This window comes from Thamnophis sirtalis, unplaced genomic scaffold (assembly GCF_051295495.1).
Source record: "Thamnophis sirtalis isolate CommonGarterSnake01/CBP01778 unplaced genomic scaffold, rThaSir2_p1.2 scaffold_9, whole genome shotgun sequence".
NCBI classification, from domain to species: Eukaryota; Metazoa; Chordata; class Lepidosauria; order Squamata; family Natricidae; genus Thamnophis; species Thamnophis sirtalis.
In genome coordinates this window covers 19,192,843-19,263,808 of record NW_028261389.1, presented here as the reverse complement: position 1 = coordinate 19,263,808, position 70,966 = coordinate 19,192,843, and the positions used below count along the sequence as shown (strand labels likewise).

General features: G+C 41.3%; 1 protein-coding gene across 2 annotated transcripts; it reads left to right on the top strand.

Annotated features, from left to right (window-relative positions):
- Positions 1-14,827: 14,827 nt before the first annotated feature.
- Positions 14,828-69,719, top strand: SLC13A4 (solute carrier family 13 member 4). 2 transcript variants are annotated; one of them, XM_087722996.1, is made up of 17 exons: positions 14,828-15,539; positions 35,339-35,467; positions 42,607-42,743; positions 44,414-44,595; positions 46,784-46,838; positions 48,169-48,208; positions 51,451-51,528; positions 53,391-53,581; positions 55,182-55,301; positions 57,740-57,841; positions 58,956-59,057; positions 62,885-62,982; positions 64,297-64,427; positions 65,373-65,534; positions 66,117-66,254; positions 66,892-67,081; positions 69,394-69,719. In XM_087722996.1, exons 1-16 carry the CDS (start codon positions 15,429-15,431, stop codon positions 67,030-67,032), a joined length of 1,917 nt encoding a protein of 638 aa, XP_087579122.1. In that variant the 5' UTR covers positions 14,828-15,428; the 3' UTR covers positions 67,033-67,081; positions 69,394-69,719. The 2 variants fall into 2 exon arrangements, with proteins under 2 accessions (XP_087579122.1, XP_087579123.1); XM_087722997.1 differs by lacking the exons at positions 65,373-65,534; positions 69,394-69,719 and having other exon boundaries at positions 66,892-68,221.
- Positions 69,720-70,966: the final 1,247 nt, after the last annotated feature.

Below are 70,966 nucleotides of genomic sequence, written 5' to 3'. Positions count from 1 at the left end.
CTCTTTTAAAAGCTGAGGGGAAAAATGCTAAGCTCAATCCTTTTGGAAATTCCATCTTGCTAGTACCCCCCCCAATACATTTTTCCTCCCCTCTTCTGTCAAGAAGCATTAGTTAAGAGTTAAAGCATAGGTTCATTTAAGAGAAAGGATAGGTCTAATCTCTCTCTCTCTCTCTCTCTCTCTCTCTCTCTCTCCCTCCCTCCCTCCCTCCCTCTCTCTCTCTCTCTCCATATCCATTTCCATTTCCATTTCCATATCTATATCTATATCCCTCCTTCTCTTTCCTTCATTCTTTTTCTTCTCTTGGAGCTGATATATTAGTAGCAGCAGCACAGTGAAAACAAAGCTTAAGAAAACATTAAAAAGGTGATTCTTCCAAAATTTGCTGCCACAGCATTGGGAAAGATTTACTGTATAATCATATTCTGATTAAGCTATTAGTATCTCAGGTGTCAGCCCTTCTTCATTTAAAAATCAGGAAAGAAAACCACAGGACTCCATTGTTAGAAATCAAGTGTACTTTTACTAATTATAAATGAATAGAAGCGAAGCTAAGCTAAGTCTGAATATGTAGGCGCGAAAGCGAATAATATATTGTATAATTCCCCTCCCATTGGCATCCCGTGCACAGTCCAATCATAATTCTCCCAAATGTCAGGTGTGAGATAACTTCGAAAAGCATCACCAGGATGGAATGTTGGTCCGTTGGCCTTGGCGGGAAACACTCCTCCTCCACATGCGCAGTAAGGTGGACAGTCCAAAATCTAGAATCTTCCTCCAGCACAACAATGAGTCCCCTCCCAAATACCATGCCCCCCCTCCCCGTTTCAATGGCAGCCGAAGCAGCAGTAAAGCGGAGGCTGACACTCAGGTTTGTTTTAAAAAGAATGTCTGTTTTCACATTTCTTCAAAAACAATAAAATTCTGGATGTTTTTTTTTCCTCTGGGGCAATGCAATACAAAATACACTGAAGGAAAAAAAATGTAGTATAAAATTGCAAAGTAGATTACTGCTACTTCCAGAGCAGGATAGCTGTTTAGATACAAACGAGACCATTTTTTTGTGGGGGAGCTTTGCTGCATTAGAAATCCTGATGCTGCAGTTCTCCTTTTCTGGGAAAATAGTCCCAACTAGTCAATTTCCAACTTCCTACTGATTTTCCCATTGAATTACCTTGTGGAAATCTATCAGGAAGCATCAGAAATCTCCCCCTCCTCCACTTCCCTTCCCTTCTGGCAGGTAGTAGCTGCTGCTGGCTAAGGAAGGGAGTGAGGGACTGGGAGACCAGCTTAAAAAAAAACTGTCATGGGACATCGAAAAAGATCACAAAACTACAGCAGCAGCCAGTAGTAATAAACCAACTATAATCTTCCCAAATTTCATTTCCTCAGGAGTCATGGATTCTGGATTTTGTTGTAAATGTGTTTTTATTTTCCATTTTCATTTTCATACAGTCACGTATATACTGTGCATAACCGGGGCCACATAACATTCAACAATAAACACAGCCATTCCTCTTATCAGCAATACCCCCAAAAGTAAAAACCCGATGTACCTCCTCGACCCTCCATACACCCTTTCTTTCGCCCCCCTCCAACTTTCCATCTTCTCTCCATCATTCCCCTCTACCCTACTTCCCCTCCCCCTCTACCACTCCTCTCTCCCGATACACTCCCTCCCTTCCTTCTCCCCCTCCCTCCAGTCCTCTCTCCCACATGGATTCTGGATTTTGGAGGCATTCTGTAAGTTAGTCCCTTTGAAATACCTCGGTTCAAAAGTTGGTGCCTGTTTTATCTAGTTAAAGGTCATGACAATGAAAATTTTAGCAGTATATAGATACATCAATGATAAAAAGCCTTGAGATAAGAACTTGCCAGATTGATCCCAGCCTTGCAGAAAGATTCTCCTCATTTAAAATCTGGTCAGCAAGGCCTTACTTCCAACTAAGTTACCTAAAGGTTTGCAACCTCAATTAAACTGTGTTAGTTCTTGATTTAATTTTCTCTGCAATCTGAAATGAGAAATCAGAATGAGAATCATTCCAGACTGATAATCTGATCAATTCAACTATTTACATTTCATGTAATCTGTTCAGAAGATAAGAACGTAATTACTTTTACAATTGGGGGGGGGAAAAACCCTGAGTTGTACTTCACTGTGATTAGAGATCAGATATTATTAAAAGAAAAAAAATCCATCTTCACAACTGGGACTTTTCTAAACAATTTTTTTAAGGCTAATCCTCCCATTAGGCAGATGCTGAGGGAGGGAATGCCAATAAAGACAAAGCATTTTGTATCTTGTACTTTTTAGTAGCCTTTATCTCTGAGGTGCCCTATGAACATTATCCCGTTATCAATGTTGATTTAAGACTGAATTCTTAGTCAGGTGGAAGCCAAATAGTAAAATCAACTTGGGACAGCCCTGGTTTTCCACAAATCATGGCGAGTCAGCTCTTATTTTCTTTTTAAAAAATCTTTGGAAGTCCTAGAGCTAATATTTATAAATATTTCCAAAACAATGCATCAAGCTGAGCCAGGATCTTGGTATGGTGTCAAGACTAGCATCGACTCTACGTGGGTTCAGACATCTGCAAAACAATGGTAGATCAAAGTCTCCACTGGCTGTGAAATGGCACTCTTCCCCCCTCTGTGAATCTTGTGATTCAATAAGGCATGACTTGGGTCAGGTTCCTGATGAGTTTCCTGTGTGGTTCATAGATCAGTCTGGAGGGGGTTTTTTCAGGTCCATCAAAGAACCAGCTAATGGCAGTTGATCTGTTTGGCTGAGAAGGGAAAAAGAAAGAAAGAAACTCAAGATGTATTGCTACTAGACCAAAATCACTGTTGGGATGACAAAAGTGACAATCTTTGGAAGTAGGAGGTACAGGGGCGGGCTGCTACTGGTTCGCCCAGGTTCGGGAAAACCCATAGCTAACGTTATGGCCAGTTTGGAGAACCTCCAAATCCCACCCCTGGCTGGCCCCACCCACCGCGCCCCTCACCTCCCACCCTGCCCCACCCCTCCCAGGAGTTTCCACATGGCCTGTTTTGGATGTGAGGTAAGTGCAGGGCCCAGGCAGAGGCTCGGGCAGAGGTGGGTTGTTGCCTGGATTGGCCGAACCGGTAGTAGAAGTGGCAGGAGGCTCCACCCACCCGCTCAGAAGCTTCTGTGCACCCAAATCGTTAGTAAAGAAATTGGCAACCCACCTCTGGGCTCGGGGAGAGGGAGAAAGGCTTCTCAGAAGTTCTGGAAGGCTGGAAACAGGCCCATTTCTGGCCTCCAGAGGGACTCCAAAGCCCAGGGAGGCAGTTTTTGCCCTCCCAGAGGCTTGAGGAAAGCCTCTGGAGCCTGGCGAAGGCAAAAATTCCCCTCCCCATCATGATGCAGGAGGCCGACTAGGCCATGCCCACCATGGTCACGCCCACCCAGCAACCAGGCGGAGAACCCATTGCTGAAATTTTTGAAGTCCACCCCTGAGGAGGGGTGTCAAGATAGTTAAGGTAGAAACTTTCGCTAGTATTGTTATGGTCCATCAAGACCATCCTTACTCCTGGTAACTACAAAAATAAGTCCATGAAGTTTCTTGGTAACATTTTCAGAAGCAACTTGCCAGTATAATGTCTTCCTAAAGATGAAAGCAAGTAACGAGCCAAAACTCATCCAGTTGGCATCCATGTTAAAGGCAGGGCAAAGAGTCATAGTCTTCTAGCTTCGAAGCAAGTGGCTTAGCCACTAAGCCAAAATATCTTCCTTGGATCAAGTGGTTTTAAATTGGTTTTTCTCAGGATAGCCATTTACAGAGCTCTATGAGAAGAGGAAAGTGACCACAAGGAACAGAAAGAGGAAGAAGACTACATGAGACACTTTTAGTATAACAGCCCTATTCTCATTAATGTTCTTTGTAAGAATATTTCTCCAATGCTGTGCACAGTTATAAGAGTACCTCAATCACTAGTTACTGGCACTTACAAAGGCCTCTGTCCAGTGGTGGGTTGCTCTTACCTTTGCTACCAGTACACTAATTGTGGTCCATTCGTGCATGTGCCAGATGTGCGCTGTGTGCATGCCTTACGTGCGCTGCACACGCACGCGCACTCCACTGCCTCTGCGACATCTAGCTGCTCATTGGAGGTGTCGGAGGTTGCGCAGGTGCTGCACGCTGTGCGCGCATGTGCAATGGGCCCAGTTGCCTTAAAAATAGGTAAGAAACTCAGGAGTGGCCGCACCTCCCGACTACTACCAATATGGCTGTACTGGACCGTATCGGCGGAATCCACCACTGCCGCCGTCACCAAACCATATATTCTGACTGGGTCTTGGACTGGGTCTTCTTCTGCAGATTTTAGTGCAGAAGTGAAATCGTCTGTTCATGCAGGCAAATTGTTTCAGGGATCTGTCTAGTAATATGAAGTAAGAGAAAGACTTAGCGGCAGAATCATTAAGCAATGGAAGCTTTATAGAGAAGAATCTCAGCATTCTTTCATTTATCTTACAGGTGAAGGTGAGGTGAAGGTTTTTCAAAGTTTACGAGGCAGCCCTACTGAACAGAAATTGTCAGTGGTTGTCAATAGTCAGAGTAAGGGAAGGTAGTGAGGGAGAAGGAGCTATCTAATCTTCTTCCAGGCTATAAGAAAGATTTAAAAAGTCCTTATATGCAAACTGGGAGGCATGGTTTAAGAGATAGATACCGTATTTTTCGGAGATGCACCTTTCCCCCAGAAAAGAGGTTGAAAATCTGGGTGTGTCTTATACACTGAATACGGCATTTTTGGCCTCCTGAAACCCACCCCTTCACAAAAATGGAAGAGCAGAGGATTTGAGAGGCCTGCAAAGTGCTCCTGGGAGCTGGGGAGGGCAAAAACAAGCAAAAAATGGGCCTTTTTTTGCTCGCATTTGCCCCCCAACCCCCAGGAGCACTCTACAAGCCTCCCAAAGCATATGCATGCTCTGGTTTTTTTTTGTTGTTGTTTTTTTTTTTTTTTTTTTGCAAAAAACGGGCTCATTTTTGTGGAAAAAGGGGCTGTTTTTGCTCATTTTTGGCCCCCAGCCCCCAGGAGCACTTTGCAGGCCTCTCAAACTCTCTGCATGCCCCATTTTTCACAAAAACTTTTTTTAAAGTTTACCTCTTCAAAATCTTGGTGCGTTTATACTCCAGTGCATCTTATACTTCAAAAAATACGGTAGTTAGAAGAGTTGTACAACTTGCAACCATTTGTTTAGTGACCGGTTGAAGTTATCATGGCACTGGAAAAAAGTGACATGGACAATCCTCACACTTGCAACCATCACAGTGTCCCTCGGGTGATGAAATCTGCATTTATGACCTTCCCAACTGGCTTTCAGATTCACTTAATAACCATACAGTTAATAACTAGGATAATTCATTTAACAATTATGGCAAAATGCCATAAAATTGGGGGTGACTCACTTAATAACTGCCTTGCTTAGCAATGGAAGATTCTGCACCAATTTAGATCATAAATTGAGGACCACTTGCATTGGAATCTCTCCTTTCTCATTTTTTCAGTAGGACCAACCAAAGCTAAATAAGGTGACAATTCGATCTTATTCCCTCATGCTGTGACAAAGAATCAGAGGAAGTTTTTATCCTTTAGCATACCTCAACTTACTGATATGCCCCAATCAAGATTATTATAGTACTGGAGATGCCAAAATTATTTGGCCAGCCCCATTTTTCCATTTACAATCAACTTCAAAATCTCATGAAGAAAGATGACAGTATTTGTCGCTCCCCTGAGTGGTGCAAATGGGTGTGGAGCCTTCTTGGAAATGTTGAAAGGGTTGTGTTGTAGATTGGAGATAAATGATGTTGTATCCTCCCCCCTCTGTTGAGAGAGGGCTGTTCAATAGATGGTCTCTTTAGCCCCACTTTCAAACCAGTGGTCCTCTGTCCAGAATGTGGTCTTTACTCAAAAGAGGGGCCTTTCTCATTTAAATGCAGATGGACTACTGAATCTAGTCCTGATGGGTTTGTTCTCCTATGTTATGTCATGCATAACATAGTTATAGTTGTTTTGTTATCTCCAACCTACAACACAATCTACAACACAGTCCTTTCAACAGTTCTAAGAAGGCTCCACACTCATTTGCATCACTCAAGTGACCGTGATGACACAGATAAGCCTCCAGTTGATCTTAATGACTTGATACAAGAATGCAAATGTCCAGCTGTCTTCAAGGAGTATAAATCCTTCCATTCCCCACCATCCAGTCAGAGCTGAAGAAGCTTCTTGGATGAGAAGTGCAATGTCTTGGCCGCCTCCTGCCATTTACCTCCCACAGACCTATAAGATCACACAGACTAGGCCTCCTCCAGATTCCATCTGCAGGTCAATGTCAGCTGGTGAATCCCCGGGGGAGGGCCTTCTCTGTAGCTGCTCCAGCTGTATGGAACGATCTCCCCATGGATATCCAGACCCTAACTACTCTTCCGGCCTTCCGCAAAGCAATTAAGACCTGGCTGTTCCGGCAGGCCTGGGGCTGTTGATTTATCCAGCCCCATTCTAAGCTATATGAATGTTGTGAAATTTTAATGTCTGTTCTTTTTAATTTTTATATGTTCCCCCTTCCTGCCTTTATCTGTAAGCCGCCCTGAGTCTCTCGAGAATGGGCGGCATACAAATCCTAATAAACTGAACTGAAACTGAAACTGTCTTCAAAAAAAAAAAAAACAGAAAGTCCAGTTGCCTCTTGAAAAAGCACCTTTGGGGCAACAATGACTTGGATGACTGAAAATCTCCATAGGTATGGCAGTATATGCCAGATATGCACAATGCAATTGTTTAGTTAGTGCAATTGCACTAATTAGTAAGGTAATTAGTTAATTATATGCAATTGTTAATTAATAAGGTAATTGCAAATGATCTCACATGAAACATATATCTGCATAACTAACTGCTCTTGTCCTCCCTTCTTTCTCCCACCTCACTCCAGTTTACGTCCTGTGACTGTCTACCCATTCTATGCATCTGATCAAGTGAGCTGCTGCTCACAAAAGCTTATACTTTTGAAGAAAATGTGTTAGTCAGGAAAAGTGCTACTATATTAAGATGTATAATTAGAGACCCAATGCTGAGGCTAGTAATACATTACATAACTGAGTCTTACTGTTGAGAAACCAGGAAAGATGGAACAAAAACTTTATTTATAAAACTAGGTTGGATCCTATTTATTGCTATAGCAATTTCTTTCTTGTGGAACACCTGTTCTATTATCCTGAATGTACTGTGACCTCCACAGTTAAGCAGGTTATGCTTTACCTAGGGAGGAAGGCAATGGAATTTTCTGAATAGATTCAGCCATTATTGTTGTGACAAACTAACTACCCACCATTAGCTTCAAAGTTCCTTCCTTCCTTCCTTCCTTCCTTCCTTCCTTCCTTCCTTCCTTCCTTCCTTCCTTCCTTTTGTTCTTCTTTCCTTCCTTCCTTTCTTCCTTCCTTCCTTCCTTCTTTCCTTACTGATACATGATAGTGGTGTTCCAATATTTGAGGGACTACCACAAAGATATTTCCCCAAACAACAGAAAGCAAGACAAGAAATAATGGATGGAAATTAATCAAGGAGAAAAGCAACCTAGAACTAAGGAAAAATTTCCTAACAGAGAGAACAATTAACCAGTGGAACTTCTTGCCTTTAGAAGTTGTGGATGCTCCTCCATCACTGGAGGCTTTTAAGAAGAGACTGGACATCTATTTGTCTGGAATGGTATAGGGTTTCAAGCCGGAGTAGGGGCTGGTACTAAGATCCCTTCCAACTCTGTTATTCCTTCCTTCCTTCCTTCCTTCCTTCCTTCCTTCCTTCCTTCCTTCCTTCCTTCCTTCCTTCATTCATTCATTCATTCATTCATTCATTCATTCATTCATTCCTCCTTTTCTTTCTCTTTCTTTTTAGAAATATTCATTTACTCAAGGAGGTGTTGAGGAACTGAAGTCCTCAGCCTAAACTTCCAAGAAAAGAAATCAAGCCACAAAAAATGTGTATGGTGCTTCAGTTGTGTGTGTGTGTGTGTGTGTGTGTGTGTGTGTGTGTGTGTGTGCGTGTGTGTGTGTTAAGGTTGACTGTCTAAAATAATATGTTATGGAAATTTGGATGCAATACTACATATATAATCCAAGCAAAGAAAAAGTGTGAATAATAAATGGATGTCTTAATCCAACAAACATTAATGCATACCCTTAAGCATTATTCACTTGCGCAGCTTTTATTTTATCACTGCTTGGCCCTATTTTGCTTCTATTTCCAGATTACTACTCATCTGTTGATATGCAGCTAGCAATGCTATATCGTTTGTGAATTCCAGATCCATAAATCTTCTTATTTTCCTTATAAAGTCTAAAGGCAGAATGAACGCAGTGTTGCCATGCTCCAGAGATGATAGTGAAGACATCTATGATATCATGATCAGTTTCCATGGAACAGCTGAAGTTCAGAAATGAAGTTTGGAAAAATATTAACAAAGCATTGAGACATATGATTGTGCCATTTCTCATTGTGCACCCTATCAAAGATCCAACCTACTAAGGAGAAATTTCCTGATAGTGAAAACAATCAGTGAAATAGTTTGCCTCCAGAAATCATGGGTGCTCCATCACTGGAGGTTTTTAAGAAGAAATTCGACAGCCATTTGTCTGAAATGGTATAGAGTCTCCTGCCTGAGCAGAGGGCTCAACTAGAAGACCTCCAAGATCATTTCCAACTCTGTTATTCTGTCTGTTTAAAACTTTTCTTCTAAATTGATGTAGTTTATTGGAAGCAGCCATTGGAAACCAATGTTGTGTTCAATGTTGTTTTGCAGTTGTTCATTATGTGAGCATCTATCATAATTGCTTGTTCATTGCATCCAGCAGTTGCCCAGTTAGGATGATGTGTAAGACCTTGCCAGAGGTCTTTGAAAGGAGAATAGTGGCTATCCAACCATTACAATTGGTAGTATTCACACTTCTTCAGTAATATGATGATCACACCCCTTCACTTGTCACATGTTCGCCAACATTCATTCATCACTCCCATTAGTTCTTGAGTGTGCAAAATGCTGAACAAACAACGAGTGTACAAAAAAGATAGGACTTTTCAAAATTTCAAAAAATTCTACGTTGACCAGATTTAACACGGATCTCTTCTCCGGCTCAGTTGCTTTGCATGACACTGGAAGCTAAAAACCACATGCACACTGCAATCTTTGCTTTGATTATGTACAACTTGTTTATTGAGTTTTAGACTTTTGCACTGGCATCCATCAGTCTCAAAAGACTATGGTATCATGCTATGGAAAGTGGTAAAGCTGGAGTGTCCTCTCCAGAGCACAAGGCCTAGGTAGATTAATATGGAGGATAGACTGTTACTCAAGCAGTAGATCTCCCTTCTCCATGTCACTGAAATAGTCCAATGGAATGGCAGAGCCAATACGATTGCTGAAATTACCAGAATGTGGTTGTATATAGTCATGAACTGCTTCCAGGACTCCGGCTCCGGATTTTGCCTCGAGGTTGACTCCTGAAGCCTCTTCCAATAGTGGCTATAGCCACAAGGCAGTGGAGGTTTGTAATCAGAGTTTCCCTTTTCCTAGAAGATGGTTTGGCCTCTTTATCTGCCATTGGGGCATAAAGCCCTCTTCCACTTTCATAACCGTTGACCATCTTCTCTTGTAAACCTGGAAAGAGACCCTTATGAGGTGCTACCAGCCGGGCCAGCTGGACCAAGGTTTTTTAATGAGGTGTTACTCCTCCATCACTCATCCTTTGTCCTGGCTTGTGACAGGCAGAGCCTGGCTTCCCAAACTTGGGCCCAGGATGGTGGGTTTATTTAGACCTACCTTGTGCAATTTGAAAGTGGTGATCACCTTACATTTGCTAGCAGTGGATAAAAAAAAGTCTGTTTTCTGAAAATCTAAAATGGTGGTAACTTTGGAGTTTAGAGAATATGTATGCCCTGTGATGATGGTGGCAGATGTGCACTATTACCTCAAGGTTTTAACTTAATCATATCATCTCAACACAGTCTGTGAATATTTCACAAGGCAGCCTTTTAGCAAGACCTTAGCTAAACTTTAAGCCACATTTCACAGCACTTTGTGACTTCTCTCGTAGTCAAAATGAAGTATTATTGATTTAACAGCGAGCCTTGGCTTGCTCTCTGAATAATACATATACAAACAAAGTATAAAATACTCTGCAACTCCCTGTAGAGAAATGAACTTAGGAATAACTCTTTATGGTCCAGAACTTCCAGCTTGTAAACGAAAGTCTTTCCAGCTTTTGGGGTTTTTTATCCACCTCTTTTATGGTGGATCCTGTCAGTTGTTACAAAATATAACGATGGCATTCCAATCATTCTATTTTATTTAATAAACTATTTCAAAATAAAGTAATAAAGCAGACATATTCCAAGATATAGTTCGGGTTTGGGGTTCATTTATTAGAGGGAATGTGTTTAAAGCCTAGCAAATGTGGGAGGGGGGAAGGAGAGAAAGAAAGGAAAGAGAATTAGCTTAATTGTAAACCTTTACATTAGATCAAAACTGGTGGTTGTTTTTACCGGGGGGAAAAATCCTTCCAAATAATTAAACCAGGAGCCAAGGGATAGTAATCCTTAGGGCAGGGGTGTCCAAGCTTTTTGCAAGGAGGGCCAGATTTGGTGAGGTGAAATGTGTGGGGCCGACCATTCAGTCTGACATTCTTTGAACCATTAACATTAAATGCAAATGAGCTATTTTATGAAAGACTAAACAAATAACTTAACTGCACTAATGTGAAGGTGATACTGAGATCTCGACTGCATTATAGAGGCCAGGTCAATTTTTTGCCATGTCCATTCCCAGTTAGCTTGTTGTAGTTAGCATGTTTCGTCTGGTAGTGCCTCTTGATATTGAATTCCTTGAAAACAGCCACAGTTTCTTGGCAAATTAGGCAAAGACAATTGTTTCATGGTTCAGTGAAAAAATACTCCAATTTCCACTTGCCCTGGAAGTGGCAGCCCTCACTGTCAACTTTCCTTTTTTTAGTTACACTCGCCATTTTAGAAATGGGCACACAACTTCGCATCACAAGAGACAAGAGTGCTGACTCAGGTCTACTGTCATCTTCTGGTGAAATATAACCACCAGCCTTGAAGGCGGCGCTCAGCCAGTTGTGGATGGGCACAGCTGCGGGAACCGCTCTGCGGTGAAGGAAAAAACGCTGCCCAGCAGGGATGAGTGACAGGCTGAGCTGACGGGGATAAGAGGCTGCGGGCTGCTCAAAATTTGGACTTTGGACATGCAATAGCAATAGCAGTAGACTTATATACCGCTTCATAGGGCTTTCAGCCCTCTCTAAGCGGTTTACAGAGAGTCAGCATATTGCCCCCAACAATCTGGGTCCTCATTTTACCCACCTCGGAAGGATGGAAGGCTGAGTCAACCCTGAGCCGGTGAGATTTGAACCGCTGAACTGCTGATCTAGCAGTAGCCTGCAGTGCTGCATTTAACCACTGCACCACCTTGGCTCATGCCTGCTTTAGGGGGTGGAAGTTGATGTTCTTTGTGAAGGATTCCATTAAAGATAATTTGAAATAATAAACATTTCAGGTATGCCTGAATAAAAAGTAAAGACAGTGTTATCAAAAACTGTCATGGCTATCATTTTGACTTTTTGTTATGCACTCTGTGGACAAGCCTGAAAAACATCAAGACTAGCAAATGACTTAATGACAGTTTTATGTCATTTGCTAGTCTTGATGTAAAACATCAAGACTAGCAAATGACTTAATGACTTAATGACAGTTTTAGAGGATCCATGTAGAGTCAGGCCAAAAACCTCTATCTAGTCAGTTTCCTACAATGGCTAAGTGGCAAAACCTATAACCAGAAGTCTGTATGTATCCTCCAAAATCCTCATGAAATCCTCATTCTCAATATTACTAAAGCAAACTGGATTTCTATTTTACACCATAATGAAAGCAGGGAAGCAGCATAGCAGATTAGCTAATTTCTCCAGCCCGGTGATAGTTAATGAATGCTTCTCTTCATATCATGCAGCTAAACTCAGAGTTGGAGACCCAGCAAGAAAAATATACCATGATTTGGAAATGTGAGCACATCAGCAGAACTTAATGCAAAGTCAAGCTGTGTCTGGTCATACTTTTCCTCCAACCGGATCAGGGTGGTGAGAAATTCCTGGAATTGTGTAACACTGTGAGAAGCTGCAAGTGCATCCAGCCATATACTGCTGAAATCGAGCACTGGATGACTGAGGAGCTGTTGATACAGTTCTACAGAGGAATGATTAAATCTGTCATTGTTACATCTATAACTGTCTGGTGTGGTACCACCACTGAATATAATAGAATTCTTTATTGGCCAAGTGTGATTGGCACGCAAGGAATTTGTCTTCGGTGCATATGCTCTCAGGGTACATAAGGAGAATAAAATACATTTATCAAGAATAAAAAGATACATCAAGAGTAAAAAGATACAACACTTAGTGATAGTCAAGGTTACTAATAAGCTATCAAATAAAAGATACAAGCAACATGGTTATAGTTATAAGTGGGAAGAGCTAGATACTAGGTAAGAAGAGAAGAATAGTAGTAATACAGTCTTGTTATTTTATTTGACAGTGTTGTGAGAATTAGTTGTAAAGCAGAGTGATGGCATTCAGGAAAAAACTGTCCTTGTGTCTAGTTCAGAGGTGGGTTTCTACCAGTTCGCACCTATTCGGTAGAACCGGTTCATCAAATCTACCGAACCAGTTAAAAGAGGTTCCACCATTGGACCCGGAAAGCAGGCCACACCTACAGAAGAGGTTCCAGAAAATTTTGAAACCCACCTTGGTCCTTGGATATGATTATTCTACACTATCATGCTCATATTTAAAAAACTCAGTGCCTCTGTGAAAGGTAAGGATGACTACTGTATTTGTGGTGCAATCAGAACATTGCGTGTGTTGAAGTTGTTTTAACACAAACCAAAGATGCCTTTTAAAAAACAAGTCTACATCATATTCTTATGCATGCCAGTGCTGTGTGTGAGGTAATTTAAGGTGGCTCTGACAAGTGTCGTCGGCATCTTCATATCCGGTCACATGGGCGGCAAGCCACTCCCATCCGGTCACATGGGCAGCAAGCCATTCCCACAAAGGAGGCCAGAGTAGGTTCGAAAGATTTTTGAAACCCACCATTGGTCTAGTTGTTCTGGTGTGCAATGCCCTATAGCATCTTGAGGGCAGAAGTTGAAACAATATTTGTCCAGGATGTGAGGGGGTCTGTAAATATTTTCACAGCCCTCTTTGTGACTCGTGCAGTGTACAGGTCCTCAATGGAAGGCAGGTTGGTAGCAATTGATTTTTCTGCAGTTCTAATTATCCGTTGAAGTCAGTGTATGTCCTGTTTGGTTGCAGGGCCAAACCAGACAGTTATAGAGGTGCAGATGACAAACTCAATAATTCCTCTGTAGAACTGAATCAGCAGCTCTTTGGGCAGTTTGAGCTTCCTGAGTTGGCGCAGAAAGAAAATTCTAGGTTGTGCTTTTTTAATGATGTTTTTGATGTTAGGTGTCCATTTTAAGTCCTGACAAGTACAGACTCCAATGGGTAGAACTGCCGAAAAAACATTTGTAACCAGTCTGCCTTCCATGGGACGACCTGTATATTGCACAGGTCAGAAGGAGGGCTGAGAAAACAACTACACACACATACTGGACATAAACTATTTCAACTCCTCCTTTCAGGATGCCACTATAAGGCATTAAATGCCAAAACAACTAGATATAGGGACAGTTTTCTCCCCTCAGGCCATCACTCTGCTGGACATCTAATCCTTACAGTACTGTCTTATATCTAAGTATATTCACCTATGTTGTATGGCTATAGTATTATTATTATTATCCTCATCTTCTCTAATACTCCCCTCTTACTGGGAGCATTATGATTATTATTACTCTGTTGCTTTTCATGTACACCACACCTAATTCCCACAGCACTGTCTTTTGCCTAAGGATGTAATATGCTACCCATGTTGTATGGCTGCACTACTATCACCCTTTTCATCTTTCCTACTTCCTTCCCCAATTGATATCTTATAATTATATTGCTTTGTTGTTCATATGTACAGAGCCGAGGTGGCACAGTGGTTAAATGCAGCACTGCAGGCTACTTCAGCTGACTGCAGTTCTGCAGTTCGACTGTTCAAATCTCACCGCCTCAAGGTTGACTCAGCCTTCCATCCTTCCAAGGTGGGAAAAATGAGGACCCGGATTGTTGTTGGAGGCAATATGCTGACTCTGTAAACCGCTTAGAGAGGGCTGAAAGCCCTATGAAGCGGTATATAAGTCTAACTGCTAGTGCTATTGCTATTGCTACACTGAGAGTTTCTGCATCGGAGATGAATTCCTTGTGTGTCCAATCACAGTTGGCCAAATAAAGCTCTGCTCTGCTCTGCTCTGCTCTGCTCTGCTCTGCTCTGCTCTGCTCTGCTATCCTATCCTATCCTATCCTATCCTATCCTATCCTATCCTGCTAAAACCCAGCATTGGATGTATCCACCTCATGTGAATAACTTCTACCATTCATGCCGCAAATATTTTCACTCTTCAGAAACAAAACTGCTGGGGTGGAAAGTGAAGGAAATCAATGAATTATTTTCTACTGACAACAGGGATTCATATTTTCACAGCAGTTCTCTGACCTTGACATTGCCACACTGTCCAGCATCTGGGGTTGGAGCTAGGGAAGCCGCAGGGGTGGTTGGGTGGGGATAGCCTGTTCTATGGAAGGATGTTGATTTCTTCCCCAGAAAGCTGCTTAGGTTTTGCCTAAAGGGGAAAAGACTCTTTCTCCTTGCGTCTTGGTGAGCTGTGGTAGGCTGGAACTCTGTTTTTTATCTGAAAGTCAAGGTAATCTTTGCAAGAATTGCTGTGAAATTCCTAACAGTGGGGGTGAAAAAGAAAGTAAGAGGAAGCTAATCCCTAAGCAGTTAAGAAAAACCACAAGAGAGCACAAAGGAAGAAAGAGGAAGAAGTAAATCTGAAAAACTGTGAGTTTTCTTCAAAGTTTTAATTAGCACGGTGAAAACTCAATTGGGATAACCCTGGCAGTGTGTGATTGGGGAACAAAGCAGTTGTATCTTTGTAGGTGCAATTTGCATTCCTTTAAAATAGTGATGGAAGGTGGAAAGATGTTCTGCATCATGGAAGTAGCATGGAGATTTTCCTGATCGCCAAAAAGCCAAAAAGCACTATGTTCTTCAGATACTTACAGTGTGATGGTTGTGAAGAACCATTAAGTTGGCCCTATCTAAAAATCACAGACCTCTTAATGCATTGAATGAGGTATCGTTGAAGGAAGGAAATTCTTCAGTGGAAAAGAAGAAACCATTGACTGGAAGAGTCCATTGGGGAATATTCATCAGGAAATCAACAAGTTAACAATATGCAGTGTGAAATGACACTAGCCAAGCAATTTCTCCAGGCCAGAAACCTACTACTGGTTGTTTTAATTCCACTTTTGCTGCTTCCATTGCCTCTCTTATACCCAACAAGTGTAAGTATTTTAATAAGTTCTTTGTTACAATTTTAATTGGGGACTGAGATGAATCATGGAAGAATGAGTAAACGAGCTATTGATCAATTAAGTTAAATGAATAACTAAATCTTAGCATACCTATATTTCAATATAGATATAGAAAAAGGGACACCTTTCCTGGCTTGGAGAGGAAAAAATAGTATCTATTCAAAGTCTTTTTTTTTTCCAGGTAATGAGGAACATTCAAAATGTCTCTTTCAGCTCCCAAAGTGAGAAATGAGCCATGTGAAATGATCTGATCGATGAAAATGTTCAGGAAGTAAAAGTAATTTAAATATAATTCCAAAAGTTATTCCAGGAATCAGGATTTGGGCACATATTCCCTTTTACTGTACTAATTACTTCAGTGGATGAAAAACCATGGAGAATATTCTCTTGAATCCCACAGACGTGTTCGCTGGGATGACAGGAGTTGAATGTAACATCTCATCTGTTTGAAGCTTATCAAGGAAAGATCCAACTTAAAAATAAGGACAAATTTCCTGACAATTGAGAGCAATTAATCAGTGGAATGGCTTGCCTCCAAAATTTTGTTTGAAATGGTATAGGGTCACCTACTTGAACAGAAGGTTGGACCAAAAGACCTCCAAGTTGCCTTCCAACTAGCTATTTTGCTATCTTCAAAGCACTAGATTTAGGGAACCTGGAATGGGAGTAGAAGGAAACAAGAAGAAGCAGAGGTCTTCTTGAATGGTTTTTGTCACACAGTGAAATGAAACTAGCACCACTGGGAAGGAATCATTGTGTCGTTGGACACTATGATTGAGATTTCTCCAACATTTGCCTTATTGCTTTCTAGCTTTTCAATCTGATTTGGCTATTAGATGTAGCAGCTGAATTGAAGATTGGTGTCCAAAGACAGTAAATACCAGACACAGAGACAAAAAGGTAAAGGGTAAAAAGTGACAGATCTGGCATCTTCAGGGATGCTACTGGCAATTATTTAAAAAATGAATTGGAGAGAAGAAAAATTGCCTCAAGTAGGAAGACTGTACAGCTAGGATTTAGAAAACATGGTTTGCATTATACTGTATAATGCAATAGCCACATCATGTTAGAGTCCCTGTCATTTAATTGTCTCAATGAAACCCTACAGATATAGAAGTGATCCTGGGCTTAGTCTTCATTAACCATCCAATTGGTTGTTACCACCATTTTAGAGACAGAAACTATAACTGCTGAGAAAAAAATTAAAAGAGAGGCATAGAGGCGCTATGCAAGCTGCAAGCCATGTCCTTCAATTTTAAGACATAGGAACTGGCAGAGGTTATTCAGTGATGAAGATATTGCATTCCAAGAAGACCAAATTGCTAAGCTCACTTCACAGCCTTGAATTCTATGTTAAGCTCTGGAATTACGTGTGTGTGTGTGTGTGTGTGTGTGTGTGTGTGTGTGTGTGTGTGTATTTGTGCTGATAAATAAATAAAGGGAGACTAGTATAGATCTATTTCAAGCTATTTAGCTCTCATCAGCTAGCCATACCCTTACTGGGATTCGAACCCATGGCTAGCTGACAAGAGCTAAATAGCTTGAAATAGATCTATACTTGTCTCCCTTTATTTATTTATCAGCACAAATACACAAATGTAACAAAGGCAACAGTAAAAATATTGGGTTTCTGTCTGGATGGTCTCTTGTGACGAGCCGATGGACAGAGAATGGAAGTAGTGATCTTCCTCCCATATTTGGGCATACGGGGGGTTGTAACTAAATGTGTGTGTGTGTGTGTGTGTGTGTGTGTGTGTGTGTGTGTGTGTGTGTACACATACTCTTTGAACTTTTTCCAATCTTCCTTCATCAACCTAGAAATAACTTCCTTTTTGAGAGTAATACGCACTTGTCCAAAGTCATCCAAGGAAATAGTATTGTTTACTTCAACTTGCTAGCTTTAATGAACTCAGAATATACTTTTTTCATAAATAAGTTTGATACCTCTTTAATTCTGTTTTACTTGCTATTTTCTTTTATTTAAAAATAATAACAATTAACAAACTAAAGAAAAGAAAAAGAAAAAAAGAAAAAGGGAGAAAAACGTAGACAAGGGACTGATAAGCTATAAAAATTAGATGAGTGTTTACGAAATATATTAGAAACTAGAAAAACATTCCCATTATTCTACTAGCAACATTAAATTAATGCAATATATAAAGATAATATATCAATATGCCACTTTAAACAGTACTGTACAACTGAAGCCAGAAATTCATAAAGTCAGTCAAAAGAACAATAGTCAGTCTATCAATAAAACTTAACAAGAATTTCTAACTCATCTGAGACAGTCTGTCTTAATTATGACTAATCAGACAATGCCTAGTGTTTTAAGAACTTATGTTAAAAGGAAGACAAACCTGAGATGCTAATTAACAGTATCCTCTTGTCTATCAAGGTTATAGTGAACAAGTAGGCAAATTAAACAAAGCAGAAGTCAGCTAAAACTAATTTAAACAAGGGAAGCAAAGAAAGGTAATGAGATTCTTTTTTTGCTAGAGATAAAATAAGATAATGAAGACAGAATTAAGACGCAATGGATGGAAACTCACACAAACATTAACAATCAGCAAATAGTAAATTAGTATAAAATGCTATTAAAATGTCTGTAACATTGCATATTTACCCGTAATTCTATTTGCTTAATCTTTCTTTTACAAAAGAAAAAGGAATCCTTTTCGACTGTAAATTATTTCAATGTGCATTTGTTTTGAAAGCTGTTGAAGCTTTGCTGATAAACATGGAACATTTTGTATTGCCGCAGATTTTTTTTCTCAAACAATACGTTACCAGCTTGTCTCCAACTTTAATTCAAGGGCTTGGTGTTTGGGTTTTCAGCCCTTAATCAGCCTGAAAAGTTGAAGTATTTTGCTAAGCAATGTCTGAACTGCAAGAAAATATCTGAGGCTGCAACAGTGGAATAGATTTGAGGAATTCATGAAACTTTAGGTTCCAAAACCCTCAGCTCATGGTCAATAGTGAGGAATCCTGGGGGTTGTTGCCTGTCATGGCTGCTCAAGAAATCAGAAATTAGATTTCAGATTTCAGATTTAGTTTATTTGTATGCCGCCCTTCTCTGGGAGGGACTCAGGGCGGCGAACAACTCAAAGGGGGAAAGAGGAACATAGAACATAATACATGTGATTAAAATAAACAAGAATCATACAGCCATACAGGTCAAGAGGGGAGGGGAACTCATCAACCCCAGGCCTGCCGGCACAGCCAGGTTTTGACGGCTTTCCGGAAGGCCTGGAGAGAGGTGAGGGTCCGAATCTCCACGGGGAGTTCGTTCCAAAGGGCCGGAGCTGCCACAGAGAAGGCCCTCCCCCGGGGGGTAGCCAGGTGGCATTGGCTGGTGGACGGAACCCGGAGGAGGCCGACCCTGTGTGATCTAACGGGTCTTTGGAAGGTAATTGGCAGCAGGCGGTCTCTCAAGTACCCAGGTCCAATACCATGAAGGGCTTTATAAGTTACGACTAGCACTTTGAAGCGTATCCGGAGACCGATCGGTAGCCAGTGCAGCTCGCAGAGGATAGGTGTAACGTGGGTGTACCGAGGTGATATACCGAGAAATATTTGGTTGTACAGTATTATCACACCTTTACTGTAGGGCAGAGAGAAATTCTTCAACTTATTCCTACTTGTTTTCATTCACTTGGAGCTTTAGAAATCTTTCAGAGGAGAAAAAAAAGACTTCAGATGTTCATGGGTGGAGACAGGGCTGCTATGGGTTCATCTGGGTTTCGGAGAACCCATAGCTAACATTATGGCTGGTTCAGAGAACCTCCATATCCCACCCCTGGCTGGCCCTGCCCACCCTGTCCCACCCCTGCCAGGAGTCTCCACATGGCCCATTTTGGATGTGAGGTAAGGGCAGGGCCCTTGCAGAGTTTTCGCTCTCCAAGAGGCTCGAGGAAAGGAGCCTAAGGAAGGTGAAAATGCCCCCCCACCATGGTGCAGGAGGCAGACTAGGCCACGCCCACCATGTCCACGCCCACCCATCAACCAGGCAGAGAACCCATTGCTGAAATTTTTGAAGCCCAGCCCTGGGTGGAGATCTAGAAGATATTTTGTTATGAGAAACCCAAGGCACGTTCTATTAGGATTAAGCTTTTCCAGAAGCATTTTAATTGCTAAAGGGAAGCTCTGCTTTTAACAAATTATTACAGGCATTTTTATTTTATTTTATTTGCTTTCTGCTGAAGAAAAAAATGAGAATTTGTCCATGAGACTTCTCTGTGTGCCAACTTTAGCAACAAATGTCAAAATGTTTTTAATACAGAGATATGGAAAAGAATTTCAGCTGAAAGGCCTCTGGCTCAGTCATTACATATTTCCTGATGACTAGCAAAAAACTGCAAGCATTGTTTCTAAAATATTGCCTTTAATGTGCTTTTTCACTGTTTCTAGTGCCATTTAATTTGTTGTATACTTGCTTCTATGTTTAAATACTGCCCTTATTGTTTTTTTCTTCATTGTTGGCTTTCTTTCTTGATTTTATTGCACCCTCGAAAAGCAGCATAGAAGTAACAAACCGAAGAATCCCAAAGTTTTATGAGATTCACAGCACAGATCAACTTTATTCTCTGCGTAGTTTTCACCATCATTCTGCTGCATCGGTTGAAAGATGGCCATTTATGCCACTTTGGTGGTTCTTACCTAAATGATATACAAAACTAGATTTTTATTACAATCATAGACCAGATCAAAAACAGAAAGAAAAGATGTAAAACTAGAGACAAAACCCACAATAAAACCCATAAAACGTTACTTATAAAATTGTTATTGTCAAACTATGATGCGTTTTACAAAAAGTAAAACAAAACATACTCATGTTAAGCAAATATTGAACAGATTAAAAGGGACTGTAAACAAATTGGATTCAGCTGCTTTGTTGTCGTTAGTTGCAAAGTCATATCCGATCCATCGTGACCCCATGGACAACGTTCCTCCAGGCCTTCCTTGTCTTCTACCACCCTCTAGGGTCCATTTAAGCTCATGCCTACTGCTTCTGTGACTCCATCCAGCCACCTCATATTCTGCCGTCCCCTTCTTCTTTTGCCCTCAATCGTTCCCAGCATTAGGCTCTTCTCCAATGAGTCCTTCCTTCTCATTAGGTGGCCAAAGCATTTGAGTTTCATCTTCAGGGCCTGGCCTTCTAAAGAGCAATCAGCGTTGATCTCCTCTAGGACTGACCGGTTTGAAAGACTCGCAGGAGTTTTCTCCAGCACCATAGTTCAAAGGCCTCAATTCATTTAGCGCTCAGCCTTTCTTATGGTCCATCTTTCACAATCATACATTGCAACTTGGAAAACCATAGCTTGGACTATACACACTTTTGTTGGTAGGGTAGTCGCTGCTTTTTAGTATGCTGCCTAGATTTGCCATAGAATTTCCTCAAAATGACAAGAAGGAAACTCGTTCCACTCTGTGTCATGGAATTCCTAATTATGAATGTCCTTTGCTTCCTTGTTTATGCAGACAAAATAGTAGAAGATGAGAACTTTAGAATGGGGTCCCCAATGTGACCATGGACTATTCATGGACTTGCCACATGAGAGGCAAGTTGATGTGCCCGTGCACACAACTCGACTTGCATGAGCAGCAGCCCAGCGCATGTGCACACATGCATGCAGCTCCACTTGTACAATATGAGCTGCATGTGCATGGCATGCCAGCTGCTCATGCAAGTCAAACTACTTGCACACATGCACACTGGCCCACCAGTCATGTGGCCCTGTTCCCCTCTCCCCCTTCCAGCCAGGCCACCAACCCAGAAAGGTTTGGGGACTGCTGCTTTAGAATTAAGAATTAGCTATGTATCTTAAATCAGAAATCCCATGCCATTGAATATATTTATGAAACTTTTGTGCAGATGTGTTCATCTAGTCTTTCCTCTCAATAAAATCCAAAACTAAGTTCACTCTTAAAAGTAAATTATTTGGAAAAAAATAAATATAATCTTCATTTCAAATAAATGCTTAGCGATGTAGAAATATTCAGTTTAAATATTAATTGTTTTTTCCCAATCTGAAGTGGAATGTAGTTTGAATTCCCAGAAGGGAGGGGCTGCATACCATAGGTCCCACAGATGCTATATAGTAATAGCACTTATATACCGCTTCACAGTGCTTTACAGCCCTCTCTAAGTGGTTTACAGAGTCACAATATTGCCCTCCAAAATCTGGGTCCTCGTTTTACTGACCTTGGAAGGATGGAAGGCCGAGTCAAACCTTGAGTTTGGTGAGGTTCGATCTGCTGAATTGCAGGCAGTTGGCAGTCAGCAGACGTAGCCTTCAATACTGCATTCTAACCACTGTGCCACTGTGGCAAGGAGGGAGTGAAGCTTGAATAATTTTGTCAGGAGAAAGAGAATTAAGCAGGATCCTTCCTAGCAATTCTCAGAATATATCTACGGCGATGCAAATAGCTGCTTTAGTTTGGCAAGATTCTGTCTGTAGGAGAGGAAAATTAAACTGGTGAGAAGTATTTCCACTTGTTTTTCTTGGTTCTTGTGGCCTGGCAAAATCTGACATGTGGGGAGTGGGGGAAGCCAGCTATCAATTCAGTGGTGTAAAAACAGATGTCACTGAATTGGTTTGATGATTGCATCGGATTTTGAAAATGGCCAAAACTCACTTTTCTGAATTGAATCAACAATCCAAGTCAGATAAATTATCTGAGGTTGAATCAGTTATTCAGTTTGGAAATCCAAATGGTACAGAAGATAACATGTCCAAATTGATTTCGTTTCCCAGTTGAATCAGTTTGACTTCCCATATCAGATTCGTGATTGCACAGATGAAATTGCATCTAAAATCACATAGGTCCCATAGATGCTACATCATTCCTTAAAATATTTGATTTAATTGGCTGAACAGAAAATCAGTTTAGGGCTCCATTTACTTTTTGGAAGAATTTAAATTGCCAGGTCAGCTTGACTAATCTCATTAACCTTGAATTCTGTGTCAAAAATGAAAGGGCAGCTAGTAATTAAACATTATATTGCAAAACAAAACTACTGTACTCCACTCTTTCTTTATCTGGGCAATTTTACATCTGATCAAGATAAATCGAAAGAGATTCTAGACAGGTTGGTTTTTAAATACTTCATAATTAAATGCCTTCATTATTCAAGTGCTCTGGTTAAATAGTTATTGACCATTAAATAACCCAACAGAAACCAATTACATTTTAACTGAGATTAATAAACTGGCAAAGGTGATTGATAGGTTACTCTGTTTACCATTTTGCCACATGAAATTAGTCAGCATGCCATCTGGAATTCCCAAGGTCACGGATAGAATGGATATGAATGAATAAGGAGAGAAGGGCTGTAGCCTCTTAGGAGCATCTGATCAAACACTGTGGTGCCTTCCAGATGTGTAGCATAGCAGGAGCCATGCTTGCATAGGAATTTGATGCATAGCCATTCAACATCTGGAAGGGTCCAAAATTGGGGAGGGGGATGATGGAAAATGTAGTCTAACTCATTTTGGGGGCCAAATATTGAGGAAGTCTTATACCAATGGGTTATATCCTGATTGTGTACTTTAAATTTGGATTTACTTTTTTATTTTATTCCATTCTTTTTCATTGCTTATAAACTACTTTTCTATCAAAATAGATCTTTCTTCGCACATGCTAAGCCATGATTTGCTGAACTATGAAGCCACTCTGTCTGGGTTTACATGTGCCAGTAAGCCCTAACAACTCACTACCACCCATAATGTGTTGTATGTGTTATACAACACATTAAACCAGCCAAGAAACCCACATTAAGGTGACTGACAATGGAAGCTGAACTGACAATGGAGGCTGAACTGGTCGCTGTCTCTATGATGAATGTACAGCAGGAAACCTGGTTCACATCCCAATGCATTTTATAGATGACTTTGACTGATATTGAACACGTCTAAGCTAAGAAAAATCATTTGATGGATTGTTTGATTTTGGGCCATAAAGTCAGTATCAACTATTAGCAACCATCAATATCTTTCCCCAATCTAGTCCTTCATTATAACCCTTCAGTCTTAGACTTATGGAGACAGAAAACTAGAACTTCTACTCTTTCCCAACTTCTACTATGTATCTTCTGTAGTAAAGAGTAGCAGAATTGATTCGATTTTTGTACAGTCTTTGTGTTCCTTTTTATAATTTCCTTCCACCTGGCAAGCCCGTGCCCTATTACTGCTTTTGATGTAATAAACAATACTTATTGATAGCTTTTATTTCTGTATTTGATTATATAGAGTAATACATAAAGGTTTAATGGTACAAGGTAGCTTATAAATAGGCATAAATAAGTTGGATGCATTCTTAGCACATCTTTTAATAAAATCTTCAACTCCCTTTGCCTTTAATTTCAGGTTCCTTTTCCTTGGCTCTCTTTTTCCTTTTTTTTTTTTTTTTTTTTTTTTTTTGGCTTTCCAAACAGCTACTTCTGCATCTTAGCCTCTTCAACTCCACAGGCCCCAGTGCTTTAGAAATCCTTCCAATCTCAAGATTTTCTTGTGATGTAACACAATGAGAATGGGTTGTTTGTAAAATAAACACAACCCACAGCAGCAGACTCAGATTTAGCCATGTGCTTTTCAGCAGCATGCCTTCTACATTTATTAACTCTTAATAACACCAAGTACTGGAAATGTTTGCAATAAGTTTTTTGATGTCAAATCCTCTGGGTTTTGAGGATAATCTTTATTAGCAAATAATATTTTAACCAACATCCTGAATAAATAAATTTGCAAAGTGCAAATAACAATAAAGCCTTCTCAAAGATTTATTGATGACCAAGATAAGAGAGAGGGAGGGAAGGAGAGAGAGAGAGAGAGAGAGAGAGAGAGAGATTGTGTGTGTATATGTACAAGATTTCAACGATTCTAAAAACATCAAGTTATCTTTATCCAAAGTGCTAGAATTAATACTTCATCACCTAAATAACAAGTACTATTTTACGATAAGCTTAATTATAGTTCTTTAACAGAAGGATGAAGGAATGGATGGAAAATCTTAAAAACAAGAATCCAGCTGAAATGCCAATACTAGCATGTTGGGAAATTCTGTTCTTCAGCATGTTCTGAAGGTCTCGTATATGTTTTATCTTGTCCTTTGAAGTACATTGACATATCAAATTTAAATAGAGGAAAGAGATATTCCAAAACTTTTTGATTTCTGCCTCTATGTAAACCAGGCAAACCTGATTAATACCATAATGCTTTTCATAGTTGGCTTTTGCTGATATCGAACAAGCCTAAGCTATCATGAGATGGATGAATGGATAGATGAATGGATGGAAGGATGGATTATATATAAGAGTCAGTGTCAACTCTTAGTAACCACATAAAGAAATCATCTTGAGAAGGTTCTGTTCCAATTTAGTTCTTCAGGTCTTCTAAAAGTGTACCCATCACTATTGTAACTTCCACCTTGCTGCTGGTTGTCTTCTTCTCTTTCTTTCCACCTTTCCCAGAATCCAATTCTTCTCCCAAGAGCTAGAGATTCACATATTGTGTCTGAAATAGAATAATTTGAGTCTCTTGAATGAGAATTCTGGGTTGATTCGTTCAAAAATTCTTTCCCCCACCCCCTGTTTTCTTGGCTACCCTTGGTATTCTCAAGACCTTTCTCCATCATAAAAGTTCCAAAAGTTCAACACAGCTTTTATCCTGCTTCTGTGAAGACTAACTTTCACTTCCACAGAGTGTCACAGGGAAAAAGAAACGTTGTCTGCATGATTCTGATCTTTGTAACTGCTGAGTATCTTTTCCAAGACCTGCATTGCTAAGTTTCAAACTACTTCTCTGCAGCACATTTTGTAAAGAAATCCCAAAGCTTTAGGCTAAATTAGGATTTAAAAAGAATATTTGTACATAGTCACCAGGAGCTGAGCTCAGCTTGAAGGAATTTTTTTAGTGACCAATAGTTTAGCCATTTAGCTAAATTATATGACACAGTGTGAAAGTTTAAGTACACTCTGAATTATTTTGTCCTTTCTGTTGCTTTCTTCTTTTCCTCTCCAACTCACATGTTAAAAAAAATAAGGAACTGTTGAACTTCAGAATTTGCTTATAAAAACACATCCCTTATGTTGGCATTTTAACAGTTATTATGTTTCCTGTTATTCCCTGTTTATATTATATTTATATTTTGACTTCTCTGTCAGAGCTCAAGGTCGTATATTTGATTTCCCCTTTTATTTATTTTCACCAAAAATAATGACTCTGAATAAGAACAGGCCAAGATATTATGACTAGTGAATTTCCTGATTGTGGAGTGGTACAATTCTAGTCCAACAGTCTATCTGCTACGAACAAAAGCACTCAAAAACTAAATATGCTTTAAATTGCTAAATTGTTACCAAGTGCCACTAGAGCCGAGGTGGCACAGTGGTTATAGTGCAGTACTGCAGGCCACTTCAGCTAACTGCTAACTGCAGTTCGGCGGTTCAAATCACACCAGCTCAGGGTTGACTCAGCCTTCCATCCTTCCGAGGTGGGTAAAATGAGGACCCGGATTGTTGGGGGCAATATGCTGATTCTGTAAACCGCTTAGAGAGGGCTGAAAGCCCTATGAAGCGGTATATAAGTCAAACTGCTATTGCTATTGCTAAAATGCCTAGGCAACTTAATGCCCCTGAGATTTTTTTAGTCTTCAAATCCAATTAATCACAAGTATCCTGGTCATTTGTAAGAAGTTCCATATGCAGAGCTTGCCAGATTGCTTAACTCTCTTCAGTAAAGGTGAATATTTGAAACTCAGGGTTGAGATCAGGGGTGAAATTCAGCAGGTTCTGGAGAACCAGTAGTGGAAATTTTGAGTAGTTCAGAGAACTGGCAAATGCCACCTCTGGCTGGCCCCAGAGTGAGGTGGGAATGGAGATTTTGCAGTATCCTTCCTCTGCCATGTCCATCAAGCCATGCCCACAGAACCGGTAGTAAAAACATTTGAATTTCACCACTGGTTGTATTGTGGCCCAGCAGGAGCTGTTGGAGCTGCCACCAGACTCTGACAGTGAGGGGCCCTATGAGTCGGCTCTGGAGAATGTGGAGGACCCTGGACAGGGTCCGACTCCGAGCAGGGCGCAGAGAGGCTTGTTGGCCACCAGGAGGCGCCTGAGCCTTGGACTGGTGGGGAGGAGACAAGGGAGTGTGATCCTGACGTCAGCAGTGAGTTGTTCCTGGATGCCCGGCACTGGAGTTAATAGGCGTAAGGAACAGTTGCACAGTTACAGGAGCTAATTGAACTCAGCTGCTGGTAACTAGGCTCCTCTCCAGACTATAAAAGGAATGCTTGTGCACACACCCTTTTTGCAGAAGTCAACGCATGAACTAATGTTGGAGAACAGTATTGTGAGCTTGGCAGGCTGGATTGCTGCCAGGGCTTATCTGTGCTGAATTGCTGCCTAGGCATGTCTGTGCTGGTTTGCTGCCAAGGACTTGTCTGTCTGTTAATAAATTCAGTAAAGTATCTTTGGCTTGGAGTGTGTTGGTGTGGGACGAGGGGGTCAGAACAGATTGAGATGAAGGGTCCTTGGTGCTCTCTGAACTTGGTTGTTTTCTTGCAGGTATTTCATTATCCAAACTAGGTAACATCACCAGAGCTAGCAGTGCCATTATCTAGTTTGAGTAATGAAAGAGTCTGCAAGAAAATAACCCTCTTCAGAAATACAAACTCTAGAATAGGTGGTAAACCTATACCAGAACTGAAATGCAAAAGATAGATACGGAGCAAGTGGATTTCTGGATTGGATAGTATAAAAACCATTGTAATAATTACAAAATAAATGCAATCAACTAGATATACTCTAACATTAGGTTCACACAATGAGTTACACTTTAGTTTGCTTAACCATAATTTAACCACATGGCCTGGTTCTTATCAATCAAGGAGCAAAGAACTAAGAAAAAAATTCCTAACAATTAGAATAATTAACCAGTGGAACAAATTGCCTCCAGAAGTTGTGAATTCTCCAACACTGGAAGTTTTTAAGAAGAGATTGGACAACCATTTGTCAAACCAATTTCATTGTATACACGATGTACAATGACAATAAAGGCTATGCTATACTATACTGAAATGGTATAGGGTTTCCTGCCTGAGCAGGGAATTGGACTAGAAGACCTCCAAGTCCCTTTCAACTCTGTTATTCTATTCTATTTCTAATTCTAATTCCAATTATATTCTATATAGTGTCTTAATGTGTGACAAATATTCAAATGGCAGGCAATAAGGGAATTTCTCAGTAAAACATGCCTCATTAGCAGAATTGCAAAAAGACATTCACAACATTTTGTAAAATGATGTATTTCTCATAAATTTGGGTAGGAAGGATTCAAAGCATTTTTCATTCTACTTTTTTTAAAACCTGAATCATGGAAGGAGTTGTTATAGATGAGTAAGTACTAAAAAAATGCTTTTGCGCATGCGCAGAAGCAAAAAAAAAAATGGTGGCATTTATGGCACTGAGGAGAGAACTGGTTTGGGGGCATAGCAGTTGCTACCTACTCAGCTGAACTGGTCCAAACCTGTAGGAACCCACCTCTGCTCCATGGGCTTTCATTCACACAAACTTTGAACTATTTGGTTTAAGATGTTGACTAAAGCCATTCTTTTCTTATGTGTAATTTGAACACAGATGCGGTTTGAAGGGAAAATAGCCACAAATTATATGAAAATAATTTGGTGCTTGTGGATTTCGAATATAATGATTATAATTACTATTATATAATTGTTATAATCAGTATGAATCTTATCACAATAAAGTGAGTCACTCCTTTCATTATGATATTCCGTGTAGTAACTCAGAAAGAAAAATCTGAGAGTCGCAGGGTTCTAATCAATACTTCTGTGCTCCACAATATACTAGGAATAAAACCAATTAAGTGTAGGAGATATTTTTTTTCCCCTTATTTAATTATGCATAGAATTGCAGATGTGCTTTCTTGGCAGTAATAGGGTGCACATATTGAATCTGGAATTACTTTAACCTGGGAAAACTATTCATTAAACTATTTGAGAAGAGAATGAGTTAGCATTTAAAAGTGTGAGCTATTCTTTCATTCCTTTTCCCGTTCCCGTTAGAATCTGGGTCGTAGTCTGATCAAAAGCAGGGTACAAATCAGTTATTTCCAGCTACCTTTTGATAACCAAGTGATTTATTTAGCTAGTTATATAAAGTAGGCCAATCAGGCTTGTTTAAGGCAAAATGCACCTTTTTTGAGGTTTCCTAATTGAATATTTTGACCCTGCTGGTATTCAGCCCTTCTGGATAGCACAAACTGTCTGCCTTTTATTTAACTGTCTACCCTGCAAAAATCTGAAGATTTCTATCTCCAGTTCAGCTCCGTTTTTGTTTCAAAGGTCTGTTGAGCCATTAGTCACCCCTGCATTTTGAACTTCTTTCCTTTTATAAAAACTTTTCCTTCTCCAATTCAGATGTCTTGAACTGCAGTTTCCATCATCCCCAGTTTACATGGTTGGCAATATGCTTATGGAAGGTATGGACCAGGGGTGGGTTCCTGCCAGTTCTAACCTCTTCTATAGAAGGGGTTCCACAAATCTACAGTGTCATTTAGAACCGGTTACAGCTCCCTCCCTCTGCCCATCCACACATCATCAAGATGAAGAGTGAGAGGAGGAATTCTGGGAGTTGAAGCCCACAAGTCTTAAAGCTGTCAAGTTTGAACACCCCTGGGTTTTTTTTTCCTAAAGGGTTAGGGGTGCAAGGGTCTTGTAACTTGACAGCTTTAAGACTTGCACTCTTCAATGCCAGAGTTCCTGAGCCAACATTTTGGTTGCTGAGCAAGAGTGTTGTTAAATGAGTTTCACCACATTTTGCAAGTTGGCCACGTCCACCCAGTCACATGACTGCCAAGCCACTCCCACTCAGTCACATGGCTGGCAAGCCACTTCCACCTGGTCACATGGCCAGCAAGCCACCCCACAAAGCAGGCCACACCTACAGAAGAGGTTCTAAAAAAAATTGAACCCATCAATGGTATGGTCATTGTAGTGCAACTGAGTATCATGCTATTAAGGAAAGTCTTTTTTTCCCCTCATGTTTCTTCTCTTGACATTCAGACTGTTAAATTTGCTATTAACTTTGCTGGCCATCATGATCATCTTCGTCAATTATGGTTGTTGTCATCCTGTTTTAAAGATCTGATGGTTCTACCTGAGTTCCAATTTGGACAAAAGATTACATGCAGGGATTCAGCTGGTTTGGACCTGGTAGTTCGGTGATCAGTTGGCCCTGCCGACCCGCTCCTGTGCTAGTCTGTCCTATATTTTTGCCATGCCTCAGCTGTTTTACTCACCAGGGCTGGCATATAAGGTAAGTTTTAGAACTTTTTTGAAACACACTGTGCACTTGTGCGCACAAAGTGCACACTCAGCAAACTGGTTGTTACACCAGTTGAATCCCAACACTGCTTAGAAGGGATCCTGAAAGAAATAAGAAAACTTTTAGTTAAGGCAAGAAACATTTGTTAAGATCATCAAAGAAGGATTCCACAATAAAAGGTGGAAGCAAATGTGGAGGCCCCTGCTAAAATGCCAAATATAAGCACTTCTCAAAAAAGCAAACAATTTCAGTAAGATCAGGTTGGTCTCTCCAGGGGACATTACCACCACTTGAAAATATTTAGGTAAAGATAAAGGTTCCCCTCGCACATATGTGCTAGTCGTTCCCAACTCTAGGGGGCGGTGCTCATCTCTGTTTCAAAGCTGAAGAGCCAGTGCTGTCCAAAGACATCTCTGTGGTCAGGTGACCGGCATGACTAAATGCCAAAGCTGGAATGCTTCCCACCAAAGATGGTTCCTATTTTTCTACTTGCATTTTTACATGCTTTTGAACTGCTAGGTTGGCAGAAGCGGGGACACGTAACAGGAGCTCACTCCGTTACTTACTAGGGATTCGAACTGCCGAACTGCTGACCTGTCTGATCGACAAGCTCAGCATCTTAGCCACGGAGCCACCGCGTCTCTGATTTGAAAATATAGCTTGAAGCTAAAGTGTTAGGTATTAAGCAGATGTTGATTTAAAGGTTCCTATGAGATTTCTGTATCCATAGAAGAGTTGATTATGATCTCCTGCATTTCTCAGGATTCTCTTCCTTCTGCTTTGCTGTATTTGCATGTTGCTGCGATAGAAAGTAACATTCATCTAAATAGTTTACAAACTGATTTCTCGCAGGAGCCAGGAAAGTTGAACACAAGCTTTTTTTTTTGCAGAAAGTCTCATATTTAATTCCCGTGAACATGTATTTGCTTTTTAAAAGTTATGTTTTAATTCTCTATATTAACTCTTTTTTAATTAGTTTGTTGCCTAAATCAAATGAAAAGGTTGTCCCTAAAGTGAGCTTCCATTCAATAGGTTGAAGAAATACGAACAGCTCTTTGTACTCAATGTCCAACTTTTTCAATAGCATTCACTTTCTCCTTTTCCCAGTCTATCTTCTGCTGCCTCCCACTTTATTTAATGCCAGGGCTGAGGTAGACACAACTGGGTAAGGAGCACCAATGGCTTGATTTCATTTAACTCAACTTTATACATTCAGTGACAATTTAAGCTCTTGATTTACTGAGTATATCCAGTAAATTTCCACTTATAACAATGGAACGGATCAGGGGTGAAATCCAGCGGGTTCTGACAGGTTCTGGAGAACCGGTAGTGGAAATTTTGAGTAGTTCGGAGAACCAGCAAATGCCACCTCTGGCTGGCCCCAGAGTGTGGTGGGAAGGGAGATTTTGCAGTATCCTTCCTCTGGAGTGGGGTGGAAATGAAGATTTTTCAATATCCTTCCCCTGGAGTGTGGTGGGAATGAGATTTTGCAGTATCCTTCCCCTGCCATGCCCACCAAGCCATGCCTACATAACCGGTAGTAAAAAAAAAAAAAAAAGAATTTCACCACTGGAACGGACTATGCTTTTCATGCAGAATTGAATGAACGTGTGTGGCACATCTGTATATGCATTTGAGAGTTGTAGTTTGGGACCACAACACCTTGTCTCTTTACATCCGATGCTTGAGAGACTGTTTCTTAATACTATTTTCCTCAAGCTTAAAGGCGATGGGATATGTAGTGATACCAAACCGCACTCCAAAGAGGTTTTCTGTGGATTGGATGTTTGGAAGAATTACCACATGGAATTTTGGGTATCGAAGTCCACAGCTCTTAAAGTTGCCAAGGTTGAGAAACAGTGATTCAAAGCAACCCAGAGCGACCTACTCTGTTGTTGCACCAAGCACCTTATGCCAGGATTTTCAGTCCAGGGAGAAGCAAAGGTTGGAGTAGATTAATAATGAAAAGTACAGCCTCTGTTTCTGACATAGACCCTCACTTAGAAGAAGTCACTTTGTGGTGGATGAGTAGCAATGTTGGATTCCATCAAGAAATAAAAACGTGGGGAGACAATGGGCATTTCAAGGCGTTTGACTGCCTCGTCCGTTTCTGAAACATGAAAATAAAATAGTCTTTTTTGCGATGATCTTATTGTTCACTGCTTTCTAAGAACTGTATTCAAACTGATAGAAAGATCTGCATCATTCCTTCCGTCAAATCCAGATTTAGCATACAGCTGCCACTTGTCTGAGTCTAGCTGGCCACACCCAACCCACCCCACTCCTCCCAGGAGTCTTATCAGGGCCCATTCATCATGCCAGGTAAGTGCAAGGCGCATGTGGAAGCGTGTGGGGGAGGGAACAGGCCTACTGGAGGTTCTGGAAGTCTAGAAATGGCCCTGTTTCCAGCCTCCGGAGGGCCTCAGGAGCCCAGGGGGAGCAGTTTTTGCCCTCCTGGAGGCTCGAGTAAAACCTCTGGAATCTGGAGAATCTGGGAAGGGTGAAAAACAGGCCTACTGGAAGTTCCAGAAGTCCAGAAACGGGCCTGTTTCCGGCCTCCGGAAAGCCTCCAAAGGAAGGCAGTTTTCGCCCTCCCAGAGGCTCGAGGAAATCCTCTCAAGCCTGGGGAGTGTGAACCACCATCCCCAGCCCCACCCACATTGTTCAGGAGGCTGACTAGGCCACACTCACCATGGCCACACCCACCCAGCAGTGGGGCAGCGAACCTGTTGCTGCAATTTGTGAAGTCCACCCCTGGTAAAGATAGGAAAGGCTCCCGACAAAAGGGATCTGGTCAAAAGTAGGTAACTATGGCTGGAACCTATGGTGAAAAACGTATGGTTATTTTATATGTCCTATACTGTAAAACATAAAAGCTAGTTGGAGTTTCAATTGCACCATCGTGATTTTGATTTCTCTTTACCATTCTCTTGCCTCAGTGTAAATAAAGATGATGAACCTCTGGAAAGCACTTTATTTTGTACTATGTATTTTAGTACATTAAGATTTATCCAAGGTGTAAGAGATAAGCTATTTTACAGCAGCATTCAGCCCAAATAGGAAAAGACTGCAGAACAGTGTGCGAAAAGATACAATATATATGCAACATACTTCAAACTGGCAGATAAAGTAAGATTTACAGAGTGGAACAGAGAAACGGGTCGTTTCATTAAAAACTGGGATTTATTCCTAGGCTCTAATGGGTAGTGTTGTCTGGAGCAAGTTTGATTTTGTGACTCTTGAGGAAATGGATAAGGTCTTCTAATCAGTGATCTCAGCCATTTCTTTATTAAGTGCAGGCCCTTCTTGCATGATCAAAGCCACCCAGAAAGTGTCCTACAGTGGATCCATACAGTATATTTACTTCTTGGTGTGAGGGATGGCGGTTTCAGTTTTAACTTACCCCTAGTTAGTACTAACCTACTCAACCTAACCATCCTGAATAATTTCTGTCCAGTCTCCAAACTCACCTTTCTAGAGAAGGTACTGGAGGGGATGGTTGGGCTTCCTTGGAAGAAACCAAATATCAATGTCATTTTGGGGTTCATTTTGGAGATAACATTGGTTTATTTATTAAATTTGTATGCCACCCACCACCCTACCAAGTTACTCTCGGCATCTTACAATACCATAAATAACAGATTAAAATAATTACAGGATTAAAGCATTAAAAAAATAATAGAATAAGAGAATAACAAGGTTGGAAGGGATCTTCAAGGTCTTCTAGTCCAACCGTCTCTGTTCAAGCAGGAGATCCTATACCATTTCAGGCGGTTCAGACTCTTCTCAAAAGCCTCCAGTTGTGGTTAATGGACCGCTCGTAACTTCTGGAGGCAAGCTGTTCCACTGGTTAATTGTTCTCACTGTTAGGAAAATAAAATGTTATCTGTTTTTTTTGTTTGTTTATAAATAGATGTTATGTTAAGAAAATCATCAGATGTTAAGTGTTAAAACATTAAAATGGTTGCATCAATTAATGACCTGTGGCAGAGCTGGGATTAAGTGGTGAGTTCATCCTGATATTCTTTGATCTCTCAGCCAGTTTCAATATTTTTGATCACAGCAGCTTTTGGAACCAGCTTCAGGGGTTGGGAATGGGAGGCACAATTTTGTGGTAATTATTACCCTCCTTTCCCTGAGGCCAGTTTTAATTGTGGTTGACAGGGAGAGATGTTCTCTCCAGAGTCCAATAGTATGGAGTGCCACAGGCTTAAAACTCTTGTTTAACATCTATAGTCGTGATGGCGAACCAATGGCACGCATGGGAAGCCTCCAAAGGGAAGCCTCCAGAGTGCATAAAACAGCTAAAAACCAAGGCCAAAAATCAGGTGGAGCCTCCGGAGGGAGAAAAATGGCCCAATGGGCAACCCAGAAATCCATTCCCGAACTTCCGGTTTGCGTGTTGGGCTGTTTTTTCACCCTCCCCAGGCTCCTAAAAAGCCTCTGGAGCAGTGGTGGGTTGCTCTTACTGTCACTACAGGTAGGCTGCTCGTGGTCTGTTCGTGCACATGCTGGATGTGCACTGTGAACGCATGCACACTCCACCACTCCTGCGACACCCAGCTGCTTGTCGGAGGTTGTGCAGGTGCTACACACTGTGCGTGCATGTGCAATTGGCCCAGTTGCTTCAAAAACAGGTATGGAATGTGGGCAGATGGATAGGCCAAATGAGCCACCGTGCCGGTACGGTGGCCCCTGCTCCCAACTACTACCAGTACAGCCATACCAGGCTGTACCGGCTGGAACCCACCACTGCTCTGGAGCCTGGGGAGTGCAAAAAAACAGACCTACTGGGCCCACTGGAAGTCAGAAAATGGGCCATTTCTGGCCTCCAAAGCACCTCCTGGGGGGGGGGGAAGAGGAGGCCGTTTTCATCCTCCCCAGGCTCCAAGAAAGCTATGCATGCATGCATGGGGCAGTGGGGGGATCACACACATGTGCAGGGGGCACAACATGGAGGTTATTAAATTATGGGGGCATGCAAGCGGGCACACAAATTTGCTGTGTCTGTTGTGCTTTAAGTTATTGTTTAAGTTGTTCGTATTGTCTGATTGTTTCTTTCTTACTTTTTGTAATTTCCCCTCCCTTGGCTTTTGTTCAGCCGCCCTGAGTCCCTTCGGGGAATAGGGCAGCCTACAAATTGAATAAACTCCAAACTCCAAACAAGTGTGTGCAATAGCGCACGAACGCATGCTTTTGGCAACGGAGGTGAAAAAGGTTCGTCATCACTAATCTATAGGAAACCCCTGAATGATGTCATCTCTCCATTTGGGGTCAAATCTCATCAGTGTACATTGTGTCTCTTGAACATGACCCGTCTGCACAAATGAAGAAGCAATCCATAATATTTAGACATCTCCGTTGTATCACTTCATCAGCTCAGAAGGTTCACATGACCCTAATTATTCCTGTATTTCTTTGCTAGGAAGCCTCGTGTGCCTATGTGTTGATCGTCACGGCGATATATTGGGTATCCGAAGCAGTGCCCCTTGGAGCGGCAGCCCTTGTTCCTGCTTTCCTCTATCCACTCTTTGGTGTGATGAAGTCCAGTGAGGTCAGAACTGTGTCCTTTTCCTTCCTTCATTCCAGTGATAGCATCCAGTATCCAAGAACTACACTTGTCTCTTGAGCCACATCATTTTCTTACCAGTTGAAACTTGCCATACTTTCCTTTGGGGTGTTTTTTTTTCCCAACTTCCTAGTTTGGTGTTCGATCCCAGTGATGTCTCCCATTTAACTATGAATCAGGCCTGACCCTGCTTAGCTTTTTGGAATCAGACACAGTTGCCTAAATTAATCCACCCCAATAGATACACATCATTTCATGAATTTATAGTTCATGATTGGTAGCCAGCTTTGAACTTTTAAAAATAAATAACCAACTTACGACCTGCTGAGATATCCTCATTTCAATCTTTATTTTTTTAAACACAAGCAATGTTTCTTAGGGTTGGTTTCAGTAGTGGGTTACAACCGGTACACCCCGATACAGGCGTACCGGTGCCTGTGGGGAACACCAGGTACTGTTCTGGTACGGTGCTCTGGAGGGCCTACCCACCCACCCGCACTCCTTACTGGTATTTGAAGTTTTCTGTGCTTCCACGCATGGAGCGTACGGCGCCTGCGCGACACTCTGCCGAGCAGCTGGAGCATCGCGGAGGCGTCGTGGAGCGTTGTGGGTGGTAGGTATGCATGCTCATATTGCACGAGTTCATGTGGTGGATGCCCGGCCCTGTTGCAACGTACCAGTTGCAACGGAATCCGGAACCCACCACTGGTTGGTTTGCTATAAAATGCAATAAAGAATGCTTGAAGCAGCAATGTATGGAGCAGGGGATAACAAACTCAAGACCTGGGGGATGAATCCAGCCTGCGGGGTACTCAGAGCTGGCCCGTAGGACCACCTTGGAAACAGCAAACGACCGGCCTGCAGTGCTTATGCCAGGGAAAATGGAGCTCGCAAGGGACACATGCAGCCCCCCCACTTGATCTCCGTTTTCGCTGGCAGAGGGTTGCAGGAGGCTGTCACAGCCGAAAATGGAGTTCAGGACTCTGTTTTCACTGGCAGAACGCTTGGGCCACCACAGGTAACCCTGACACGAGTAATGCCAAGCTGGCTATGCCCACTCTGGCCACGCTGAGCCCGGGCCCCCAAGGTCAAACACAACCCCAATGTGACCCACAATGTAATTGAGTTTAACATCCCTGGTATAGAGGCAAGCTCTTTTTCCTTTTTATTCTGTTAGGTTTTGGAACCTGCAGCTATCTAATTTAAAAAAGAACTCACTGAGACCTGGGCACCATTTGTGAAAACTGAGCTACCTTTAAAGTGGGATTATTTCAGCCATCATAATCAGTGATGTGCGGTGAGCTTTATGGCTGGTGAGGCAGCTTTTTAGACTTGTGGACTTCAACTCCCAGAATTCTACAGCCAGGCATGCTCAGTTCCGATTTAAAGCGACAGCATTTTTCCCCCTTGCAAAATAAGTTTTCCCATTCTTTTTCTTCTCCTTCCCCCTCCTTCCTCCCTCTCTCCCTCCCTCCCCTCTCTCTCAAACAGACACATGCACACAGAGAAGTTGGATCCCTCTCTCACTCAATCACTCTCAAACAAACACAAACACAGAAGTTGGATTGGATATATTTTCCAAAGGCTTGAAAGTAGCTCCTCTGACATACCCCGCCTTCCCCTGCTGCCTTCCGATCCGGAGCCTTTGATTGCAGGTGAATCACATTGCCTTTTCAGTGAAGCTGGGCTTATATACTTTTATCCAGCTGTGTGTGTGTGTGTGTGTGTGTGTGTGTGTGTGTGTGTGTGTGTGTGTTTGAAAAGGCAAAGTGGCTCTGCATCCATCAAACTTTTTTAATTCCTCCCCCCTCCCCCCACACACACCTTTTCCAGCTGTTTCAGAGAGGATTTCAACTCTGCCCTCATGAAAGGCCAGAGCTCTGAGTCAGACTGAGCTAGTTGCTCCCAGAGAACTCTAAAAAGCCTCTAAAAATGCTCTCTACAGGAGGCGAGAGAACACGTGCCTCCTTTGCAAACGTAATTTTTCGCTTTTTAACCCTTGCTTAACACTTAAAAGGCGAAAAATAGCTTATGCACAAGAGGCCCCTAGTTCTCTGGCCTCCTCCTATAGTTAACACTAAGCACTGATCCAAGTCACTGTGACTTGGAATCTGGCAGCAACTACCTTGGCTTTAATTATTTTTTAAAAATTCTTTAAAATTCTTTCCTTTTCCTCATGACTGGTGAGGCCACGCCTCCCCTGCCTCTAGTGACTGCACGTCCCTGATCATAATAGTGGATAACATCATGCAGGTTTCATTTTTTAAACACAAATCATATCTGCCTATATGGTAAATAAATGTTCATTGCACAATTAATAACTAGCTCATTTTTAACACCCCTAAGCATGACTATGGAAGAATCTTAAAGCAGTGACATGACCCATGTGAGCCTGTGTGGCAAATACGTCCTTCTATGTCCATATAAAGGGATGCAGTGGCTCAGTGGCTAAGATGCTGAGCTTGTCGATCAGAAAGGTCGGCAGTTCGGTGGTTCGAATCCCTAGCGCCGTGTAATGGAGTGAGCTCCCATTACTTGTCCCAGCTTCTGCCAACCTAGCCGTTCAAAAGCATGTAAAAAATGCAAGTAGAAAAAATAGCAACCTTGGTGGGAAGGTAACAGCGTTCTGTGCACCTTCGGCATTTAGTCATCCCAGCCACATGACCACAGAGAAGTTTTCGGACAGCGCTTTCTCTCAGCTTTGAAACAGAGATGAGCACTGCCCCCTAGAGTCAGGAATGACTAGCACATATGTGCAAGGGGAACCTTTACCTTTATGTCTGTGAATACTTGCAGAGTGGGAAAAGGTTCACCTGATAAACACTAGATTTCCTGCAATGAGAGATGAATGTGAAGTCCACGCCTGTCATATCTTGTTCATTCCCCCTAGTCATTCACTTGATGAACTTGCATCAATGAGTCTCATTCTCAAGTGTAATTATTGGTATTTATATAGTTTAAGGTGTTATCCTGTTGATACAAAGACAGATTGAATAATGAATAATCGGAGAGCTGTGTCTTCTGTCTCTCCAAAAATATCACAATATTAAATATTGAATTGGAATGCCACACGCTGTTTTAGGAATGCAGCATTCCTAAGTTATACATTTCATTGAATTCCACAGGGGCTGCCTAGTTCATATTTAACAGAATAACAGAGTTGGAAGAGACCTTGGAGGTCTTCTAGTCCAACCCCCTGCTCTGGGAGCAAGCCCTATATACCGTTTCAGACATAGGGCATTTTATGAGGGAAACTTACAATCTAAAATATGGAACCTAAAGGGAAAAAAACCGAACAAACTTAGACATCAATTTTTAAAGTAAAATGATAGTTAAAAATCTGTGGAGATTTTCAATCATCCAGGTGATAGTTGTCTCAAAGGTGTTTTTGATTTCAAAAGGCAACTGGGCTTTTTTTTTTTCCATTGAGGAAGATGAAGAAAATGTTTTGCTTTTCATGCAAGAAACTTCATCAGTTCTGCTGGTGGGGGGCGAGATGGAAGAATAGCAGCGGTGAAATTCAGCCGGTTCTGACAGGTTCTAGAGAATTGGTAGTGGAAATTTTGAGTAGTTTGGAGAAAAGGCAAATAACGTCTCTGGCTGGCCCCAGAGCGGTGTGTGTGTGTGTGTGTGTGTGTGTGTGTGTGTGTGTGTGTGTGTGTGGAGATTTTGCAGTATCCTTCCCCTGCCACGCCCATCAAGCCATGCCCACAGAACCTGTAGTAAAAAAAATTGAATTTCACCACTGAAGGGTAGGTTCTGATAAGGTCAGGGGGTTGGAAGGAGTGTATTTCTTCGTTAGCACTCTCTCTGATAGCTGCTGAGGCCACTTGAAGATTTATTTGTGCCCTCAAGGGCACCTGAATCAGGGTGCAATTGGTTGTGCAATCTCCTTGGGCCTGCTATGTGGGAGGAAATGCCCATCTGAGTTCAGTTCCAAGTGGGGAAAAAGACACTGGAAATATGGAGGCTGTTTGGAAAAATGGTTCAATGGTGGACAGGACCACATGCCTTGGTGTTCCTGGGTGAAAAGGGAAGAAATGCTGAGAGTCCCTGGGTTTTATGCTCTCTCTGAGCTTTGAACTTCCTGAGGCACAGGAAGTGTATCCTGATTGGTTGCTGCCAGAGGTCATAGCCAGCTTTGTAGGTTGTCTGTGTGCTAAGTTTGGGCGGTACAATGAAGGGCAATGAAATGGCTCTGCCTGAAGGGGGGTAGCTCTTTGTTATGTAGAATAGACTGACCCAGGCCTTAATGGCTCATTGACAAGGTCTTTCTGAGTTTCTACTTCTCTTTTTAGGAGAAATATTCTGCCTTTTTAATACAAATTCCTAAAATATTTCATTTTCTTGGAGAGGGGTGGGTTTTAACTTCTTACAGCTGCAAGTGCTGTGTTCTAAATTGGAGATAGATGGCGTCTTATTCTTGGATGAGAAGTGAATTATTCTTCTTGGATGAACAAAACGAACAGAATAACAAAGTTGGAAGGGACCTTGGAGGTCTTCTAGTCCAACCCCCTGCTTAGGCAGGAAACCCTACACCACTTTAGACAAATGGTTATCTAATCTCTTCTTAAAAACTTCCAGTGTTGGAGCATTCAAAACTTCTGGAGGCAAGTTGTTCCACTGATTAAGTGTTCTGTCAGGAAATTTCTCCTCAGTTCTAAGTTGCTTCTCTCCTTGATTAGTTTCCACCCATTGCTTCTTGTCCTACCCTCAGGTGCTTTGGAGAATAGATTGACTCCCTCTTCTTTTTGGCAGCCCCTGAGATATTGGAACACTGCTATCATGTTACCCTAGTCCTTCTTTTCATAAGACTAAACATACTCATCTCTAGCAACCGTTCTTTATGTTTTATCCTTGAGTCCCCTAATCATCTTTGCTGCTCTTCTCTGCAGACTTTCTAGAATCTCAACATCCTTTTTACATGGTGGCAACCAGATGAGAAACAAAGCATTTTCTTCTTCATCATCATCAAAGGGGGGAAAAAACATTCCAGTTGTCTTTTAAAGGAAGAAAAAGCACCTTTAAAATGGTGGTTCTTATACCCTGACCAGCTGGATAGTATTGAGCAAGCAGCCTGACAGGAAAAAGAGAAAATACTGTGGAGGAAACCAGCTTGACAGTTGATAGCAGTCTGACAGAATAACATGCCTTTCAAATTCCCTCAACATAGATGTATTTGAATGGCTGCAGTAGAGATAGTTCACCCATTACCAGCAATGGTGTAAGAAATACTGCCTCATGACACCTCCAACGTTGCTTCTCATATTTCTTGGAATGAAATGCAGGCATTGCTTTAGGGAGTAGGGAAATCATCTAAAGTGATATAGGAACTGTCACATTATAGTACTGCAGATCCTCATGTCACTGCAGGTGAAATATAAATTAGCCTTTAGCTTGAGTATATATTTATCTTTGTACTAACTCTTCCCAAAACAAATTAGTAACCCTAGGATGTCCCTGGTTTAGAGGAACAGAGTTAAGTTACTCTGCCACATTTATTTATGCAATCATTTATAGACTGTCCACTTTAACAAAGGACCCCAGCCTTGTTTATAATCAAGGCCAGGTAAAAGCAATCTACCTAACCTCACCTAGTTAACCCTGCAGCCTGCAAAACAAATCTTCAGATCTTTTCAAAGTGCTTTCTAAGTCTTCTTAGGAACCATACTGTGATTTTTTTTTCTCCCCAGTAGGGCAAACCCAGCTGACACTTCCTCCGGGTCTTTGGCTTTTAAGAATATGAGCCTTTGTTTCAGCTACCCTGCAAGAGGGTGAAAGGGATAAAATGGAATAAGCAAGGTTTTGTGTTGTTAAGGGATTCTTTTCTATTCTTAAATTGAATTCTTCCGCTTCAAAAAAAAAATCTGCATGGATTACTGTGAAGTGCAGGGCAAGAACTGGGATTTACGGAAAGGAGAAAAGACTAATGGAAATAAGTAAAGCAAAACAAAAAAAAAGTTTAACCATGATCGTTACATCATGGCACTTTGGAAACATCCATTGGGGGTTATTTAGCAAATAAGGAAACTTGCCTTATTTATTTTTGTTGGAAGAAATGTCCTTCTGGGTTCAGTTCCAAGTGGGGGGGAAGGGGGAAAGACACTGGAAACATGGAGGCTGCTTGGAAAGATGGTTTTAATGATGGACAGGACCACATGGTTCGAGGTCCTGGGGGGAAAGGTGATCACATGCTTCAAGATGTTGGGTACGGCTCTGGGAAGTTGGGGGGGGGAGGGAGGTGGGGTGTTAGGGGGGAGGGGGGAGGGGGATATATAGTATGTGTTAGATTTTAAAGTAACGTGACTGCACTTGTATACTGTTGCTCTTTAATTCCACTGTAAAAATAGGACAAGCTGAATATATTAATAGATAGTAGAAATACACCGAAGGGAGGAGTAGAGGGATAGAAGAAAGAGGGGTAGAGAGGGTGGGAGAGAGGACTGGAGGGAGGGTGAGAAGGAAGGGAGGGAGTGTACTGGGAGAGGGGAGTGGTAGAGGGGGAGGGGAAGTAGGGTAGAGGGAAATGATGGAGGGAAGATGGAAAGTTGGAGGGGGGCGAAAGAAAGGGTGTATGGAGGGTCGAAGAGGTACATTGGGTTTCTATTTTGGGGGGTATTGTTGACAAGAGGAATGGCTGTGTTTATTGTTTAATGTTATATGGCCCCGGTTATGCACAGTATATATGTGACTGTACGAAATGAAAATGGAAAATAAAAACACATTTACAGAAGATGTTGGGTGAAGAAGAAAAGAGACAGAGATGCTGAAAGTCCCTGGTTTTATGCTCTCTCTGGGCTTTGATCTTGAGCTTGTATTCTGATTGGTTGTCAGACTCCTGTGTGGCCATGCAGGGGCAACTCTCTAGGCTGTGCTTTGAGTCCAAGTTTGGTTGAGCATTGCTTCTTCCCAGGTACCCTGTGGTGAGATGGGTAAAGGGCTAATACTGTTACGCCTTAATCCCATCACCCTGGACCTGAAGGGGGATCTTTGTTATGTAGAATAGGCTTTTTAATGGCCCATTGACAAAGCTGGGGGCTATTAAATGGACCCAATTCCTAGATGACTGTAAATAATATGTACCTCATTTACTCCATCTAACCACCGACTTCAATTGTCCATAGGTAGCTGCTGAGTATGTCAAGAACACAACTTTGCTTCTCATTGGGGTTATCTGCGTGGCAGCTTCTGTTGAAAAGTGGAATTTGCACAAACGGATCGCCTTGCGCATGGTTATGATGGCTGGAGCAAAACCAGGCATGTGAGTGAATCTGCTTTCTCTGATGATTGTCTTTAGCCAGTCAGTGGTCTGCAACAAGAGAATAACCAACTGATAAAGTGAGCAATAAACATTTGATAAGTGTATAATAGAGACATTTGAAAGATACAGACAGTCCTCGACTTACGACCACAATTGAGCTCAAAATGTCTCTTGCTGGGCGAGACATTTGTTAAGCAAGTTTTGCTCCACTCTATGAACTTTCTTGACGCAGTGGTTCAGTGAATCACTGCAGTTGTTAAGTTAGTAACATGGTTGGTAAGCAAATCTGGCTTCCCCATTGACTTTGCTTGTCAGAAGGTCACAACAGGTGATCACATGACCCTGGGGCACTGCAACCATCATGGTTGCCTAGCACCTGAGTTTTGATCATGTGACTAAAAGAATGTTAAAATGCGGGGGGGGGGGCTGCTACAGGTTCGGCCAAGTTCAGGAGAACCCATAGCTAACGTTATGGCCAGTTTGGAGAACGTCCAAATCTCAACCCTGGCTGGCACCTCCCACCCCACCCTTCCCACCCTACTCCGCCCCTCCCAGGAGTCTCCACGTGGCCCGTTTTGGATGCGAGGTAAGTGCAGGCTCGGTGAGGGGGGAAAAAATCAAGCCTCTGAAGTTCTGGAAGGCCAGAAATGGGCCCGTTTCCGGCCTCCGGAAGGTCTCCGGATTCTGGGAGAAGCAGTTTTCACCTTCCCAGAGGCACAAGGAAAGCCTCCGGAGGAGGGGAAGGTGAAAATGCCACCACCCCCACCTTGGTGCAGGATGCTGACTAGGCCACACCCACCATGGTCATGCCCACCCAGCAATCGAGCAGGGATCCCGTTGCTGAAATTTTTGAAGCCCACCCCTGCTAAAAGGGCTGTAAGTGTGAAAAAAGATCATAAGTCACTTTTTTCCAGTGGTGTTGTAACTTTGAACTGTCATGAAAGGAACTGTTGTAAGTCAAGGACTATCTGTATGAATAAGTACATTACAGTAAAATAAGTTTAGAAATCATTCTCATCTTATTTCACTTTTTGGCTATTCTCTTATTTTTTTTTAAAAAAAAATTATTTTAAACACATAAACACATCAACAAAAACAAACACATGACTTAACACAACATAGGAACAAAAAGTTCCATCATATATCATACAGCAGTTCTGTATCGGTTTCTTTACAGTTAGTGTTTTCCCTTCTATACATTTCTATCTTGCATTCATGGTCTCCTTATTCGTTATCCATTTTTATGTACAATTCTATATTTATTTATACTTAGCTATTTATACCAAAATATTGTTTACCTATATTGTGTTTTATATTCTTACTGTCATTTATTCTCTTGAATAAGTACATTACAGTAAAATAAGTTTAGAAATCATTCTCATCTTATTTCCCTTCTTGGCTATTCTCTTAATGTCTCTTGTCTGTTTACTCTGATGCTTCTGTTTTACCTTTGTAGAGGCTACCAAAGTTTGATTTTATTATAAATAACGTACATATGAAAATTCCCTTCATCTTCAGTACATTATTTGGAGTGAATCTCCACTGTGGCATCTTTTTAAATAGCAAGAAGTAGAAAATATAATTTAACACACAAAAAAAGTCAGATTATAAAGACGTGGCCCTTGAGTTTTTAACTGCCTCCCAATTGATTCTTCTTTCTTGGCCTCTAGGCTGCTACTTTGCTTTATGTGTTGCACCACTACCTTATCCATGTGGCTTTCCAACACATCCACCACAGCTATGGTGATGCCCATTGTAGAGGCAGTTCTTCGGGAGCTGGTGAAGTCTGAGGAAGATCATGAGATGAATGGCACTTCAGGAAGCACCATCCGGGAAGAGAAAGAGACAATAAGTATGTGATCATCCTCATTGCTTTATTTAATTCTTTTAGAGAGAGATGAGCATAGACCCAAGTTGCTATGGGAAATCGTATCTACACATCAGTGGTGGGATTCAAATAATTTAACAACCGGTTCTCTGCCCTAATGACCAGCAGGGTAGGTGGGGTTTGGTGGTCATGTGACTGTGTGGGCATGGCCAACTCAATATCACTCACGTTGATGGGCGCTTCACCTTAGCTGTTACAATGTAATAAGGGTTAACCGGAGAGGCAGTTTCTGTAAGCAGGGCAATAAAGATTAGGCTAGAAACAACACCAGAATGTTTCCTTCCTGCCTTCCTGACAGGATTAACCCTGTAAAGTAGAAAAAAACAAAAGGAGATTTCCAACAACCGGTCCTACGAACTGCTTAGAAAGTTACCAACCGGTTCTCCCGAATAGGTGCGAACTGGCTGAATCCCACCACTGTTACACATGCAGGGGGCATGTCTTTGCCTAAAAACTTGAAAGGGAGTTTTCTTAGAATCATAGGGTTAGAAGTGACTCAGAGGTCTTCTAGTCCAATCCACTGCTCAAGGCAGGAGCCTTATACCATGCCAGTCAAAAAGTTGTGCAGTCTATTCTTGAAAATCTCCAGTGATGAAGGTGGCTTGAATTTGATTTAGAGGCCTAGCAACCCAAACTCCAGAATGTGCAAAGACCTGGACTTGCATTCCAAGAAAGGCAAGCTCAGCTTCTCTTCGGCTTTCCAGCAGAAAACATGGACATTGGCCAAATAATATAGTCAATCTACATGCCCAATTTTAATTCACAGCTGAATCCATAAACAGGACTAAACTGGCTGGAAGAGGTTGTTTCGTTCAGTCCTGGCTGAACCCAGGACCCAAATAAGAGGAAGCAAATCAGATAAATGAAGCATATCAGATGAGCAGCTGATTTCAGTTGTTTCACAAATTAGTAACAGATTGGAAGAAAACAAATCAATGTTCCACAATTACAAAGATCTTTCATGATCCTCCTTAATTATCATGGAAGACAAGGTTATTAATAGCTTATCAGTACCTTTAATCAACGGGTGGAAATCAGTGGACACATTTGGAATTTGGGAAGCATGTTATAGGCCAGTGATGGCGAACCCTTTAGAGACCAAGGACCCACACTGCAATCCAAAACCCACTTATTTGACGCAAAGTGCCAACATGGCAATTTAACCTAAATACTGAGGTTTTACCTCATTATTAATGATACTATGATTAATGATAATAAAATAATGATAAACAAGGGAGAGGCCAGCTAATTGTTCTAAGAAAAACATGATAAATGTACTTTTATGCTCCTTCATTTTTTTTCTGCTTTTTAAATATTAGATTTAGCAACAATAAAAAAGAAAAAGTTTTCTAATAATTTTTTTCTCTTTCCCTCCCTCTCTCTTCCCCCCTCTCTTTCTCTCTCTCTTTCCCTCCCTCCTCTCTCTTTCTCTCTCTTTCCCTCCACCCTTTATCTTCCCCCCTCTCTTTCTCTCTCTTTCCCTCCTTCCCTCCCTCTTTTTCTCTCTTTTTCTCTCTCTTTCTCTCCACCCTTTCTCTTCCCCCTCTCTTTCTCTCTTTCCCTCCCTTCCTCTCTCTTTCTGTCTCTTTCCCCCCCTCTCTTTCTCTCTCTTTCCCTCTGCCCTTTATCTTCCCCCTCTCTTTTTCTCTCTCTTTCCCTCCCTCCCTCTCTCTTTCTCTCTCTTTCCCTCCACCCTCTTTCTCTCCCTCTTTCCCTTCCTCCCTCCTTCTCTCCTTCTCTCTTTCCCCCTCTTTCTTTCTCTCTTTCCTCCACTCTTTCTCTTCCCCCACTCTCTCTCTTTCCCTCTCTTTTTCTCTCTTTCTCTCTCTTTCCCTCCACACTTTATCTTCCCCCCTCTCTTTCTCTCTCTCTTTCCCTCCCTCCCTCCCTCCCTCCCTCCCTCTCTCTTTCCCTCCACCCTCTCTCTCCCCCCTGTGGGAAAAATGCAATGCAGCTGGGCTGGGGTGATGGCACACGTGCCCACAGAGGGCTCTGAGTGCCACCTCTGGCACGCATGCCATAGGTTCGCCACCACTGTTATAGGCCCTCTATAAAAGTGATTTTCAACCATCACTTTATTTTTTAGAGAACATCGAGCAATGCTTGAGACCAGCCCTAATCCTGCCTCTTTTTCTTGTCTCTTTTATTTTAGGTCTCGGTGACAAACATGGTCAAGGCTCCCTGGAGCTCATTTTCATCAACGAGGAGTAAGAATGAAGCCTGTCCAGCTCTAATGGACATTTGAACCCTTTCAGGTCACAATGAGATAACATACCAGGAGCAGAAAATGAGATATTATATCAAGAGAGATTTAGAGATTGAAAAGTTTTAAGAGAGAAAAGAATTACATGTGGTTTTTTAATGTTTATGGTAGGTAGGTAGGTAGGTAGGTAGGTAGGTAGGTAGGTAGGTAGGTAGGTAGGTAGGTAGGAAGGAAGGAAGGAAGGAAGGAAGGAAGGAAGGAAGGAAGGAACTTTTCCCCCAAGGGATAAGGATAAAAGCAGCCATATTTTATTATATATAAAGGTAAAGGTTCCCCTTGCACATATGTGCTAGTTGTTCCTGACTCTAAGGGGCGGTGCTCATCTCTATTTCAAAGCCAAAGAGCCAGTGCTATCCCAAGACATGTGGCCAGCATGACTAAACACCAAAGGCACATGGAACAGTAACCTTCCCACCAAAGTGGTTCCTATTTTTTTCTACTTGCATTTTTACGTGCTTTCAAATGGCTAGGTTGGCAGAAACTGGGACAAATAACGGGAGCTCACTCCATTACGCAGCACTAGGGATTCGAACTGCCGAACTGCCGACCTTTCTGATCGACAAGCTCAGCGTCTTAGCCACTGAGCCACCGCGTCCCAATTATATTGCATATACTTGGTTTTCAATATTCAATTTAATATTCAGATGCTCCTTCCCCTCAGTTTTCACTAGAATTATCACCAATAAAAAAGAGAATCAACTTGATAATTTTCCACCCCAAGGGAAATTATCCCTTCTTTCTGTGTTCCTGGCATGCTTCCACCATCTTGAATTCTGTCTGCATAACTCAGAACTAAACCTAGAACTAGAGCAAAGCAGAATTGCATTGGGATGCAAATCTCCAATGACCTCTTTGTAAAATGAGTCAAAGTTGAGATGCATTTTTAAAAAGTGAATTTACAAAGAGATTTCTGTAAAGCCCAGCACTGCAATAACGTGGGAAGTAACAGCTGCTTATTGGACAGGTGGAAACAGCACAGCTATTCTCCAAGCCAGTCTTCCACTTTTTGTGAGCTGGAGAAAACAAGGACACAAGAAAAAGCTGTAAACAAAACTGCTCTGGTCTCACCTTTTGTTCTCCCAGGCAGGCACACAAAACACCTGTTTGACCCTTCTTACATCACTTGCATGAATTTAAGCATTAGCTTATCATTTGTTGCAGGAGTGCTGGGATAACAGAATTGGATGCATGATTTCCTGGGAATATATGCTATGGCACACCTATAATTCATTATTAATGTTTATCCCTTTTTTATTCCCCCTTGTTATCTGTAGTGCTACAACTGCTGATTTCAGCTCTCTGATGCACTCCAAGGTATGAATTTATGCTTCAATAACTCTCTATATCTTTCACAAGGACTATCCTAGGGTACCGTAGTAAAACAGTGATGGGACAATTCCCTCTTTTTCCTCTGCTGTCCAAAACAAAGCCACATTGTGGATTTTGTGAGCTCAGATGAAAACACTATCCCATAGAATGGAACCATGTCAGATATGGAAGTTATAAAATAATCCAAGAAGCCCACAGTATGTCTTCTAACATCTATAATTTGTTTTTATTCTGGAGAAATGGGCATATTTTCACCCCATTCTCCATTTTTTGTTTGCTATGCTTCCTACAAAATGAGGATGCTTTGAGCATTCTTATAACTCAAAATGATGCTAGCAGTTGCTTCCTTGGTTAATAACATGCCCCATTTCATTAAAGTAATCTAGATACTAATATTGGTCTGACCCTGCTTTGAGAATTGTGTTCAGTTCCGGGTGCTACATTTTAAAAAGGATTCAGACAAGCTGGAAGAGGTTCAGTGAAGAGTGGGGAGGATGATTTCGAGGACAAGAAACTAAACTCCATGGCAACTGACTGGAAGACACAGGAATGTTTCATCCTGAAAAGAGGCAACCAAAAGGAGTACAGTAGAGTCTTTAAAATTGGATCCTTACCTGAGATCTGTTCTACATGATCTATGAATACAGGGTATGGATTTCAGATGTATGCTAGAAAAAAACATTCTAACAGTATCAGCAATTTGATCATTGACCTCATTATCCAAAGAAATACAAAATTGTGTTATAAGACTTCTCGTAATTTGTTGAGGAGGACAATGTTGGCCTTCAGAGCTTAGTGACTATGGCCTAGACCCCTGGTCTTTGTATCCAGATGTCTTGACAGCAGCCCAGATGCAATCCCAGATGATTAGTGGTCCCTGGTCTTAATAGCAGGTCACTTTGCCTCTGAAAATGCAGCCACTGTTCCCACATCAGGAAATATACTCTGGACCCAACAGTCAGTACACCTTGAAGCCCAATGCTGTCCAACAGTTACAGGCCATGAAAGCCTACACCAGTATAGAGCCCTAAAGGGCCTTTTCCATATTCTATGCTAATATAAGCTTAAACTGCATTAATAAACTTAGTATCCATATCTACAATACTGATCTGGTTTCATTTTAGAGTTCTATCCAGTTTTAGGACTACTTATGTAGGACTTCATATTCTCTAAGCTATTCAGGCTCTATCTCCACTAATCTTCCACTTGCATGAAGATGGCTTGATAATATTGCATTTGTAATTCAAAAAAATTGGGTTCTTAGAATCCTTTTTTTTCCTTGTCTCAACCATGAGTATTATTGTTTGGGATGAAGCTGAATCCTCCTCCCCATTCTTCATGTTTTATACATGGGTGTGTATAGATTCTCAGTCATTCAGGTCATGGTTGTCCCAAAGGTGCTTTTTCAGGAGGCAACTGGACTTTCTTGTTTTTTTCACTATCTATGGGGGTTTATCATTAATCTGACTTGAGTCTTTCAATAGGATATCCACAACATAATAATTCATGTTGCTAGATGGGCTGTTCTTTCCCTGGGCACTGACCAGTGGTGGGTTCCGGATCCCGTTCCAACTGGTACAGTTGGAACGGGCCCGGCGGCATCCACATGGATGCATGCAGCGCGCGCATCTTAGCATCCAGTGACGCCTCCACGACGCTCCAACTTCTCAGCAGAGCATTGTGCAGGTGCTGTATGTGCCATCCGTGTGCGCAGAAGCACTAAAAACTTTAAAGACAGGTAAGGAGCGCGGGCAGGTGGGTGGACCCTCCGGAGCATCATACCGGAGCACTATCTGGTACTCCGGGCAGGCTCTGGTATACCCGTACCGGGGCGTACCACCTGCAACCCACCACTGGCATTGACTGTACTTTGGCTACTGGATTGAGGGGATAGAAATCTCTATTTGCAAATGTATTTAAAGTCATCTAAATTCCTGGGATTCTCTGGGGAAGCCGATGAAAGCGAATCTTTGTTAAAGCTTTTTATTAGCAGATGTAATGAAGAGGACAGAGTTGGAGGAGATTCCATGGGACAATCTAGCTATGTTTGAGTGGGTGGTTAGTACACGAGGCTCAAAAAGAGGTCAAAAAGAAGCTGAATGACTACATCAGCTCCATTTTGCCTGGCAGAGGCCAACGTAGTTGCTAATAGCTGACAGCAAGAGATTACAAGGCCATGAAATAGGCAGTTCACCAACATAAAGATATAACTATTCAGATTTATAGGCAAAAGTTCCAGGGACATGTCTTCAGTACAAAGCACAAATCTATTACAACCGATAGTGTACATGTCCACATATTTGTTTCTGGATACAGGAGCACCATCCAGAAACTGTACAGGAAGTTTTAAGACTATCTGAGAGCTATGGAGCGTTTATATTCCCCTTAAGCATGTTTTCACTTTGAGGGGCCTCCTAGACCAGGGCTGTCAAACCTGTGGCCCATGGGCTGGATGCGCCATGCCCACGCCCAGTTTAGCAAGGGGGGGGAAAGTTGTGATACATCAAGTGACAACGCCGTGATGATGCAAATTTGACACCCCTGTCCTAAACTCATCACTTTTTCTGGGACAACAGATAGAAGCTGTGGTTAACTTTGGCTGGTATAACAATTACAAGCCTGCCTGAATTGTAAAGTCCTCACAAAAGTGATTTGTGTCCTCATCACTTCACATCTAAACAAGTCCATCTCATGGCTGTCTTTGAAGATCACCTGTAAGCTTCAGTTGTCTAGATTAGTCACCTGCTAATCAGTGACAGTAGATTTAACACCAGTATATGATCACTGCACTGGCTGCCAATTTCAGTTCATGTGGCTTGACTCCCAGATATTTATAAAACCACCTCCCCCAATAAACAAGACCAGGCTTATTCTGATTTAATAGGAAATTTCTTCTTCTTTGCAAAATATTTTTTTGGAATCAAAATCTTTCTTACTAAAATGAGAATTGATAGGAAAAATGAATCTCCCTCATGGATACAATAAATGCAATCTCTGTTTTTCTAAATTTTATTACTCAGAATAAAGTGACAAAGGGCAAACCTCATGATGCACATTCTGATTTTGCAGGAAAATACCTTCTTTAGATTAAACGTATTCATAGTAGATTAGAAAGTTGTTGCCAAACGATTAACTTGTGGAAATATTCCTAGAATTTTGTGGGGTGGGGTAGTGATGGAAGAAGATGAAAAGTGATGTTTTCTAATAAAATATTTCTGTTCCCTCAGAATATGAATGGGGTACACATGATAGCCAACACGATTGGCTCAATGAATTCCAGAACCAATGGGCAACATCTACCCCAGGTGAGAACATTATTTTGTGTGGAGACAAACATTAAGTCCAGGTTCATTTACTCTTCACCCAATAAGATTTAGTTTCAGAAATTAGCTAGTCACATCGTAGCTTATTTTTGGTATACTATGGCTCCAGTTAACTAAAAATGTAATTAAATTTGGACTGCTCCAGGAAAAGGATCAGATTCAACCATGCTGCAATTTCATGGTTAACCACAATAATTTCCTAGTATGTATGGTAAGGCAATCATCTCCAGATGTTAATTCTTATAGCAAAGTAGATTTCTTGTTTCAGTGCAGTTGACTACTGTGCTGTCTGTTGACTAGGCAGTGAAGCTCTAGATTAACTGTCTTATAAGAAGAAAATGGAGCAAGAAACTCAGTGGCTTGAAGAAGAAATAGACTTACTGAAGATAAACATGTTTTTAAAGTTTATAATTGGAGCAATATTCAATGAGCTGTTAGCCAGTTTGCAAGGCCAGAACAAGATATAGTTTCAGCTTTCAACTTTGTATTTAAAGATTATCTTCATAAACAAGGGGGGGAAATCAACCCTTTTCTTTTGTAGAACAACTGCAATCATATATATCTACCATGTTTCCTCAAAAATAAGACAGGGTCTTATTTTCTTTTGACACACTCCCCCCCCCCCCCGAAATAAGTGCTTGGCCTTATTTTTGGGGAGGTATTATTATTTTTGAGGTGCAGGAGGCAGCGAGCATGGTCACCTCATGGCTGCAATATTTTCAGGGAGGGCTTATTTTAGTGCATGCGCTCAAAAGCCTGATTCTGCTTATTATCCGGGGAGGTCTTATTTTGGGGAAAACAGGGTATTCATCTCTTCCGTCTCTCTATTACAGAAGTTGCTTGTCTCTCTTTTAAATATGTAATAAATAACACAAAAATATACAAAGAAAAAAAACGACACTCACTGAGTTTTTAAAAATCAACTTGAACAACAAAAAAGCATAAACATTAAAAGTTCAAACAGGACACATTGAAGTAGTAAAGACAACTGACAGGTTATATAGGATATTCAATTTCCTGCTCATAGGTAGAATCCATGTATATATGCGTGCGGCCTTCCAGATATTGATGAACTACAGCTCCCAGCATAGCAATAGCAATAGCAGTTAGACTTATATACCGCTTCATAGGGCTTTCAGCCCTCTCTAAGCGGTTTACCGAGTCAGCATATTGCCCCCAACAATCTGGGTCCTCATTTTACCCACCTCGGAAGGATGGAAGGCTGAGTCAACCCTGAGCCGGTGAGATTTGAACAGCCGAACTGCTGAACTGCAGTCAGCTGAAATAGCCTGCAGTGCTGCATTTAACCACTGTGCCACCTCGGCTCTTGATCATGCTCTGATGCTGTAGAAGAAGTGAGGGCAGTGAGTTGTCCCATTCTGAAGTCAAGACCTACTGTATTTTTCTGACTACAAGACGCACCTTTCTCCCTCAAAAAAAGAGGGTGAAAATCTGGGTGCGTCTTATACACTGAATACAGAATTTTTGGCTTCCCGAATCCCTGCCCCCTTCGCCAAAATAGCTGTGCATAGGCTTTAGGAGGCTTCCAGAGTGCTCCTGGGGGCTTGGGAGGGCAGTTGTGTGATTTCAGTTTGAAGGTCTTTCTGATAATTTGTTCCAACTCAGCCTTCAGCAAATTTGCTGGAGCTTCAGCTATCAGAATACTAAGACAACAAGAGTAACGTTTCCAGGCTGACCAGGAATTCTGAGAACTGCAGTCTCAACATTTCTTCACGACCCTGGGTTGGAGAATGTTGGTCTAGAAGAATGAAGATTGACTCCCATGTTTGTTTAAAGCAAACACATGGACAAACACAAATGATGTGCTTTCCCGCCCCCCGCAGGCTCAAATACTTGTTCTGCCATCCCAATCTCAAAATTTGGACCAAGATAGCAAACAGCAATATCCATCCAAGCATGATCATATGGTCTGCAAATGCCTCTCCCTGAGCGTTTCCTACGCAGCAACTATCGGTGGACTCACAACCATCATCGGCACTTCCACCAACCTCATCTTCCTAGAATATTTCAACAAGTAAGTATTAATAAACTCTGGCTGAAACTGATGTGAAAACATGTGTGTTTACCCTGATCCCTGAAAACTAAGGAAACAGGCGGGCATGATGTTCTTTCCACCATGGCTAAAGAGATTTCATTCACATAATGATCTGGAAATTATTTCTAAAAGGAGAATTTGAGGAAACTGTTTAGTCTCAAAAAGGGAAAATTGAAGAGTATATATTCACACTTGAAAGAATCATCATCATAATTTAATGACCCACATAATGACCCCTTGCAGGGTGGAGTCTGGGCAACTAAATGGAGCCAGAGTGTTTTAATGGCCAGATGCCCTTCCTGTCGTCCATGTGGAATTTTGTTCAGCAGATATATTCTCAGTGTGCCCAGAGGGAGAAATATCTGCCTCTCCCTAGGATCGAACTCACAGCCTCCTGATTGTGAGGCAAGAGCTCTGTCTCTAGGCCCCTGCACCGCTCCATTCACACTTGAAAAAATGCTGCATAGAAATGGCTGAGATTTTTTTCCCCCCTTAGTGCGTATTATCCTAAAGTACAGGAGACAAAACAATAGCTATAAGTTACAAAATGGCATAGGCCATCTGAACGATAGGGAAAACATCCTAAAGATAACAACCAATGATAAAAGAATTGGCAAGCTCTATGTGGCTGGATATGTTCAGAGAGAGATTAGACAGCCGTTGACTGCCAATGCTTTAATCTGGAATCTTGCATTAAGCAAAAAGTTGGATTCCATACGATCGCTTCCAATTCTTTTCTGCAAATAAATGGTGAGAAAGTACCAAATGAAGCTCATCTACATAGAAAAGTTCCCATCAAAGACCATGAGTTTGATGGAAGATTAGAAAGCCCTTGAAGAGTCAAGAAACTCGTGAACCAAAGATTTGTGTTCTCTTCCTAGTCTCAGGCCTGTGGCTGGTTTTCAATCTTTTACACAGAAAAAATGGGGTAGGGGAAAGATATGCTTCTTCTAAAGCAGTGTTTCTCAACCTTGGGGACTTTAAGTCCTGTAGACTTCAACTCCCAGAATCCCCCAGCCAGCATAGCTGGCTGGGAAATTCTGGGTGTTGAAGTCCACAGGACTTAAAGTCGCCAAGGTTGACAAATACTGTTCTAAAGCTACTAGACGTTGTATTTCATAAACATTCCATCAGTATCACAATAAATTTATTCTACTCAAATAAGATTTAGCTGGAATGGGTAACTTTCCAATGCATTTGGTTGGAAAGATGTAGCAGACACTCTGGATAGGGGCAGTCTTGCAACCCTGCAGGATTTCATCAAAAATTCTCCCATGGTAGTTAAGAGAATGATTACATCAGAGGGAAGGTATTTCCTGGTATTTGCATACTTAGTTGCTAATCTGACTGCTAAGATTTTTTTTCCTTTTCAATGAATTCAACCTTTTTTTCTTTCTTGTCTTCCCCTCCCCCCACCCCTCCTGTTTGATCTTCTTCCCTTGGGTTGATGAAACAAGTTTAAAATAATATAATACTGTAAAAGCCGTACATTCTTCCACACTAAGGGTGGTGGTGAATTGGTGATGCCCAAGCAAGCTTTAAATAAATTGTGAATACATTTCTTTTGACTTCTTTACAGCCATTACCCAAATTCAGATGTGGTGAATTTTGGAACCTGGTTCTTATTCAGTTTACCTATCTCGCTCATTATGCTGGTGTTAACCTGGTTCTGGATGCATTGGCTTTTCCTTGGTTGCAAGTAAGTGAAACTGTGGTGGAATATACTAGGCTGGATTCCCGGGCAGGAGAATGAGGGGGAATAAGAGACAACTAAGTCCAGATATTATGTGTAGCAGAAAGAGACAGCCCTTCCCTAATAGTTCCCAGAGTATATGGGAATAGCAGATAATAAAGTGCTTACTCTGGCAAGATTCTGTCTACAGGTATGGAAACAATAAAGAATTTGGCTTTGAAGAATCACCACATGTTTTTGGGTCCGACAGAAACCTGCCCTATCTATCGACACTCTCAATCTATAGTAAGAGCAGAGGTGGGCTGCTGTGGTAGTTTCTGCTGTGGTAGTTTCAACCCGCACTGGAGCTATCCCATCCTATATAATCGTTGTTTTTTCGCTGCCTGCATTCTCACATTTTTGGTTCTGAGAGAACCAGTTGTTACAGAATATGATGCCCATCTCTGAGTAAGAGCACTACATAGCAATAGCAATAGTAGTTAGACTTATATACCGCTTCATAGGGCTTTCAGCCCTCTCTAAGTGGTTTACAGAGTCAGCATATTGCCCCCAACAACAATCTGGGTCCTCATTTTACCCACCTCGGAAGGATGGAAGGCTGAATCAACCCTGAGCCAGTGAGATTTGAACAGCCAAACTGCAGAACTGCAGTCAGCTGAAGTAGCCTGCAGTGCTGCATTTAACCACTGCGCCACCTCGGCTCTACATCATGCTGATATTACACCAAAAATGTCCCAGTGTCCACTATGGACTATCAAAGCTAGGAAATGGAGGCCAAGGACTAGCATCAGCAAGTAACAAATAATACATTTACAGTTACATTACAAGAACTGGGCTGTAAACATCCAGATAATTAGTAGATCAGGGCATAGAATATAGAAACAATTTAATGGCTGGGATTTGTGTAGCCCAGTTCTGGTAACCTGAATGATTCTTGTATTCTTCTGTTTCTAATAGCAGGTTTTGCTTTCAACTGTTTTAGATTTTGTATCATTTGTTTTAGTTAATCTTTTTAAAAGGAGACTGTTTTGCAACCCTGAGGATTATTATAAAGAAAGAAATTGTTTTCATGCCAGTACACAAATAGCTGGAAGCTGGCAATGACCTCAAGCTGCCATTGGCCTTATCTGGAAGGGCTCCAATCAATCTCTTGAGACATTTTGTTTCCTAATAAAAATAAGATATAATAAATCAGAAATAATATATACTCAACAGGTCTGAACATGATTTTTGCACAATTAACAGTTACATTCCGTTGGCACTGCCAATTTCAAATGTTTTTTATTACAAAATGTACATTTTGGGGTTTATGAATCTGTAATTCTGTTTACTGCAATGAATTCAAGAATGTATTATATTGAAAACGTGACATAGCAATGATCCAAAAGTTGGAGTTTTAAAGAAGCCTAAAGCTGTCTTGCTTGTTCCAAGTAATGGGGAAAATATGGCAGTAGGAAGCCAGAAGCTGAAAGAGATGGGATAAGATTGCCCAAAGAACAGAAGTTAAGCAAAAACCCAATTCTTATTAAAGGAGAATATCCCAAGTCAATAGAATTTCCTTTCCTGTGCTTTAGAAGTTTTGAAAATTGGATCATTAGAGCTGTAAGTGCCTTTGTCCATATCTTTTGGTATGATGTAAAATGCAAACTCAAAGTAAAAACAATTGGAAAGCAAACTAGAATTTTAAAACCACTTCAGTTAAATCAGAATGTTTAATTTTGCATCAAAAAAAGCTTGATCGGATACAAGTTCAAACTGAGATGTAAATCATAGTTTGGTTTTGACCTTCACACTTTGGTTAAATTGAAATAGACTTAAAATATGTATACATTGTTTACTTGTGCTGATGGTAAGTAATGTGGGTCAGATCAGTGGTGAAATTCATATTTTTTTAATTACCACTTCTGTAGGCATGGCTTGGTGGGCGTGGCAGGGGAAAGATACTGCAAAATCCCCATTCCCTCCCCACTCTGGGGCCAGCCAGAGGTTGTATTTGCCGGTTCTCTGAACTACTCAAAATTTTGATTACTGGTTCTCCAGAACTTGTCAGAACCTGCTGAATTGCACCTCTGGGTGCAATTGCTGGCTTATATGCTGACTTATATACTCCTGTGATCTGATTCAGAAAAATTCTTCTTGTGTTGTTGTGCTTAGAAACACCAATTCCAAAATGAATTATGGTATGAATCTATTTCATTTCAGGGAAAAATCCACAAAGGATTTTAAATACTTTATGAACTAAATGTACACAGAAGGACCTCCTTCTGTTCCTTTTTATGAGTACTGAGGAACAAACCCAGTTGGTAAACTGAATACTTTTTTCTGACATTAATTCAACTCTCCCCGTGGTGTGGATGTCAGAGCCAATATAGATTTGCTGCAAATCTTGCTGGAGTTCCATGCTCTAACTGCATTCTCTTTTCCCATCTCCTATTTATTTTCAGTTTCAGAGAAACCTGCTCAATAAGCAAGAAGAAGAAGACTAAGAGGGAAGAAATGTCTGAGAAGAGAATCCAAGAAGAATACGAGAAGCTGGGAGATATTAGGTAAGAAAAATGGTACCCATTCCACTTCTAGACATTATGAAACCCTTATGTAAACTCATAAAGTTGCCATGGTGAGGAAAGTGGGGGAGCAAATTCCACGCATACCTGTGGCTAGAGTCAGATCTCAGATTACTACAGCAGGCTTGTGAGAGGTGCACTTAGTTGGAGAATGTGATTTATGACACAAACTGAGGGGAGGACCTGTTCCTTAACAGTGATAAAGTTCAGCTATAATTGAAATGAGGCTTAGATCTGACTGCAATAGGTATTGCCGAAATGGTGCTCCTAATAAATGACTGGTTTTCTTTTGAAACTTGGCTCGAGGCTCATGAATCAATTAGGGCATCTTTCAGAAACCTGACACCTTATTCATTTGGAGAGTAGCTTTCTTGCTATTGAAAATAATTACCTCATTTTATGTTCATAGTCCACATGCAAATTTTTTTGTAACAGGTTTCTTGCACTGAGTGGTGGTAGCTGAGAATTATTATAGCCAGTGGTAGAATTAGGTAATTGTAAATTATAAGTTTAATTGGCTTATAAAGGATCACCTTTAAACAGCAATATAAGCAGTTTACTTTGCAAGTAAAGCTGATATGTCTGCCTAAAATCTTGCCTTTGAGCCCGCTACACCATTCCTGGAATCTGTATTAATTTAATTTAATTTAAATGTGTTCAAATTAGGCACCACCCAACTCTGAACCATTTCTGGACAATGTGCAACAAAACCAAACAGAATCAAAAGTACCATACAGTAATTCTAAAGGGAACAAGAATGAAGTAAAGAAAAAACAAGTATAAAACGAGAACAGCGTAATACACTTATGGTATTACACTGAACCAATCTGTCACTTTCCAGACATATTAGAACTTCTATGCTTTCTACACATGATAGCTGGATGGAAGTTCCGGCTACTGCTGTTTCAGTACTTTTGGAAGTGCCAGATTGAGAAATTATATATCCGTGGACCAAGATCCAAGAAACAGCATGGATGAAGTCAACATGGAGGAACTACCTTCTACATTCTGAATGGAACTAATCAACAAAGTATTGGGTTGTGGGATTCTATCTTAAACGCCTCTTTTAAAATATACATAAATATTTCCTTTCTAGCTATCCTGAGATGATGACTGCATTCTTCTTCATCTTGATGGCTTTGCTCTGGTTTACAAGAGAGCCTGGATTTGTTCCAGGCTGGTCTTCCTTCTTTGAACAGTAAGTATCTACAGTACTTAGAAGCACAAGGTCGAGTTTCCTGCACCAAAACTCAACTGTAAATCAGAAAACTCGTTATATAATGGCTTAATTTGACCGTTAGCTAGACTTAACAGAAGATTCTCAGCTAGATTAGACCAGTATCTCACTGTCCTTACCAGAGGTAGCATTCAGCAGATTCTGAGCAGTTCTGGAGAACCGATAGCAGAAATTTTGAGTAGTTTGGAAAACCGGTAAATACCACCTCTGACTGGCCCCGCCCACATCTATTCTCTGCCTCCCGAGTCCCAGCTGATTGGAAGGAAATGGGGATTTTGCAGTATCCTTCCCCTGGAGTGGGGAGGGAATGGAGATTTTACAGTATCTTTTCCCTGCCACGCCCACCAAGCCACGCCCACCAACCATGCCATGCCTACCAAGTCGCGCCCACAGAACCGATAGTAAACATTTTTGAATCTCACCACTGCAATAATGGTACAAGCACATTTTACAGCATCCCTCCCCTGGAGTGGGGTGGAAATGCAGATTTTGCAATAACCTTCCCCTGGAGTGGGGAGAGAATGGAGAGTTTATGATAGCCTTCCGCTGCCACACCCACGAAGCAACACCCACCAAGCCATGCCTTGCCCACCAAGCAACAGCCACAATCTTGACTCCTGGCATTTGCCTGTACTTGAGAGACCGCCTACTGCCAATTACCTCCACTAGACCAATTAGATCCTACAGAGTAGGCCTCCTCCGAATTCCATCCGCCGGCCAGTGTCGACTGGCGACTACCCGGAGGAGAGCCTTCTCTGTGGCTGCTCCGACCCTCTAAAACGAACTCCCCGTGGAGATTCAAACCCTCACCACCCTCCAGGCTTCCGCATAGCCCTTAAAACCTGGCTGTTCCGACAGGCCTGGGGCTAAAGATCCGCTGCCCCTATCTCGAATGGTATGATTGTTGTGCTTTTTAACTATGTATAGTTTTGTGTTCTTGTTAAACTGTTTGTATCCCCCCTTCCCTTTTTGAGTTGTGAGCCGCCCTGAGTCCCCTTAGGGAAAAGGGCGGCATATAAATGAAATAAAACTCAAACTCAAACTGTAATTTTATTGTCAAGTTGATCCAGAAATGGCTTTGCCATTGACTCCTTCTTAGGGTTGAAATGAAGTGGCCTTACCCATGGCAACCAAATTGGCTCTCTATAAATATGAAATGGAAAGCCAAAAATTAAATATGTTAAGGCACCAGGATGGAAACGAGAAGTCTGTGGATTCTAGTCCTATTTTAGGCATGAAAGCGGGCCAATCACTCTCTCTCAGCCCATCCCACCTTAGCAGGTTATTGCTGAGGGGAAAAGAGAAGGAAAAAAATGACTGTTAGGTATGTTTGCTGACGTGAATTCACCTGAATATAAAAATGCAAGTAACTTCATGTTGCTAACCAACAAAAATGTAATGTTAGTACAAGCAATCTTTATGCATCCATACATTAAATAGATTAAATGATATTGGGTCACCCTACATTTTTGTCTTACTTCTTGCTCAGTGCTGAATCATCCTATTTATTCTCGTACATGTTTCATCTCCACCATATACTACAACTTTAATTGTATTCATCAACTAGCTTCAATTCTGTATTTATACAAAATGACATAACCGAGGCCTATTTAGAATAGAATAGAATAACAGAGTTGGAAGGGACCTTGGAGGTCTTCTAGTCCAATCCTCTGTTCAGGCAGGAAACCCTTCACCACTTCAGACAAATGGTTATCTAATCTCTTCTTAAAAACTTCCAGTGCTGGAGCATTCACAACTTCTGGAGACAAGTTGTTCCACTGATTAAATGTTCAGGAAATTTCTCCTTATTTATCATGTATTTTCTCCATAACAGCACATAGCCAGTAACTTTCTCATACTTATATATTTTTCAGTGTACTACTGACAAGCAAAAACCTTATCTTTCCAGTCCTGTTGGACTAAAGCTATCGTTCACATCATTTCAAATATCATATCATTTCACATGCTAGCAAAATAATGTTTAGAATCATCCATCACAGAGTAGAGCATGGAAAGAATGATTCCAGATGTTTGATAACCTCTATTTCTTTTCACCTTCTGTACGTGTCCTTCTGTGTGTTTAGATCTTCAAAGTTTTTTTCCCCTGTAACTGAAATAATGTCTTCTACTGTTTTTCATTTCTTTCCTTATTAAAATATTTTTAAGTCTACATTTTTTTTTTAGGAATTCTAGGTTTGAGATCTTTCTCTTGTTAACTTCTCCTGACGTAGTACTTGTGTAACATGTAGAATAATAAACTCAGAGCAATCCTATTCATCATTGCTCTGAGGTGTGTGTGAGGATGTGTGCATGATGTTGTGTTTAAATTCAGATTCAGAGCTCCTCCATTACATGATCACATAACAATATAATAAACAATAATTATAATCCCCAATATTTCTGATGCTCCCATTTCTCCGCTGAATTTCTACTATAAGGTTAACATAGGTAACCTCAGCTCACAAAAATTCATTTAGTGACCATTCACAGTTACAACCACTGAAAAAAAAACTCATGACCATTTTTCACACTTATGACCGTTGCAGCATCCCCATGGTTACGTAAATTAAAATTTGGGAATTGATTCATATTTATGATGGATGTCGTGTCCCGAGAAATTTAATCACCTTTTGTGACTTTCTCACAAGCAAAGTCAAATGGGGAAGCCAGATTCAATTAACAATCATGTTATTAACTTAACACACTGCAGTGATTAACTTAACAGCTGTGGCAAGAAAGGTGGTAAAATGGGGTAAAATTCACCTAACAATTGTGTCACTTACCAACAAAAATGTTGGGATCAATTGTGGTCGTACATCAAGGACCAGCTGTACTGTTATAAACCTTGGGTCTTCTTGTTCATTTCTTCACTTTTTGAATGAGAAAATCAACAGCAGCACAAATTAGGAATTTCCTGGAAGAATCATACTAAGCTGAATGTGTCTTCCACCAGATTTTGAGGGTAATTAAATTACCATCTCTAAAGGTAAAGGTTCCCCTTACACATATGTGCTAGTTGTTCCTGACTCTAGGGGGCGATGCTCATCTCCCTTTCAAAGCCGAAGAGCCAGCACTGTGCGAAGATGTCTCTGTGGTCATGTGGTCAGCATCACTAAATGCAGAAGGTGTACGGAATGCTATTACCTTCCCACCAAAGGTCCCTATTTTTCTACTTGCATTTTTACATGCTTTCGAACTGCTAGCTTGGCAGAAGCTGGGACAAGTAACGGGAACTCACTCGGTTACGTGGCGCTAGGGATTCGAACCTCCGAACTGCTGACCTTTCTGATCGACAAGCTCAGCATCTTAGCCACTGAGCCACTGAGCCCTTGATTGCCATCTCTACTACTATATATTCTTTGAATATCTGTAGTCTGCTTCTGGAAGCCACCATCCACACTTTCTCATTGGTTGTGGGGGAAATAATACAGAACAATATCATAATTCCTCCACTTATCTTATCCATTTTTCTTGTTCCTTAAACAATTTCTGTACCATGCAAGATAAAATTGCCTGACTCGGTAATTATTACAGAATGTTCTTGCAAATCTTTGCACTCCATGCTAAAACATAGCTTGGCTCCGTTGTGGCCCAATGAGGATCCAGGCATTATAGCATGGAATTATGTGAAAACCAGGATGCCATGGCTTGTTTAAGAAACCATGACTCGTCAAATAAATGCCATGTGCATGGAGCCAGTAAGGGAAAAGAGGACATGCATCAGAAAATTCCTCTATCTGCTGATTACACCCAGCATCTGTTGTAAAACTGTTTCATGGTTTTCCTAGGAAAGGCTATCGGACAGATGCCACCGTCTCTGTTTTCCTTGGTTTTCTCCTCTTTTTGATTCCAGCGAAAAAGCCATGTTTTTGGAAAAAGACGAAAGGTATGAAGGCTTATATATGGAGCAACGTTTGACATTGTTTTATTTCAGTTGGTGTCAGTATCCAAAACTGAGTTTGCATATTCACATCACAATTGTTGGTCACAATTATACTGTTACTTCCCAGATAGATAGTCTCCTTGGAGTAGATGTTTAGCTGGACAACAGACCAAATTAAAAATTTGCCACAGGCCAGGAATTACACATATTCTGATTAATATTAGCTTGTGAATGCCAAGGGCAAAAAGAAGGATGAGGAAACTGCAGCTTTCAGATAGCTATTTTAATTCTGACCTACTGCTCTATGAGTTCAATAAATTGAATTGAATTGCCAGATCTAAATATTAGCAGTCAGTGCCCCAAACATCATAGCCTTCTCTGACAGAAACCTTCCTGTCCATTACCTTAGACTACATTTGCTTAACCTGATACCTTCCAGTTACATTGGTTTTAGAATAGAATAGAATAACAGAGTTGGAAGGAACCTTGGAGGTCGTCTAGTCCAACCCCCTGCCTAGGCAGGAAACCCTATACAGTTTCAGACAAATGGTTGTCCAATCTCTTTAAAATTTCCAGTGTTGGAGCATTCACAACTTCCGGAGGCAACTTGTTCCACTGATTAATTGCTCTAACTGTCAGGAAATTTATCCTTAGTTCCAAGTTGCTTCTCTCCTTGATTAGTTTCCACCCATTGCTTCTTGTCCTGCCCTCAGGTGCTTTGGAGAATAGTTTGACTCCCTCTTTCTTTGTGGCAGGCCCTGAGATATTGGAACACTGCTATGGTGTCTCCCCTAGTCCTTCTTTTCATTAAACTAAACATAACCAATTCCACCAACTGTACTTTATATGTTTTAGCCTCCAGTCCCCTAATCCTCTTTGTTGCTCTTCTCTGCAGTCTTTCTAGAGTCTCAACTTGTATTCATCTAATATGTCTGATAGGCGCAAGATGTTACCTTAGACATTACTGATTTCCACATTCTGCTGAGAAAGTATTTCTTTGTAGACGTCTGTAGAGATTCTCAGTCATCCAGGTCATTGTTGTCCCAAAGATACTTTTTCAGGAGGCAACTGGACTTTCTTGTTTTTTTTTCTTTTGAAGATGTTTCACTTCTCATCCAAGAAGCTTCTTAAGTTCTGACAGGATAGTGGAGAATGGCAGGATAAGAAGCAAAACACCTTCAAAGGGAAAAAAACCCAAGAAAATCCAGTTGCCTCCTGAAAAAAAAAATCACCTTTGGGTTATTTCTTCTTAGACGGTGCAGTTCCCATCTGCAAAAGAATCTAGAAACAAAGCAAGTATATTTTATTTTGTCACAGGCCATGTTAATAAGTCTATGGATGTTAACTCAGGAGAGTCCATAATCACCTGGAAGGACTTTGAGAAAACAATGCCATGGGAGATAGTAGTTTTGGTTGGAGGAGGTTATGCTTTAGCAGCTGGATGCAAGGTAAGATAATTAACTTCAGGATATTCACCCATTGTAATATCTATGTTACTTCAACCTTGGCAGCTTGAAGGTGTGTGGACTTCAAGTCCCAGAATTCCCCAGCCAACCAGAATTCTGGGGGTTAAAGGCCACACGTCTTCAAGCTACCAAGGTTAAGAAACACTGCTTTATGTGATGAAGTGCTACGTTGCCTACAAAACTACAATGCTGCCAGTGTTTATTTATTTATTAGACTTATATACCGCTTCATAGGGCTATCAGCCCTCTCTAAGCGGGTTACAGATTTTTTTAGCAACTTGAGTCAGCAACTTGCCCCCACAGTCTGGGTCCTCATTTCACCCACCTCGGAAGGATGGAAGGCTGAGTCGACCTTGAGCCGGTGAGATTTGAACCGCTGAACTGCAGATCACAGTCAGCTGAAGTGGCCTGCAGTACTGCACCCTAACCACTGCGCCACCTCGGCTCTATATACCACTTCATAGTGCTTTATAGCACTCTCTAAGTGGTTTACAAAGTCAGCATATTGCCCCCAGCAAACGTGGTCCTCATTTTACCATCCTCATTTTATCAGAAGGATGGATAGGCTGAGTCAACCTTGAGCCAGTCACGATTGAACTCCTGGGAGTGGCCAGAGTTAGCCTGCAATACTGCATACTAACCACTGCGCCACAATGGCTCTTCAGAAAAGGGATAAACAGATAGAGACATGCTTGATTCACTTCCTCCTAAAGTCTTTCCCAGACTTCTTTTTAACAGAATCTCAAGGGAAGGCAATAAATGAGAGTAGATCTGAGGGGAATTCACACATTGCATGAACAATCGAACTGCCAATATGTGGAAGCATTGAAGCCACTTTTTTTATTCCTTCAGAACTGGGGGTTAATGCTTGGAACAGCTACTGCAAGAACTACAATCTGTTTGTTTTTCCTTTTCTTTGCCCCTCAGACCTCTGGACTTTCGACGTGGATTGGGAGGCAAATGTTGTCCCTGAGTAGCCTTCCATCCTGGGCAGTCAGTCTCCTGGCCTGCCTCCTGGTGTCCGTAGTAACGGAGTTTGTTAGCAATCCTGCAACCATAACAATCTTCCTCCCAATTCTATGTGGTATGGTGAGTACAGATTAGGATTTGTTAAAACAAGGTTAGGCAATCATTTAAGATAAGGGGCACATTTAGAGCTAGAGAGGGCAGTTTTCCTTTTTTACATGGTCTAGTCACAAGATACATAGACATCAGAAAGTCATATCATTAGAACAGTGGTGGGCTCCACTGTTAAGGATTCCCAATTCTTTTATCACCTGTTTGGGCACGCTCCCCCACGCACTCGCGTGCATGTGCTACATTTTTTGCACATGCGCAGAAGTGTCCGGGCAGGTGGGCAGAGCCTCCTGCCACCATTACTACCGGTTCGCCTGATCCGGGTCAAACCAAGAGCAACCCACCTCTGCAATAGAGAATATTTGTAGTTCAGAGTTGAAATGAAAGGTCCTTGGTGCTCTCTGAGCTTAATTGTTATTTATTTATTTCTCCAATAACTTGCACGGTACCTCTATGGTTGAAAGAAAAATGTGAATCTAGATAACCTGTGCGTTAGTCTAATACTAAGCCATGGCCCTAGATGTAATAATATTGTTTTTCCAGTTTTATTATGCATATGACCAAAAGAATTAGTCTTCCTCTTTCTCTTTATAGTCCGAAAGCCTCCAAATCAACCCACTGTACACCCTGATCCCTGTCACTATGTGCATCTCTTTTGCGGTAATGCTACCAGTGGGCAACCCTCCAAATGCCATTGTCTTCACTTATGGGCACTGTCAAATCAAAGATATGGTATGTACTAAGCACCCACAACTAAACCAAGAACATTTCAAAAACAATGAAGCAGTGCAACAAATGTTGTGATGCAGTAATAATAGATTTACATTATTTGTAAGTGTACAAATTACATTTATGATAGCTTTAAAATTATGGTTTCCACCACCACTATTATTGCCACTACCATCCCCAACTCTCAACAAATGGTATCAAAAATGCTACAAAAGGCAAAAATAGTTAAGGAAAAGTCTTGGTTCGAATTAAGAAAATATCAGACAGAAAATATAGATTAGTGTTTCTCAACCTTGACAAGTTTAAGAGTTTATGTGTCCATCCATCTTCAAAATGGCAAGGAAAACTGACATAGATAGATCAGAGATAGAGATAGAGCTAGTTATAACTCTAACTATAGAGTTATTTCAACCCAGTTAGTGCCTTGCTGGCTGTAGTTTGGCAAAGTGAACATGAGGACACATCTGGAAACAGAAGGAAATGATTTAATCCAATTAAGTACTGTAGCTGATCTAAATGCACCCGGGATTTGGTCTATGAAAAAAATATATGTCAGAACCTATCCAGACCTGGTGTGTTTGAACTGTAAGCCCTTATTCAGATTGATACTCATTATTGTGGTTTTTCTTTTTATTTGCAGATCAAAGCTGGCTTTGGTGTTAATATCATTGGACTAGTGATTGTTACATTGGCCATAAATACTTGGGGAATTAGACTCTTCCAACTGGACATATTTCCTGATTGGGCCCAAGCCAGTAATAACATTACTGTCCCATCATAGACAACATTGGAAACAATTGCCAAATCCCAGAAAGTGGACAAATATGATTGTACGTATATATTAAACAAGGAGACTTGACTATATATTATACCAGAAACCGGAATAAAATAAGATGTAACTTAATTGAAGTTATCCCAAATATTACATCTACCATCTAGTGTTTTTATTTTCTACTGTTAACTGAATATTGAAACATGTCTTTTTTTCCCCCCATTTCCATTTGATGGGATGTATGTAACTCATGGTACTTTAGTGTAAATTTAAAGTTGAAGGGTTAACTTTGTAAATGTTTGTGCACAAAGCTGTATATAGAAGCTACTTTTTAAGGATTCTTATAAAGCAGTGATGGTGAACCTTTTAGGCACAGAGTGTCCAAACTGGAAGGCGCATACACGGGCCAAAGCACCAGAATCCCGACGACCAGCTGGCTGGCGCGCATGCGCACCTCAGAACCCCAATGACCAACTGGTTGGTGCACATGAGTGCCTTGGAAACTTGATGACCAACTGGCCAGCATGCATGTCCACAGAGAGGGCTCTGTGTGCCACCTGTGGCACGCGTGCCATGGGTTCGCCATCATGGTTATAAAGCATCCTTAACATTATTTTGGTAGTCTCAGTGGAAATGTGGGTTCTATTCATATTCGTAGCACAAAGCCATCCTATACATACAGTCTCTTGAGTCTCTAAACTTTTCTTTTTAAATGTTTAAATTGGATTTTCTACTGTTCAGAAAATGCTGCCTTGCTCATGTTGCTTTCCCACCATTCCCTCCTCCATTTCCCTCCCTTATTTATTTTCCTTTGCTAATTTTGATTAAGAAAGCCAGGAGACTGTGAGTTCTAGTCCTAACCTTACAATGCAAAGCCAACTGGGTGCCTTGGGTCATTTATTCCCGCTGAGCCTTAGGAAACAAGCAATGTTGTTTCCAAATCAAACCATTTCCAAAATCCAGCCAAGAAACTTGTTCAGGCAATTGTCAATAATCAAGACTGACTTGAAAGCACACAAAAAAGTGTTCAACATAACATCCTACTTGAAGAAAACATCACAAATACTGCTGGATAGATGTCCTTTCTGTTTGATCAGGGTGTCAAATTCGATTTCATTGAGGGCCGCATCAGAGTTGTGTTTGACCTTGGGCAGCTGAGGCCCTTGGGCATAGCCAGGGGGCATGGCCAGGATGGGTGTGTGTGGCCATCTTGATATCACTCATTGAAGGTCCATTTTTGGCTGTGATGGCCTCCTGCAGCCATCTGCTAACAAAAACAGAGCCCGGGAGGCTGAACACGAGCTCCCCAAGCTCCGTTTTTGCTGGCAGAAGGCTGCAGGAGACCGTCATGGCCAAAAACGGAGCCCTGCCCTCCCGAGCTCCATTTTTGGTGGCAGAGGCACCGCAGGCCGGTCCTTCACTGTTTCCAGGACAAGCCCATGGGCCAGATCTAAGCACCCTGTGGGCCGAATCCGGCCTGCGGGCCTTGAGTTTGACACCCCTGTGTTTGATGATGTGTTTTTGTATTGCACTATTATCATTATCAAACACAATTAAACATTTCATAAAATAGATTAACTCATTTTAATGATTTTTTTTCTCTTACTGAAAATATTTGCTTGGTTTCAAATTTAATCCATAGACAGAGGTCTCCCTGAATTACCTTCTGAAATGCAATGTGGGGGAGGGGGGAATAGGAATCTTTCCTGTGATGAAATATGCCACTGACAAGTGTAAGAAGGATTTAAAAGCATCTGCATTTATGGTTAGCTGTAAATACAAGCACTTAAGCTCTTAATCCTCATTTAGCTCTGAGAAATAGCTTGAAGAGAAGGAGGCATTGTTAGAACTGGCCTCTGCTAAGAATCTTTTAATAACTTTCAGAGAACTCTTCATAAACACAGATGTCCTGCAGTTTTACCTTTCCGTGAAATTCTGCATACAGTTTAGCACAAGAACAGGGGAAACTGTTGTGCAGAAAATTATTCTCCAAAGCACCAGAGAGCAGGACAAGGAACAATGGTTGGAAACTAATCAAAGAGCGAAGCAACCTGGAATCAAGGAGAAACTTCCTAACAATGAGGACTATTAATTAGTGGAACAGCTTTTCTCCAGAAATTATGGGTGCTTCATCACTGGATGTTTTCAAGAAGGGTCCAGACAGTCACTGATTTGAAATAGTATAGGTTTTTCTGGTTGAGCAGGAGGCTGGACTAAAAAACCTCCAAGGTCCCTTCCAGCTCAGTCATTCTAAATCTAAATGATGCCCCATGAAGAAACCTTTCAGGGTAACAAGGTTTAAGGCAGATTTTGGCTGCCTCGTGGAAATGTTTTTGCTTGAAGCATTGTTTTTACTTGCTGGAATTGCAGACTATGGACAAGATTCACACAAATATGCCAGTGTGACTTTGCTGAGTTCCGGAAGAATCAGGCATGTTCTCCTTGAAAGAGCCTGTGACCGGACAGCTGGAATTCCTAAGATTTATTCTGCAACTATGTGCCTTCACAATAGACTTATTATTTTCATAATGCTTCTGTATTCTTATCCTATTAGAGATGATACATAACCTGCAATAATTATATCCCAATTGCCTTTGTTGTTGTTTTTCCAAGAAGAAAAGTAATAACCATCTTTTCTTCCCTTTGCAAATGTTTTTGTTGCAGAAATTGCTTGGTAATAAAGCAAAGTCTAAAAATGTTAATATTCTTGTGGTGTGTAGAAATTGTAGTGGGGATGTCCAAACACATTTTCCCTTTTCTCTTTTTTTTTTGTCTGCTTGTTTTTTAAGGTATCCACACTCTTCCTATTAGGAACAAAATGGCAAAAGGTTTTTTTTCTCTCTCTAGGGATATGAGGTTCATCTGGTTACAACAGCTGTTGCTCCTCTGACTGATAGGTTTAATTTGGCTAGCTAAGCAAATGTCCTCTTACACTTCTAGGTGTTTCCACCAGAAGTAGGACAGGCTCCATATGCTCTGCTTTTATTTTGCACTATAAAGATACAAAACTCATGTGAAAAGCCTTTTTCCGGACTAAAACATCCATTTTGCCCTTAAAAATAAATTTCCTCTCACCATGAAAAAAAATACAATTTTTCATCCCTTTCTCTCTGGTGATGTTGTCATCAAACAATTCTCCTGCAACCTTCAAGGGTGAAATCTACAACTATAAAAAGTATCCTGTCCCTCCTTACCCCCAAAAAGTTGATTGCCAGCTGTGCTTTTCTGATAGAACCTTCAGCATGGACTTCAGTGGCTTCTGCTGAACATTATTTATTATATTAATTACATTTTTATCAGTATCTTCCAGGTATAGAGCTAAGGGGCTCATTGAAACTCACAAAAGTATATTTGAATCTTTTTCTGCAGTAGCACCTCCGTTAGTATCTGTAATTGCTTCTTAACTCCAACCTAACCATCTGCTACAATGTTTGGAATATTGGCCAAAAGTTGGCAAGATACAAATTCAAATCCACATAAGCCACGCATTTCTTTAGATGAATTGTGCAAACCCCTACTTTTCACCATCATTTATTATAAGGATTTGGCTATTTGAAAGAAAAGGAGGAACAGGCAAGTAATAAATCTGCACCACACATAACAGGACATGGCTAGATATAATCCAGGATCCATTCTTTCTTCAACTTGATGATGATGTTCGTCCATCGTGTTCGAAGGGGACCTTGACATCTAACGGGTTGTGGTCTTTACACGGTGTGTCCGCAGGTGGCTGGTAAAGCCTATACAGGAACGGAATGTTCTGCCACATGTTGGGCAGACATGTATGGGCGCCATTGTTGCAACATTTGCAGCTCTGGCTTTGCGGAGTGCATGCTTCTCTTGTGCTGTGGTTCTTCTGTCTTCAAATGTCTGGCAGCCTTGGTGGATCAACGTGAACCATGTTGATCAATCTTGTACCAGGGTTTCCCAGGAGGTGGTGTTA

Bases quoted from the DNA above. Each gene is read 5' to 3' on its own strand.
- SLC13A4 (XM_087722996.1), top strand. From the start codon at position 15,429: ATGCAGTGTGAAATGACACTAGCCAAGCAATTTCTCCAGGCCAGAAAC. The intron at 48,209-51,450 runs GTATGAATTTAT...CTGTTCCCTCAG, and splicing joins GCTCTCTGATGCACTCCAAG to AATATGAATGGGGTACACAT. The intron at 53,582-55,181 runs GTAAGTATTAAT...ACTTCTTTACAG, and splicing joins TTCCTAGAATATTTCAACAA to CCATTACCCAAATTCAGATG.